Source organism: Panulirus ornatus, chromosome 48 (assembly GCF_036320965.1).
Source record: "Panulirus ornatus isolate Po-2019 chromosome 48, ASM3632096v1, whole genome shotgun sequence".
Lineage (NCBI taxonomy): Eukaryota > Metazoa > Arthropoda > Malacostraca > Decapoda > Palinuridae > Panulirus > Panulirus ornatus.
In genome coordinates this window covers 17,372,029-17,434,528 of record NC_092271.1, presented here as the reverse complement: position 1 = coordinate 17,434,528, position 62,500 = coordinate 17,372,029, and the positions used below count along the sequence as shown (strand labels likewise).

Genomic DNA, 62,500 nt, shown 5'->3' with positions numbered 1-62,500 from the left:
TTAACATAAATATCTCCTCATATTCCTTCCATACGTACGACTGGCGCTCTTAAGGCTAACGCCACGTACCCTCTGCAGGGTTCTGGCGTGCCTTTAGTGTTACGCGTACCATCGTCTGGGGACTACCAAACCTGGAACGCCATTGTGCGTGGGATTAGATCCTATCTGGGAAACTATGTCTGTAAGTTAAGACTTTTACATTTAGTGTAGACTAGAGTTAGGCATTATAGCTGCATTTTCTTTTCTTTTTTCTTTAAGTGGGTAAATAAGTAACTTTGTCTAAAGCTTCGAGCATCTGTAGAATACATCTGTGCATGATTATATGAACAGCATTGACACTTCCGTTTGCGAAATATGGAGAAGCTCTATACGTTTTGATTTTCATGTCAATAACAATCAAGATATAAATCGACAGACATGAACCTGGTGTTCATATCTTAGTTGGCTATTACCTATTTTGGCCACAAATCTTACACACCACCTTTGGATATATGATTGTAAGCACTTCTGATAAATGTCATGAGTAGGGTTTCCGTTAGTTTATCATCATTACTTTGTTCAATTTACCTAGTAAACAGGAAGACTTGCAATAGATACACGACACAGTGTTCTTTTACAGTAAGCCATATCGATGATCGCGTTGCATCACCTCATTATCACCCGTCACATTGCGATTACACGGGGAAATTAGTTCGTTTACTCGTAGTACTGATTGGATTTAGGATGTGAATAACACACGCTGACTAGGCCCTCACCAACACCACTACCATCACCACCATCGCCACACTGTCTCCTGCTCGTCCTACATCACTCCTAAAGGACCATATGTGCCACCTTTAAGACACCTACGGATTTACGAGACACTTGAGGAGGCTCTTGCCAGCACCTTACGACACGGAAGACCTCTCGACACTGGTTCCCTTATTACGGTGACCTCCTGTTTTTCAAGCAGTGAATGACGTCGCCAATGGTCGGCATAGGTATGTGTCCTTACCCTGAAGCTCAAAGGGCTCATCTCTACTCAATTATCTCGAATTTTTACCACCTGAATATCATTAAAACACGTAAGATTTTCGCTCCTGGCGAAAAGGTTTGTGTTATACTCACCATCCAGATATTCTGGCTATATACTCGTGCAGGTAATCTGTCAGAAATAATGGTTCGAATTACAGCACGGGGCAACCCGATGTTATTCAGATTCTCATTCCCTCCCAGAATTACGTGCCCGGGGTAAGGACCTCCTTCTCTCCCCGCCACGCCTTCCACCACCCACCTGCAGCTCCATGACAAGGTAATGAAGTGTATGGTAACTCATCCTCCCCTTGGCAAGGTTCTTCACTCTTTCTCCTCCCATATATACATCCCGGGTCGCACCCCATGTGTCTTCCCATCACCTTCCTCACCGTCTTATTCATTCCATTGGGCTGCAATAAATTTCTTCTTACTGCTTTCTCATCTTGTCTTTTATCTCGTTTTCAGTACATTTCATCTTTCAATCCTAACCATCCCTTTCTCTTATCCTCATCTTCTGTCCTTATCTCACACTGTTTCCATTTTATGTATATATATATATATATATATATATATATATATATATATATATATATATATATATATATATATATATATATATATATATATATATATATATCCTTTTTTTCTCCGAATATCGATACAAATTTATCGAACAGTACTCAAGTGTCCGAAGCAGATTTTTTTATGTTATGCTTCCTAGTGGAACTGGAACCCATTCTAATACACCAGCTTTTGTTCTTGGATTAACACCTGTGGTCTGTGATAACCTGAACCAACGTATGAAGGAAGAGGAGACAAATACTGCAGAGTTCGTTACGTATAGTGAGTGAATGATCGTCTCGGGGGAGGTGCTGAGAGAGAGATCTCCCCCATAACTGTGGCTTAGGGAGATTACTGGACCGGTGACTCTCGTCTCCTGATTATCAGATAGTCCAAGCAAGTGCAGGAACCAGTTAGCGCACATCTGATACGGTAGAATGTATATTCAACCTTCATCTTGTCACGGCATTATCTGGTTATTGATGACTGCCTCTCCATACGTTCTTGCGTTAGCAATTATCCTATTTTGACACTTGCTTCTGCAGATGGGCCATAATGCCTTGTAGATTACAAGGAATTTTCTCGAGAATTGGTCGTAGCATTATGGTGGCAAGGTCCTGTCAGAGACGGTCATCCTAGGAATATTTCGTTGTCAACCGGAGGATTATCTTCCTTCTGGATCTCCGCACCGCTAAAGATAGCGACCTTGGGATGTGGAGCTTGGAAACAGCGTCGTTAGCGGCCTATCTGAAGCCCCCATCTCTGACCCAGGTAGACGAGCTCCGACCTTGAGTAATTCCATGATCCTCCCTGGAAATAAGGAGGTCAGGACAACCACTCTGGAAGAACAGTGCATCTGGGATTCAGAAACAGAGTCAAGTGTGGTATTCTCTGTATATCTATGTGATTTTGTAATCTTCTGTATCCTTAGAATATCTATATTCACACTGTTTTATGAAAACGTTTATCAGAGATTATGTATATAATATGGGAATAATACAAATTGGTTGTATGAGCGTTACCTAGTTTAGTAACGAGTTTACGAGCAGTGAAGAATTTCACTGCATATAGCTGCATATTCATGAATTACAATAATGTCAATGCTTGCTCACCACTTACCTCAGCCATTCCTCAGCAGTACATTCCTCTAGTCCTGCCCCTTCTTCACGCCTCTGTACGCACCCCAGTCCCGCCCCAAAAAGGCTTTCCCAAACCACGCCCCATGCCATCTTTGGCCTCAGATCCAACCCAGTTACCAGTAAACACCACTACAGCTCTGTCGCAGTAGGTCTCCTCAATCCCTGCCAAGATAGACACCATCTCCAAAGCTGCAAAAGCCCGAACCTCGTAGCCAACATCTCCACTAGACACCATGGAGCTCCTCCCTAGCAGAGAACCCAAACTTTACCCCACCAGATAACCTCAGCTCTATCCCAGCATACAGCCCCAGGTCCATCCAAGCAGATAACCCCAGCTCCATCCCAGCAGACAACCTCAGTTCCGCCACAGAAGAGAACCCCAGCTCCATCCCAGCAGACAACCCCAGTTCCGCTCCAGCGAGAACCCCAGCTCTACCCCAGCAGACAACCTCAGTTCCGCCCCAGAAGAGAGCCTCAGCTCCATCCAAGCATATGCAGCCCCAACACCGCCCCAGTAGACGCTAGGGAACCGGTAGCGGAGCGCAGCGGGCTGCCCTGAATACCCGAAACCAGGCAGGATGGTGGGCCTGCTTCTCCTACCCCGTCCTTGCCCTAGTTTTCCTTACTCTCTCCTTAAGCCTTGCCATCGGTCCTTATCTCTTAGTCCCCATAATCTTCTCGTGTTATCTCTCATGTCTCCTCTCTCCTGACTAATTATTATCATTCATTCTCAGTTCCTCTTACTCTCTTATTTCCTTTTCATTTCCTCTATCATTAATTGTCTACGATGTTCTTTTGATATCTTATCTCCTTCCCAACCTATCCTATTCCTCTTATACCATGTTATTCTTGTTCTTTTACCTCTCATTGCTTCTCCTTCAATATATATATTTCTCTGTTCTGCAGCTGGAAATAAAGATATAAGTATTTCCTATATACAGTGGAGGGAATATGTAAATCAAGGAGAAAGTAAAATGACCTCTTTGGCGACAGTCGTCAAGTTGTTTACATTTTCGGTTCGTGTAGCGAAAATCCGGCTCGCGTGTTGCCAGAGAACACAGATGGGGTTAACGAAATGTTATCGATGCTCTTCTGCGAAAGTGGATGTTCAGACGTTGATCATGTACAGATTATGCTTCCAAATTCTTATACTTTGCACAATACTCAGGTGTGAGGCTGAAGATGCAGGATACAAACTCGTACAAATCTTCTCTGTCAGTAATGTGCTGATGGTGTTCACGGTGATCCATAAATGTTATGGACATTGGTTTCATAAAAGGTTTGTGTTCTCTTCTTAAACACATTCCCCCCGTCTGCTCTTTGACACGAATGGAGAAATTTCGGAAGGTCTTTTACCTTCATGCATCGTTACAGCTGCAACATATAAGATTATAGATAGTTTGTATACCAGTGTGTCATTAAAGGAAAGCTACCGGCATTATCTTATAGGTCAAGGTGATACTCATGTGAATGGATTGGACACAATGCAGTCCAAAAGCATTTGTGAGATAACATTACCAAGGATATCCAATTCTACAATTGTGATGGTTAAAGTTGATATAGTGCATGACCATAAAGAGTTCAGTAGGGGCCTATCCTACTTTATATTTTTTCACATGTTACCATAAATGAAGATGATTGGCAGAATGTCTGTTAGGTTTCAAGGCCACATATTACACCGGTCAACAAAAGTTTAACTTTCTTTTGCCCAACAAACTAAAATAGATGGACCTTATAGCACTTTTTACTCTGAATTCAAATCTGTTTTAGAACTTTTCTACCAAGCATGGTTTTTAAGTGACAAATCAAATTTTACAATAAGTGGGCATTACTCGTACATGAATAAGGCTGGTATTGCACTTAAAATACTTACCTCTAAAATGTAGATGTGTCCGGTCTTCGGCTATGTTTCCCCTCACGAATATCCTTCCTTTGTGTCCAGCAGTAGTAGGACAACATAGAAGGGCTGTACTTTCCTTGGTACCGCTTTCCCAAGTCGAGAATATCCTGGTGAAATCTTTCGCCGTGCTCGTCAGTGACTGCCCCAAGCTTTTCCAGGAAAAATGTCTAAATGCGAGTTCTAAAAAAGTGGATTTTTAGACTCATATTGCATCCCAGAGCTGTATATGAAGTCATTAGATCCTGATCTGTGACTCCCCCAAAAAATCTTTGAAAACTCTATTAAATGACAGTCATGCAGTTTCTTCAATTTCATTTAGCTCTTCATTAAACTTTTTATCTCGAAGCAGTTTCCTGATCTGTGGTCCTTCAAAAATACCCTCCTTGATTTTTGCATCACTGATTCTATTTCTCAAATATGTGAATCCATGGCCAGCTTTATCCATACCTTTGACGAAGTTCCTCATCAACCCGAGCTTAATGTGCAAAGGAGGCAGATCCATTTTCTCAGGATCAACAAGAGGAAGATTGAGGACATTCTTCGTCAGTGGAATCAGTGATGTTCGTTTTGGTTACACTCTCTTTACATAATGATTTTTCTTATCCCGACTGTCCCACTCACAGAGGAAACAAAAGAACTTCGTGCAACCAAGTTGCATTTCGAGTAAAAGTGCCACACACTTTAGGTCGCCATATACATTCCACTTGAAGTCCCCATACTTGATTCTTTCCAAAAGACGTTTCCTGTTATCATACGATTCCTTCATGTTAGCTGCGTGAGCCAGAGGAACGGAGGAGAACTTATTTCCGTTGTGGAGTAGAACCGTTTACAAGCCTACTTTTGACGAGTCAGTAAACAAGCGACACTCATCTGTGTTATATTCGTGGCCAAGTGCCTTCATAACAGAACGAACATCATTGCAAAACATCAGACCATCTTCACGAGAGAAAAATTCATTGAAAACGACATTGTGTTCACGATAGAAACAAACTTTAATTCTATTCTGGAAAAGATTTCAGTCCTTTAACCTAGAACCCAAATGTCCGGCTTGTTCCTTAACCAAATCGCGGACGAGAAAATTAAGATCTTGACCCAGCAAATGTGGATCACTTGAACATCTTGCTTCAAATGTTGGATCCATATTGTCCTCTGCTTGGTCTACTTTCTCATCACCAGACTTATCGTCACTCAGTATCATGTTTGTTGGAGGCTCTGGCACAGGTAATTCCTAACTGTGAGGTACTGGCCTTATAGCAGATGGTAAATTAGGATATCTAACATTATGCTTAGATTTTGATGTAATACCATTCATATTTGTCAGGCAGAAGTAGCAATCCGAAGAGTGATCTTTGGGTTCTCTCCAAAGGGCATATGGCGTGAACCTTTTGCCAATGCTGTGAGAAGCTTGACGCATGTAACACAACAAATATGAGGGACCCAACTTTTATCCTGGTCACCCACTTTACATCTAAAGTAATGTTCATAGCATTTTCTACTGAGGGTGTGAAGGAACGTTTTTGCGATATGAATGTCAATTCACCGCAGATGTAGTAGAAAGAATTTGGACTATATATTTCCACAGTGGAAAAAAAAACCACTGTTTACACACTGAGTTCTAGCCTGCAGCTGACAGAGAACTGCTACTCAGGAGTGGCCACTGTTTAAATGTCCCAACATTTCTAGTCGCATTTCTGTAGCTTTGTGCATTCAAAAAGAAGTTATTGCACCTTAAAAACAATGAAAATAGCTGTTTTTTTAAACTTTTTTGTTTTGAATGCTCCGTAGAGCACTGGAACGATATACTCTGAGTGATAGAGAAAGTCTGAAAACATATTTGGATTCGGCATGAAAAAATACACACGAAACAGACATTTCTTGTTTTCCGTGTGACAAAATCTTTATTGACCTGTTATTTAGGGATGTAGACACCATTTTGTTATTCATATATGAGAACGATGGAAGAGTGTTGAAAACTATAATTGCTCGACATCCAAATGTCAAATTTATTCTTGCATCCTACATCCTCCATCTTGATGCTCGTATCAGAAAACACCATTGCTTATACTGAACATTTGAGTACAGCCCTTTGTCTTCAACACTTCTTTCACACTTTCCATCTTTCTTTTCTCATTTTCCTTACATTTCGTTGTTTTCATCTGTATGCAAGCTTAGTAAATTCCTTATAATTACTTACCAATATGTCTTACTCGCTTTAGTTTATTATCTGAATCAGTAATTTCTACCTGTTTCTGTTGTATTCCTTTGTTTTCCTGCTGTTTTACATTCCTTTGCTCTTAATTGCTTGTCCTTTTGATATCTGAGTTCTTTTTCAACTTACCTTAATCTTTACCCTTTCCCTTTCTTTTCCACCTTATTAAGGATAGATTCACATTTCTAAGTTTCTCAATATCATTCTTTTATCTCCATCTTTCATTTCTCTCTTTCAATTTTTTTTTCTGTGCAATTTCTCCATTCTGATACAACCTCGTGTCCTTTCTTTAGTTCTGCATTTGACCCCTGGTGCAATGCTTTCATATTTTCTAATTTCTTTTTTCTACCCACATAACTCAGTCTCCTCGTTTAAATTCAACTCACTCTTGATCCTCCTATCTTAGGGTTTAACTACCCACTCTGCCGTACCGTACTCCCCATCCCTCATAAGTAACCTCACCTGCTACTCTCTCTCTCTCCCATACTCTCTTTCAGCCCAGAAGTTCAACCCACCTAGATATTTGAGTAGCCACAGCTGGCCCGCCCTGGCCCCTGATAATACACACGGCCTACTTTCGCTTAATTGCCTGCCCTCTTGGCACTTACCCTTGCGTGGCTTTCTGTATGTGTGTCTTCTATTGCCTCAATCTTTTATTATATCTTTCTCATCTTTTTATCAAATGATTCCTTTCAAAAAGATGAAGCTTCTACTATGACTATATCCGCATACTCTATTCCTTATTTCCTCTTTTCCATATAGTTCTGCAGTATCTTTCTGTTTCTCTATCTCCTATTCTGGTATATTCCTCTGTACTAGTTTCTCTGCCTTGGGTTTGTACCTCCGTCCTACAATGATTGAATGGGGCTAAGTACATAGATTTCACCCACCTAACTGGTACCTTCTCTACTCTCTCAGGGCCTCTTCTACTATGACCTCCTCCTCCTCCTCCGCAACTCGATGACGCATCTCCAGTATAGTACCACTGTTTCCTCCACTATATACCAAGACTTCCGCCACTACAACTCGACGAACCGTCTCCACTACATCATGACTTCCTCCACTATAGCAACACCTCCAATACATCCACAAAAACTCGAAGAAACCCTCTCCACTACTCCATGATTACTCGGTCCCTTCCTCCTCCTCCTCCATAACAAAAACTCCTTCACAACACCAGTGCCTCAGTCAAACGTCGTCCCTTCATATATTCCTGCGATCTCTTTTGCACTACCTTCCCTACTCCGTCACCACTGCCTCTACCACTGCATCTTCTACTCTAGTATACCTGATTTAATCCAGGACATTACTTTGACACCATAGTGAAAGGCATCCTCTCCTCCAACACAATATCCTCTGCTCTTGCCCAACCTCAAATTTCCCTAACTGCAACCTTCTCTCTGCCATCATACCCTCTCCTCCACCACCAACTTCCTCTGTTTCTTTGTAACTTTTTTCTTTATTAACCCCACTTCTACTCAGAGCTAGTTTCCTCTCTTCCGCCACAACCATCTGTACGCCAGCGCTACACTTCTTACACCACCCCACCGTCTCTACTCCACTACAACTTCCTCTCCTCCACCGGTACATTTCGTAATCCATTAACGATGGTTTTATTCCACCCGGGATAGTTGAGCTCCATCTGCGATTGCTGTGCTCCACCTACAGTAGTTGTACTCCATCAACAATGGTTGCACTCCATCCACAGAGGTTGCATTCCACCCACGAAGGTTGTATTCCACCCACGATAGCTGTACTCCACCCACGTTGGCTCTTCTCACCAAAACGACATTTTCCACCCTACCATTACGTTCTCTATCTCCTCACGAGCTTACAAGTGGCAACACGACGTTTTATTCATTGCAGAATATACGTCTTTCTTCCATCATGACCTTTCCTGCTCAATGACCTCCTCTTCTCTACCACAAACTCTTCCACTGATCTCGTTTAGTACACCATTAACCTTTCAGATATCGCATCCCTCTCCCTTTCCTTTATTGCACCACTTCCCTTTTCGGTAATACCGAACTGCAATCCCTCTCCTGTATCACTTCATCAATATCTCTTCCTGTATTATCTCCTCCTTCAGTACATGGTGACCTACTGTGCTTCAGCATGACCCCGTCTACTACACTACCACTACCTACATTCTTCGTTCTGACCAAATCTAACTTGACCTCTTCAGCTTCTCTACCACATCATCGTTTTCTCTTTCTCATCACGATTACCTTTGTCTTATCCAGGCCTCCTCCACTTTACCACTACTTCCTTCACTTCACCACTACCTCCTCCACTTCACCATTACCTTCTCCACCTCACTAATACCTTCCCCACTCCAACAATACCTCCTTCACTTCATCAGAGTCTCCTCCACTTCACCGCTACCTCCTCCACTTCACCATTACCTTCTCCACCTCACCAATACCTTCCCCACTCCAACAATACCTCCTTCACTTCATCAGAGTCTCCTCCACTTCACCACTACCTCCTCCACTTCACCACTACCGCCTTCCCTTCGCTACTACCTCCTCCCCTTCATCACAGTCTCCTCCACTTCCGATCAACCTCCACTGTGCTGCAATCTCATTACTCTACCCTGACCATCAGCGTTACAACCTTCTTTCTTTTAAAGCCCCTGTTCTACTGCATCATGACCTGCGCTGCTACAACACCACTCCTCTACTGCTGTAGCGGTAGTCGTGGTGCACCAGAACTTTTTCTACTGGGCCACAACTTCTGTTATTTCCACGAGAACACTTCTCGCGTACGACCTAAGAAAACACGACCCCCTTCGCGCACCAGGACATCCAGTGCTCCCACATATTGTTTTTCTCACACCACGACCTTTTCTTTGTGAGTACGACCCCCACTACTCCCATGCGACTGTCTCTACCTCACGACAACCCTCATTTTTTTTCTTTATTCAACTCCCACACGACCTTCACTTCTCCACAACACCCTCTTGTACCCCAACACGACTTTTTTCCATTAACTGTTGCATTACGACTTCTGCTACACCCACACGACTTTTTCTTGTCCACTGCCGATTCTCTTTTCACCCTCTCACACCTCCTGTACCTTGTCAAGGCTTCCTCTACCCCGGGCAGAACGTTGTTTCCGTCTGCTTACGGCCTACGATACACCCACACGACATCCTCTCCTATACCTCAATAGCCTGTTCTACTCCCACAGAACCTCCACACCTTTCTTCCATGACCTTCTATGTCCCACTTCCTTCTAGCAGAAACTCTTCCCTCGCCGACTCACGCCCTAGCACATCCCATACTACTGACAGGCGTATCCCATCCTCCCGTACCTGCTATAAGAAAACATCACGATTCCAGAGTACTTTTTGCTCCATCCAGCTGTACAGTTTATGTTGTCATACTCTCCATCTCTCTCCGCCTCACCAACCTCCCTATTCCCTCCCAGTACCTACCCATCCCCCACCGTGCACTCCTCCTCCTCCTCCTCTTCCGCCTCCTCCTCTTCTACCCAACAACCCCTCCCTCCCCATATAGCCTCCCACACCCCACCCCTTCCATGTTTCTTGCTGGCCCATCCGACCAATCCCCTCCCACCTCTACCTTCTCAGCCCTGCTCGAGGAGGGAGAAACCCATTGAGGGCTGGCGTGTGTCCTGAGACAAACTGGTTATGCAACGAGAGAGAGAGAGAGAAAAAAAAAGACGACAACGAACGTCTGAGGGTATATAAGGGTCAGAGATGGGCCGAGGCGAATAGTTGTGAGCATATCTACTAGTGACGTGGAGGTTGCCTCGCTGTTGTGTTTGCTGGAGTTGTTCTGAGCATAGGTAGGCTATAGGACTGTGCTAGACATTGCCTGGAGATGTGCACTGTGCAGGGAGCTGTGGATCACCGCTTGAGCGAATTCATTATTGTTTTTTTTTGTAAAAAAAAAAAAATGAGTATTTCTTTCACTTTTTCCAAGTGCTTTATCGTGTATATTCTGTTGATAAGATGAAGATGAGTGCTCTCGTTTGGAATGGCACTGAGTGTCGTAGAGCACATCATCCATAACTGAAATCGAAGCCTCCTTTATGCATACTTCTGTCTCTTACAGAACTCGATCTCTTATTGTTTTTATTATTTCACCATCAGCGGAGAAAAGAAGAAGGTGTGCACAAAAGGAGAGTCAAAACCCCTATCTGTGTCTGGCGACTCATTTAATTCATTAACGTTAATGGGATCTGAGTTCTCGCTATCACTCACCACCTTCGAACGTTCCTAAGGCATTACCTATAAGAGAATCGCTGTTTCGCGGAATCTATAACAGAGACCCGTCGAGACAGATGTCTGTACCATCACATGGTAATAGAGAACAACTGCGTAAACTGAACGCATGTCTCATACATTCGATGCTTGAAGTAACCGAAACGACCAAGAAACATACAGAAATATATATATATATATATATATATATATATATATATATATATATATATATATATATATATACCTACAAAATGTATATCCTTGCAATGTTCTTCTCACAACTAGTCACTTCAGAGTATACGCGCTTGCGAGCATACGCATTTACATAATAATAGCGAGAAGATTACCTTCTGACTTTAAGCGCGCCAGCCAAGTTTACCACACTCGAACGGAAGATACATGAGCCAACGGAGAGTCACAGTTTTGAAAATGGGCAAAGGAAAAGATCTGTTTCTCCTTTTAGAAAATAATATAAACTCGTGAGCTGGAAGTCAACTCCGGACGCGGTGGAGAGGTGCAGCCATTGAGACCCAACACGCAGGGCGGGTCTAGTAGGGAGGAAGGAAGACCTCTGGTACTGTGGGGTATGGTCACTGGCCTATAGAGGGCAGCACACGCATCGCAATTACTCTTGCAACTAACGGAACATATATATATATATATATATATATATATATATATATATATATATATATATATATATATATATATATATATATATATATATATATACACACGAATATAGTGCATATGATCGCACACTTTTCACACAACACATAATGACCTCCAAAAACTGCCACGTAAAACATCCGGGTACGAATTTATATATATATATATATATATATATATATATATATATATATATATATATATATATATATATATATATATATATATATATATATATATATATATGCATGTGTGTGTGTGGGCGTTGATGTATATACATGTGTATGTGGGTGGGTTGAGCCATCCTTTCGTCTTTTTACTTGCGCTACCTCGCAAACGCGGGAGACAGCGAAGAAATATGATAAACAAATAAATGAATAAATGTATATATTAATATATATATATATATATATATATATATATATATATATATATATATATATATATATATATATATATATATATATATATATATATATATATATATTTATTATATATATATGAATTATGTCTGAGAATGATTTTGATTTCTGCCTTAAGATCAGGAAATTTATTGTGTACACCTACCTATCCTGTGGGCAAGTAGCGTTAAAAAGGATACAATGAATAGTACACAAACGTTCCAGGTTCGGGGCCTCAATGACTGAATTACATTATAGGTTACATGGTGAGAAAATGGCTTGGCGAGCGTGTATAACGGGCTGGCAGGAGAACATGGTGATACTTCACGCGTCGGGAGTTTCGGGTTACAGTGTCGCCCTTGCTGTGTGGCTCGCTTCATCAAGAGTGACGCTACCCAACCCATATATATATAGACCGACGAATCAACTGTTTGATCTTGTCTTTATTTATTCAAGACTATGAGAAATAATGAGCCTCTTGTCATCCCTTTGAATCATTCGATATTAAGCAGTCGTCTGTGTCTTGACTGCACGAGGCTCAGTGTTGAGCGGAGGTGTCAAGTTGCATGAACTTTATCTACCCAGGATTTAAGCATGATAGTTACGTGGAGAGATAGATAAGTAGACATAGCTTGTCTCTTGTTAATATTTCTACGTTTCTGTGATTTTGCCTTCGATGAAACATCCTGAGACAGCTAGAAATCTGGCGAAGACGATCATATGGGTGACGATAACAAGAAAATTCTCTCAGTTTTTTTTATATTTACATTCTAATAAAGTTATATCATAGGGGGAAGTTGGTTGGCTACTTGGTCGTTAGGCCTTTCGAATGTCGGGATCATTCAAGACGTCATCGTTAAGCTATAAACAACCAGTCGAGAATCCAGAAGACCCTCTTCAACTGCTCATAATAACTCTGAAACCACTCACTGTAGTTGTGCTCCTCCATGAAAGGGAATCGACCCCCACGTGTTTTTACACACCAATTTAAGACACAGTCTTTAAGTCATCTCGAAAACTGTTGAGGGTATAGGTGATTTAACTCGGAGGCTTGAAGACATTTCCATTTTGCAATATTTATTCTTTATTTCTTATTTTTTGCCACAATATTTGTTACGGGGGTTTGAAGCTTTTCTTGAAGCTTCAAACCACCATCTCTGAAGCTTCAAACCACTTCCAAAGTTTCAAATCACCTTCTCCGAAGCTTAAACGAGAACTGGAAGTTTTCCTAACACGAACGTATGATTAGACTAGAAAAAAGATGATTCACATTACTCCCTTACATACTGATTTATATGAGAATCAGTCTTCCCCACCCATGATCTTGCTCGTATATCACACACACACTCCCCCATGTCGTCAGAGCGCTCATCTCATAGACGCTCTAAATGCAATACTCTTCCAACTTATACTTAGTCTAACTATTAGCCTCTCCTTCCCATCGCCTGGCCTTTGATCCTCGTTACCTTCATCAGGTCCTTAGTGTTCGTCTTCCCTTCCCTCCATATGATCCTTGGTCTTTCCTCCCTCCTTTCCCTCCACATTTCCTCGTCTTCATCTTCCTTTCCTCTCTTTCCACTCAATTTCATCAACTTTTTCCCTTATCCATCCTTTCCATTTAACCGTACATTTTCAGTATCTATCATATCTACAACCTCTTCCTTCCCTGTTTCCTGCTTCCCACTCACATCCTCGACTCTCACTCGGGCCATCATTTCACACCAACAACCGAAACATGAAAGCCCATCTCTACATCGTGCACTCCGAGGTGCAGGTAACTAGAAAAAAAACTATGAATATATCCCTTTGGTTGTTGGCTTTCCGGTTGGATGGGTTTTATGAGCTGAAGAATATGCGAGGAATTGATTCGAGAGTTCATGGAGGGTGATGATGAAGAAAAGTTTTAGAAAATAGGCACGTAATAGAATCTTTTACTTCTCATTTCACTTTAACATATACATATTTTCCTTCCAGTTGTTAGACAAGACCATTTCTTTTACGAGGCTCCCTTTCACATGTGAGAACTGACGCCCATCTATCTCATTGATTATTCTCACCCACCAGACTGCCTCTTATGACTTTTTCTCTTATGATCGAACACTTACATCAACAGTAATGATTGTATTGATTATATGCGTATTACAGCTTTCCCATCCACCATCTTTACTGTCTCCTCCGTTAGTTCTTAAGCTATATAACTCCTTCCAAAACGTTTTATTTTTCTGTCTGAAGGTGATCACATCTCTCTTACACCATCTTGTATTTGCCCTCTCTTTCAGTTCTTATATCTATATCTTGATTTCTTTCCACTGTCTCTCTGTCCCAGTCAGATAAGATCATCTCTCACAGAAACCTTTCGTATACTTCCCATGTGTCTTTCACTAGTGATTTGACTTCATCATTCCACTACATACTATCTTTTCTCGTGTCTCTAAATTCCATCTTTCGTATGTTACATACTTCACCCATATAAGTAAGAATTGTCTCCCTAAATACCTCCCACTCTTGATGCTTTTCTACTTTTCTTCATATACTATTCTACACTCAATATCTCATGGCATCCGCACAGAGGCATTTTTCCAAACTCGCTCACTCTCGCCACTTTTTCATGGCCGCCACGTCCCTCCGCAAGTTGACGTCACACAACTTCACTCTTACAATCATATCATATATCCCAACCCAGTGGTGCCCAGGCTATCTCATTCAAGCATACATACATACCCATATATTTCAAACCAGGTAGATTATTCCCAGTCAACATTCCTTTTTCAGCACACAGCGTGACAAGCTCTTCACCTCTTTCATCAACACTCGGGACACCACTGTCATACTGTCAATTGCCACATCAACCACTCTTATATTCAGATCCCCCTAGTACCAAGAATCGATCGTTTGTATCAAAATTCCAGCAACACGAGGAAGAAGGGATGAAGGTTAGGAGTTTCACACGTCAGAGATGTGTGATGTCATCGTAGTTGTTTAATTTGTTTATGGACGGGATGGTAAAGGGGGTAAAAGTGAATCTTACAGTCAAGGAGCGGATCAACGGTAAGCTAAGGGATGAGGGACCAGTTCTGTTTGCTGATGACACTGTTGTAGTGGCGGACTCCAGAGAGGAGCCCCTGAAGCTGTTGACAGAGTGTGTGAAAGTGAGAAAGCTGAGAGCAAATATGAACGTAGTTAAGGTAACAAGGTGCAGCAGGGAATTCAAACAGGATTGTTTGAGTAAAGGTGTTAAAGGAGAGAAGCTAGAGGAGTAGGAGTACTTTAGTTACCTGGGAGTGAACGTGACAGCGTCATACATTTCGGTCTTATATTGTCAAAAACCTCAGTAATCTAGAGCATTAGGTCTTTGGGTATTTGTTTACATATACATATGTATATCTATAAAGACAAACTTCAAAACAGCAGCATTTAAAAAACTGGTTCATTTGTACAATGTACAGCATACTTCAGTGATCGAGATAAACGTAATCTATTGTCATTCATCATAAAAGCACAACATATTGACGTGATTATCTGTTTCTCATACGTTGAAATATTGAATCCACAAGTCATGTTTCAGTGTATTACTTATCTAATAATCAAACACATCATGCAAACTTAAAAGCACGTCGGAGATATATCGCACAATTACCCTCGCAAGCCAAACGTGGGTCGAGGACCATTATGGAATTCTCATCAAGGCTGTAATGGATCCAGTCCTCTCTCATTGCTTTACTTGACGGGTTGGTTAATGGAGCTGGTGTTTAATACATGAGGTAGCACTAGGGAGACCTGTCCATCCACCTCAGGGGTCTACGTCTCCTACATCCTCTTGACACAGTCTGGTGTTGAAGGTTGTCTGTCCTCGTTTCTGATTCATTTAGTAATGTTTCCCCATGACTTGTTTTAAGAATGAGGTCTGGCTTACTTGATATTTACTTCTACTGTGTGTAGGTATTAATTATCAATAGTGCTGATCTTTCTCCTTCACTAAGTTTTCAAAATTTTTGCTTAATATTGCTAAGACCACCGATATGACTTATACTTAACTAGAAAATGTAAAAGTGATCAATCCGGAGCGAAATATGATCATAGTGGGTTGATTTCAAATTCCTTTATTGATTTTGGTCGAGAGCCATAAAAAAAGGAAAATTACGGACAACCTGTATATCAAAAGAAACTACAGGTGATTTATGTGCCATTTTCTAAGTGTAACCAAAGTTTTTAGATTCTTTATCAGAAGTTATAGTAGTTTTAAAAATTCCTCAGTGATTAGTGCTGATAAACATTTCTGAAGGGCAACGTAATTCTAGCCAGTAGCAAATTAGAACATGCTAAAGCCCATTTCCCCTCTGTGTCCGGAATCTACGTTTCATCAAAGTTTTCTCATTGAACTTTTGTCGATGTTTCATCTCAGAGGGTCAGCCTCTGTTACCAAATTTTTCATTGCCTCGTTATGATACCCCGTGTCTTTCTCTCCTGAGCATAATATCTCCCTGCGGTTACTGTGCTCTCGATGACTATCAGTTCGTTACTTGATGCGTTACAGTTCAGTGTAGAACGTCAGGGCCTCTGTCCTCAGTGATGTCACTTCCAGAGTTGCTCTACATGTGTGACGCATCATCTTTCAGCTGCCTGGCAAAATGCGTTAAACTTGTCTGTGACAACACTGCCTCCTGTTCACAGACCACGTCCACCTCCACTTGCTCACAGGCCATGTCCATCTCCTGCTCACAGAACATGTTCATTTCCATGTGCCCATAAACAGCCTCCCCCCCAGTTCAGTAGTTACCGACGCACAGCTACCACCTTGAAGCAACCCACCATCACCATGTAAACACCCCCTGTTGTTAGCCCGCCACCAAATTCTGCCTGTAGACACCACCAGCTATCAACAGATCACCACCACCCATTTTCAACCTCCTCCAACTATCACCTACGTAAATCCCGTCGCTATTACCTAAAAATCAACCATTACTTGATCAATGCCTGCCATCACCATTTACCATCAAACCACCTTGAACTGCCAACAGACTAGTACTACTACTGCCAGTTTCTCCTTCCAACAGCCCACTGCCACTTAACCGTAAACCATTCTCATTACCTTCCAACAACTCAGTAACTACTGCAAACAACCAACACGGCGACCTACTGAGTCACACACGCACACCACCAACATCTATCCACAGCCCACAACCCTCAAACAATGTACCCAAAACCCGCCACCTACGACAATAGCCTCGGGGAGTTCGGGACCTAAGGTATAGGGCTCAGGTAAAGACGGGGCGTCCTTGGTAATCAGGGATCTCCAGGCGGTAACGGTGCCCTCCTCCAACGCATTCATGAAGGGTGGACCTTCTTCCTTTTATCGGCAGCTGATCTCTTGTGCTTCCCAGAAGAGAGGTAGTCTATATTGCATATTGTCTCTCAGTCGGTATGAGAGACAATGCAGTTCAGTGATCATCGGTATAGACTCAAATTTTCGTGTTATCTTCGATTCTTCAATTTCCCGGAAGTCCTCTCACCTCTACTGAAAAGAAATAATTCTAATGACTTAAGAACATCATGTGATGCGCATCATTGGTGTTACAGGCAAGTAATGAAGTTTCATTCCTTTACACACGAGAATTCTAGGTCATCTGGGAGTGCCGATATGAATACCAAATGAGAAAAAGAGGTGTTGTTGACAAACTGTCCTCAGCGCGTCGACATCATCGACAAAATTCATTGGATTCCTTGCATCTGACCCGTGTTTTCTTTCTGTTTTTGCTTTTCTTTTTGTCTTCTTCAACTAATGTCTTTGCTACTGTATCAAGATTCAGAGTGACTCATCTTGGATCATGATGAACCTGAAGCTGACGGCTTCGTTTTTACTGATATATGACACTGGCTGGACAAATTTTCTGTTCCGTTTCTTAGAGCTTTTTTTTCACTTCCATCTTCCCTTCAACAGATGGCCAACCTTTCCAGTTCAGGTTCCTCTTCATTTTTTTCATTCCTAGTCTTTCCTCAAACATTCGAACTTCTTTCAATTAAATTAATCGAAATTTTCTACTCTAGATCTTCAACCTTTCCAGCATATCCACCCCTAGTATAGGTTCATCAACTCCCAGGTCTTCTTCGGCGATTCTATCTCTTTCACTCCCAGCCCTACTTTTGCTTCTCGAATAAGATGAAGAAGCTGGAGATAGACAGGCATTTATCACTTGTTCGCCGTATGCTCCTCAAGTACTCTTCGCCTATGTCGTCTTCCTCAACTTGCAAGTCATTTCAGCAAAACAGGCATTTAAAAGATTAGGTTTAGATCTTTTTCAAGACATCGTAAAGAAATATCCATTTAATATACATGCAATATTGGCAAAATATAAAAAAACAGGTGTTGAATTGAAATAAGCTTTATTAACGATAAAGCTATTCATAGGTGTGTTATCTTACCAACCCATTTACTGAAAATGGTATATGATTTAATGATACTCAGAATGAGAGTTCGCAAGGAACTTTCACCCCAAAACTTTGGGCACAGAGGCCCACACCTAGTCTAGGGCAAGAGAATGACAGCTTTGCCCTGAGGTGGGCTCACTCTCCATAGGAATGTGGGTCAAGCACCCACCCTATGGGCAGGAACGACACAGTCCTGCCCACGATACACAGGTGGGGAAGTGGGCCTAGAGGCGAGGGAGAAGAAATGGGACGAGTAACAGAGGGAGGGCGATAAATCAGAATAGTTGAGGAGAGAGGCAAGACTGGTATCAAAGGGTGGTGGAAAAGTGGAACTTGTAGCGAAAGGAGGTGAAGTATGACTTACAAAGGGCGGTGGAGAAGTAGGAAAGGCAACCTCGTGGGGCTTCTAACGAAGAAAAGTGCTTATTAGGAGAGGTGAAGTGGTTGTGATAACGTTGAGAAATGGACATGACAAGTCAATTACGACAGCAGAGATTCGGTAAAACAGAATGAAAAAGAGGGTACAGATAGACAGATAGATAGACAGACAGACAGATAGATAGATAGATAAATAGATAGATAGATATAGACATATCCTCCTAAAATCTCGATTACTGGTCTCACTTGCCTAGTGAGACCAGTAATCGATACTTTAGGAGGTTAGTCTATATCTATCTTATGTCTATATATATATATATATATATATATATATATATATATATATATATATATATATATATATATATATATATATATGGACGTAACAGGCCTACCCACGAGGAGACCTTTTGTTTGGAACTGGACCCTTGAGAAAATGAAGCATATAAGGGATGTTCGTGCAAAGTGAGAAAACAATAGAACAGGTCAGATATGAATGTCCCTCTTTGTTTCCCTCTTTCTCAGCTTTCACAAAAGCAAAATGATGGACGAGTAAGAACACAGATACAAAAGAAAAACTCTGGACACAAAGGTTATATGGCGTATGGTGAGAGAAGAAGGTGAGCTGTGTTGTGTGGCAGTAACGATTGATTCTCCCCTCAAACCACATTGATATCAGGGAAGAAAGGAAAGGACAGAGAAAAAGAGAAACATGATCAAAGAATTAGAGTTTGAGAACTGAGATGCAAACATAGGAAGATACACGTCTGACACACGAAAGTGGAGACTGAGGTAATTGTGGAGCTAAAAACAGGTGGAGGTAGATATAAAATGGAAATTGATCGTAGATAGAAATACAGTCTCAGAGTATCTTGAGAGGCTGGAGTAGGGACACGCACACTTCAGATAAGGGCACACATACCGTTAGTCAAGGCAAAGACCCTTTAGATTCCACGTGTCTTGCAATGACTATGAGATGCAGTGTAGTTGGGATGTATCATACTCCCTAATACTTAAGTCCCCTAAACTACCACCGTAGCTGACAGCAGGCATTAATTCTTCTTTCAGAGTGCGTCGGGAAGGATGCTGAAAGTGGCAGTGGTGTGCGTGGCGGTGGGAACCCTATGTGCCCTAACCCTAGCTAACCCGTCCCAGCCCGTTGCTTCAGAAGCCGAGATCGACTCCAAGACGCTTCAAAACAGAGACTACAAAGCTCCTGAGCCAGCGGTGAGTGTGTATTTCTTCTTCGTTTTTTTCTGATAAAGTTACCACGGACTTTGAATCTTTTTTTAATGTTATATGACATGCAGTATCCCCAAACTCTCTCTTCACAATAGTTAGGAAGCTGTACTAAGACCAAGAGGTCAAAGTTTACAACACCCAGTTTGAAGTGGTCTCTAACTTGATGTCTCTAGTTGGACATGATTTAGAATCAGTAAACATGAATGGTTCAGTCTTCTCATCTAGTTATGATCGTAGAGTGATAACAGGAGAAGCCCAGTACTTAATACTTCTTTCTATACATTTTGTTTTAAAACTGCATGAAATAATGATGATGCGCAAAAAAGGACATGTGATTTGTTGACTCTAATCTCGGTCACTGTTTAACGTTAATCCCATGCAATAATTCTCAGTATTCCTGTGAGGCCAGTGAAGTTAACTTTTCTCTACTGAACTCAAAGTTAGTGTGATCCCGTGACAATGCCTTTTATGGCTGTATGATGACACTTTATGACCCCTAGTCACTGAATATCTAACATTAGCTTTCAGAAAATGACACCACCCCCTCTGTAACCATCTAACACTAACATTTTGTGACATCTTTTCCAGTGAGACTCCTTGACATAAGCTAGCACACCTCTAACCACATCTTAATGACACTATGACACTCACCATCTCTAAACATTTCACCACAACTTGTAACTACTTAATGTGCCTTAGTGTAATCACATAATACCAGATATGTGTGTGATCACACGGTATCACATGATCACACAAAGCCCAATAAATCAAGTAATGCTGTCTCTCTATGATCACTTTACATTAAGACTTTCACATAATACCAGATATGTGTGTGATCACACAAAGCCCAATAAATCAAGTAACGCTGTCTCTCTATGATCACTTTACATTAAGACTTTGTAACTTGTTAGTCTTGTTTGACTGTACGACTCTAACCCCTCTCAAAAACAATAATGATTTGGTGTCATAGCTTCTTACCTCCTCTGTGTACCCTTGGTGCTAACCCTCTTTGACCATATGACACAATATCTATGACCTTACACTAAGTTGATTTTCCAATTTGACTCCTTGGCATAAGCCCGTGACCAATTGACTATAACCTTTGACCTCTTGAAATAGACCAAACATGACCAACCCAAAATGGTAACTTAGTCATTAACGTTTTGTAAGCTATTCACATTCAATCTCTGTGCCTACGTGTTGATTACAATCTGCTACCCTTAATGCCCTCTTTATAATGATCACTTATCACTGATCCCCTATGACCACGTTACATTAACCTTCCATGAATGCTAATCCAGTCTGACAACTAGATACAAACATTCCAAGTCAAAGCACGTAAATTTTGCCTGACTGTTTGTCATCAACTGTAAGCAAACACATTTAGATCCCTTAATCATTAACCCTGCATTAACCCCTTGATTCTAACTTAGTCTGATATTCCATGACCATTTGTCATATGTTACCAGCACTAATCCTTTCTGACCCCTGTACACCAACCTTGACAAAAACCCTGTGTGATTAATGGAAACTAAACTCTGATGACCATTTGGTAATCTGTAGTCACTTGAGAAGTAGCACCACTGAATGGCAACTCAAGAGTGGTTCATTGTGATACAATTTCTTTCCCAACGATGCAAAGCTTCGACACCTTTACCCTATCATGTCTTTCTTAACAATTTTAACCTGCTCCTTTTTAAAAGAGAGACTTTTCACTTACTCCAAAAATCTTAAAACATTTTACCCTCCTATTTTCATTTCACTTTCTCTGTAAACCTCTTCATACTTCAATTATGGCCTAATATCAATGTAGACTTTTGTCTCCAGCATAGAGATAATGATGATCTGCAAAAGCTTGGCTTACAGAACCAATTAACACTGTCCCCTACATGACCACTTAACATTCCATAATAGCACCGGACACCAAACCCACAAGATCATTCAACTTGCTGACCCAGTGTCCCTCTTCACATTCCATGACCACCTGACACCAACCCTTTATGACCACTTACCATACAGGTGCAACTGATACTAACCTCCAAGAACCCCTCAACATTCTGTAACACCTTGAAATTAACCCTGCGAGATTATCAGTACCAGTAACACCAGTTAACCATTAGTATGACTTGCAGGAACCACCAGCAGAACACTACCACCCAGATGAAGGTGACCAGGGATACTACTACTACTACTACCCTGTGGAGGAGGATAAGAAGAAGCTATTGAAAGATGACAAATGTGCTGTTGAGAAGGTTTGTGGTGGAGTTTGTGTTCAGTACCTCTCTAATCATTACTAGTATTTATGTAGGTGGCAAACCAGAGTTTTGTACCTAAGAATGCTAAACCTTGTTGGTATTCACTTGAGGAGTATTATCAGTTAAATCATAAATTTGTCATTGTTTCTGCATCCTGTGGCTCTTTATGTGTGACTTTGATATTATTGTATTTTGATACAATTATGAGTAATATTACCATTAAATCAAATTCATGATAAACTTCCTGAAATAGATTAATGCCTTCCACATATAACAAATATATGTGTAGAAAAATCTCAATGCATTAGTAATCCTTTAGAAACTCCTCACACACTCACTTCACTGGATCTATTGAATGCAGGATAAAGTTTTCACGGTGATACATTATTGACACAAGATACTTAACCTATTTGCAAGAACATGCTTTTAATCTCTCACCTTTCACTTTTGAGCCTATCTTTTACAGCCTTAGCTGCTGTGCAACTCAGATATAGAAGAGCTACGACTATGTCAAAGTAACTGACATGTTATCTATATAACATAAGACTTGTTTCAGCAGGCAGGAGAGTAAGACATATAATAACTTGGATAGCGTTAGAAAAATCTTTATAGAATATCCAATTTGCTTTAAAGACACTGGTACATGTGTAGAAATGTAAATTCATTTCCTTTTCTTCACAGAAAAGGGATATATTTGTGTAATACCTTCGAACTCAACAAAATGTGTTATACACCCTCTCTTATGGCCTTATTATGCATGTAGCACCCATTTCCTCCATCTGTTACTAACATTGATGTAGTTCATAAGTAACAAGATGCAGTATAGGGGTTTTCTGTCAGTCACTTCCCCAGAGCAATCTGCTTTTTCCAACCACTATCTATAATGTATGTAATACATATGTATGTGATACATACCCTATGTACATCCTTTCCCTGGCATCTCTTTCTTTCATTTAGAACTGTAAAAGATATATGTTCTTTTCTTTTCTGTCCTCTGAACCACATTAAGAGTTACAATAACTTTCATCTATGATAAATAGCCTCAAACAAGATAACACTGAATATGACTTCAGCTTTGAAATGGATGCCAAACTTATTTATGAGATCTTGAACAGTCCACTCTATCTTTGGTCCAACAGCTCCTCATCCCTCTGATCATCATTTGCGTCATTCTCGGCATCTTGACTGCCAATAGCATCGGTCTACTTCCTTCAATAGAATTGCCACCCCTTGTTCTCCCAACTGCACCAATTCTGAGCATCCAAAAAAATAGAGCACTGAACTCAATGGATTCCTACATTCCTTGGGACACCATTGACCAGGTGAGACATTTGACTCTTAGTCAGAGATGTAGCTGGTAATGGTTATCTGAGAAGTCTCAGGTTTTTTCTAGCTAAGAGCTTACACATGCAAGATATCATGAGTGATGGTGAGATGAGAGATAACACTTTAGGTTATTTGATGAGCATTAATGTTATAATAATGATAATAATAATGATAATAATGATAATAATAATAATAATAATAATAATGATAATGATAATGATAATAATAATGATAATGATAATAATAATAATAATAATAATAATAATAATAATAATAATGGAGAGAACGAGAGGGGAAAGATTGACAGGGAGGATATATGCATCAGAGGTGGAGGGAATAAGAAGCAGGAGACCAAATTGCTAGTTAAAGGATGGAATGAAAGATTTTGAGCAACCAAGGCCTGAACAGGCAGCAGGGTGAAAGGAGTACAAGGAATAAAGTGAATTGGAACAATGTGATATACCGGGGTCAACGTGCTGTCAGTGGATTGAACCAGGACATGTGAAGTGTCATGGGGTAAACCATGGAAAGGTCTGTGGGGGGGTCTGGATGTGGAAAGGGAGCAGTGGTTTCGGTGCATTACACATGACAGCTAGAGACTGAATGTGAACAAATGTAACCTTTTTGTCTTTTCCTGGCACTACCTCCTTGGAAGGGGGATGCTGTTTCCTGTGTGGTGTGGTGGTGATGGGAATGGATGAGGGCAGCAAGTATGAATATGTACATGTGTATATATGTATATTTCTGTGTATGCATATGTATGTATACATGGAAATGTATATTTATGTATATATGCATGTGTGAGCATTTATGTATATATATGTGTATATGAGGGGGTTAGGCCATTCTGTTTCCTTGCACTACCTTGCTGACATGGGAAACAGCAATTAAGTATATCATATATAATATAATGATGATGATGATAATGATAATGAGAGGAGCATGACGGAGACAACTGAAGGTGTGCTGAAATGGTGTGGACATATGGAGGAAATGAGTGAGTAAAGGTTGATAAAGAGGATATATTTTAGAAGTGGAGGGGACAAGGAGAGGGATGTGATTAAACTGGAAACTGCAAAACAAAGGTTCTGGTCCTTTGAATCTCTGGACCCTGAGAATGGTCCTGGTACCACCATATTCATGCAATGCAAGATGTTTTCTTTCAGCTACTTAGAATTAATAATGATATGGTTTAAAATAATGCTGAGGCATGTGCTTATAATAACAAACTCATTATCAAAATGTATTACAGATGAGATTAACAATACCAAGATAATGTACCCATAATGTCTTAAACAACGAAAACTTTATAATCTATAAAAAGATGTAGAATTATCATGTATCCTTACTCAGTCTAATATGTGCGAACCTTTCTAGCTGACTTTGGTAGTGACGGAGGCATTAGAGAGTGAACAGTGTTTACCACGTTTAGTGTGTGAGTCTGGCAGGTATGCTGATGGACGCACCACAGCTGTCAGGTGAGTCACTTCAACATGTATATCTTAATGTAATCCTTACATACCATGCCTCATGAAGTTGCTGATCTTTCTGGTAGACTTTGTTTTACATACTATCTAGTGATGAAAAACAAATCTTTGGTTACAGAAACAATGATTCTTTTTGATATCTTATTCTACTGCATTATACACAATACAATATGAATATAAACTCTGTTTTGAAAAGAGCATTTAAGATTTATAGTATTATCCATGTTCTTGAAAATCCTAAAAACAATGAACACTTTGTATTCTCTTGCATCGTTTAGACAAAAAAGCAGTTCTATTAGATTAAGCATTCCAACTTTCTGTAGACATAATTGATGATGTAAGAAATTTATTATCACAGAAAAACATTTCAGAACACCAATTACAACAGACTTCATCAAAGTTGCCCCTTCAAATCTAATACTTTTCCAATACATTTTCATCACAGCTTCTTGGAATTCTTTGCACCACGGAAACTGCAGTCACACATGAAAATCTTCAAGGACTCTGCCCTCAAGAAAACTGACTGCTCCATCTACAAATGTAGTTACATAGAGGAGTATAAAAGGACTTAAATATATAATGGGCTGTATCAGAAGATAAGAAAACTATTGATGATTTTGTTTATCCATCCGTGATTAGTTTTATATTGATCTTTCTTGAACTCATGCATATCTGAAAAGTATTAAGTATGAAATCATAAGTAGTTTTTCTCTTGAAAAACAACTAAAATGATCTTCTGTAGATTATAAAAATCCCAAATATTACAGCTATAACATTGTTTGCACTTACTAGAAAATTCTACAAATGATGAAGTATTTATTCAACCACAGATTCTCATATCTTGGAGAATATGTGTCATATGAGTCTCCACAAATATATACATTATGATATGGACTCTGATATTTATGATATTTATTTTCTCTGGGCCCTTTTTTATAAGTTTTAAACTATGAAAGATATGCCATTACATTTCACTGTACTTCACTCATAATGTACTATGGATTATGATATTGACTAATTTTAGAAAATACATACACAATTTATGTGATATTTTGACTAGGTCATGCAACTATCCAATAGCTTACTGTGTTCTTTATCGTGTGAAATCTAAATGGGTTTCTTATCAGATATAAATGTGAATAACTGATGTTTCCCTTAAATAGGGTTCTGTGCTTTTGATTTTTTTATCAAATAGTATAAGCTATGCCAATAATCATGTCTCAGGCTATAGGAAAACCTCATAGAATAAAAACATGCTCGATGAAGTTAGTATAATAAATGATTTAATAACAGCTAGAGACTGAGCATGAATGAATGTGGTCTTTTTTTGTCTGTTTTCCAGGCACTAGCTTTCTGAAGCAGGGGGCAGCGATGCTGTTTCCTGTGGGGTGGGGTGGTGCTGGGAATGGATTGAAGGAGAGCAATTATGAATATGTACATGTGTATATATGTATATGTCTGTGTATGTGTATGTATACGTGTATATGAGTGGATGGGTGGTTCTTTGTCTGTTTCCTGAGCCACCTCACTGATGTAGGAAATGGTGGTCAAGTATAATAATGATAATAATAATAATAATAATGATAGTGATAATAATGTCTCAAAAGCATTCATCAGCAAAAAAAAATCAGTAGCAACTTGCCACCATCTGTATGTAATAATGTGTGTAGCCAATGTCATTAAAGACAGTGTACACAAACTATACTGCTTTAAATGAAGATACTGAAATGTATTATCTAAAATAGATACCAAGGACAGATAGATGTAACTTTTCACTGAAGGTATTTACATATCTTTGACTTTTCAGTCATGAGTCAGTCAATTGAACTTAAAAATGAGGAAGTTTTCCTTAACGACATTTCAGTGTTCTCCGCAAAGTGATTGGCTAATTCTACATCACCAATCAAATGCAATTTCTGGATTGCCTTTGAACAATAATGTTTCTGCCTCTGTAGGGTGTAGTAATAAGTACAACTATATCCACTTAGTACCTGTTAATGCTCACATGTAACTATGGAAATTCAGTGAGTAACTTCATGAGTTTCAGCGTTCAAACTTTTCAGTACAGTTTTGTAACAATGCTAACTGGTATATGTGAGAATGTTTGGCTCTCTGATGTTGTGCATGTATAAAGAAAGTCATCTGGTTATCTTTACATAGACTAAATGCCTGTAATAAAAAATAGTAAGTGGGATGTATTATGTAATTGGAAAATGTGTGAATTTTGGTGAAAAATTCTTACACTGAAATGTCTATCATGAGTGAATCTATTGTTACCAATAATAAAATTCATTGATGAATAATTTTTTTCACTGCTCATGTGTTCTGTAACTTGAGAATAAACTATAATATGATCAAAGATTGTTTTCAGAACCAAATTTCTAACCCCTGTTCTATAGTTTTATTCCAAAATATTCTGGACAGTATTTTATGATTTAAAAAAATGATGCACTATCCCCATGTCATTTTCATGATTACTAAGTAAAAAAAAGAAAATATGGATGAAAGATGTAGAAACATTGAGTTACCAGTAGTTGTCTAGTCAATTACTTCTTTGCTGTTTGCTGCTTATGGGACTATTGAATACCTCACACTCACAGTCAACTGCTAGTGGTGTCCTGTGCTGTATACCACACATCAACAGCCAGTGGCTTAAAGGACATCAGCAATGAAATTTACGCAATGAATACATCAGTGAAAAAGAAAAAATACCATAACTTTGACCCTTCGATTTGCCACATGCCCATCACTAATTAACTAATTGTGGCTGGTAGTGAATATGTTAGATAAACCTAATTCAGACAATGCAGTAAGGATAGGAAGTGATAAATAATACAAAACACATGATTTGAAAATCATGTTTAAGCAAAGTGAATAGTTTTACAACAAAATTTGAAAACTAGGTTATAGAACAATTATATCAAAGAAAATTGAAACCCCTCAAATCTTGATTTTTGCCAAAAGCTAGTCCATAAATACCTCGCAGTAATATCATTCAGAATGTACATGTGCAACCATAAATTTGGCTTCCAAGGTTTACAGGATCTCGGCATCAACAAGTGACATTGCCAGGTTCACCCCAGATATCCTGAGTCCATTTAGACATCATTTTTGCCTATTTCATAAGGGAAGGACACTTATCAAGCAAACAACAATGTGTAGAACCCCCTCTCAACTCTCCCTGTCTTCTCTGAATGTGTGGTGAGTAGTTGAGACATAATATCTATTCCTTTTCTAAGTATATTTTAGCTTTTAGGACAAAACAGCTAGATTTTTTAATGTTCTTTTTCCATTCTAAATTCTTCATTTAAACAGAACAACCCTTGGCTAAGTCAGTCTTATTTTGAGGGGCTCTAATGTATGAAAATGACATTATACCTCCATGATAAAACAACACAATCTTCATTCAACCTAAATAAGTAAATCATATTTTGAATGCAGAATTTACAAAAAGCAATCATACATGAAACATTTCCCATCTATATTACATGCCATATCAAAGAATATACAAAAATAAGAGATTTCTTGCTGTGAAAGAGATGATTCTTTTTTTTAGGCATATTACTGCAGCAGTCAAGTGCCTGAAGTGCCTTAATGAGTGTGTGCAGTTTTCCTTTCTTTTAAAAATGAAAAAAAATAGAGAAAACAATAGCATTCTTATGAAAGCAGAGTTTTAACAGTGTCTGGGTCACGAGGTAACAGAGAGCTTGGGTCAGTATAGCCATGTTTAGGGTCATGGACAAGAGCATGGAGCTTGGCATACACTGATGTTATTGCTTCTGCAGTTCGCTGCTGCAAGGCTCGACGAAAATTTGAACTAAGTAAGAGACGTGTATGAGGAAGCATAAGGTGGTCAGGTGCTGCAAGGAAACCATCAAGCTTAGTCTGAAAAAAGAAAGAACATAAAACTAATTAATTTTCTTTCTTATACTAAGAAAAAGGGAGGAAAGAGTGCTATCCATATATCTCCTACAAACTGCATGGAACAACTGAGGAGGGGTGTTACAGACCAAAAACCTTCCCTTTCTCTATAACTTTCTAAAAGTAAGAAAACATTTTGAGCTAAGAAAGATTTTTCCTTGAAAGCTCAGTTGTGTTTCTGATGCTACGGTGGTAAAGGCAGGCAGTTAAATATATAGTAAAAACAAAAAATCTTCAAATATTTTACCTAGTCCTCCACTAATAGTTATCTGCATACTGTTTCCTTACTGTAAAGGAATATAGAGAGCTTAGTTAATGTTTTGAAGGAGGATCTACAAGAGTAAATAAACTGTTTAAACAACACTCAGACATTACTATACATCGACAGAATAGAAATATGCAGTTAACATATGAGGAAATTCTAATTCGAGGAAAAATTTTGCATATGTTGACAGTTGCAACAGCTGTCTTACAATTCAGAGACAGATTCTGAATCAACTATCCAGATATAAATCTATATTCTGGCATGAGTTCTTTTTCTTTTTCATAAGGAACAGTCCATTAGTTATAATATGATATTTCCATTAAAGTTTACTAAATCAATCCAAACTATTAGAATCATTGAGGTACTGTATATTATGGGCTTAAGATATGTAGGATAACAACACTCAAGAGCAGTGCTTATCACCTTAGAGCAGCATCCCAAATATGGAGCCCCTGGCTCAATTGCATTGTGAAACAGAGACAAATCTATATATAAAAGCCAAATCTCTCTCAGAGCAGTAACGATATGCAAATAAAACATTAAAAACAATATGGAGAGAAAGAGTATGACAAACATGACAAAAAAATTACACAAAGCAGTATTATGCAAGGATGGAATAATTGGAAGAATTTTTGGAAATAAAGCTTACAATTATTGAAAGGATAGAAAAGGGGAAAAGTGACAGTCAACAGAAATGAAAAAAAGTTCATCATAACAATGAATATCACATGAATAACTCTTGACATACCATAAAAGCTTGTATAGCAAGGGGTTGACACACTGGATTCTGTGAGAGTGGTGTAGTTGGTGGATGAGTAATTGTAGGGTACATGCCAGCCACACCTAAGCTGTGACAAATTGCACTGATCTGTTCTTGGGATAGAGTGTCCAGCTGAGCATCAATCTGTCCCTGGTAAAACCCAAAAATTTTGATTTCTGTGGTATGCTTTCATTTCATCAGAAATAAACAGTATTTTGGAAGACGCTATACTGTGCTCTTACTTTATTTCTGCACAATATTCTGTTTATAAACTTTGATCCTATCTTTATCCACCAAGTAATTTACTGCAAAGAATCATAGTGCAGAATTTTCTTTAAACAATGAAAAATGTATCTAAATTTTCAAATCTGCTTTACAAGTGGTGAAAAACAAAATAATGAGAGAAATATGCTACCAAATTACCTGAATCATCTCTAATTTCTCTCCAGTAGTATGTAGAAGAGATAAAGTGGAATGCAATTGATGAAAGCAATTCAATAAGTAAATGGCAGATTCTACAGTCCCTAGTCCTGATGCACTCTCATTTATGGCATTCACCAGTGGGTCAACTACACAGCTCACAATCTGGAGAAATACGAAATATACAAATTATTCATAATGGAAGCAAAGTCAAACTGGATATTTAAACAAATGATATCATATAAAAGAGAAAGTCTGGATAAATTACAATTCAATAACTAGATATTACTGCTTTTATAGCCTTTGTATCAGTCTTTAAAAATTGATTTCATAAGACAGAACTATTCCCTTATTTGCTATAGCATCAGTGACTGAAAATAGAATGTTTCAAAATGCTCTACAAATCATGTTTTTGTTGCACCATCACAATGTGATCCTAGAAAGAATAAGGCTTTTCAAAATGTGAAAAAAAGATGAAGCTTTGCAGAAATTAGATTTGGAAAGTATATGTACAGTGCTATCTGTGTGATAGGAGCTTTGACTTTAATATGTTATGCAGCCTGACCACAGCACCCTGCCACATATCTCAGGTGCTGGTACAGAAAAACATGAAAAAAGTATAGTTTTGCAGAGGCGAGATAACAAAAGTAATTCTTTCATGGACATGCCAATAAAAACTTGTCTCAACTGAAGGAAATGAAGTCTGTTTGCTAAAAGCTGAATCAAAACAAGTATTTTAGTCATCTTGTTTCACAATTCACAAGCATATAATTATGGAAGTCTTAGCAGAGATCCACAAGTGGATTTCAGATGTGAGATCTAAGTGATAAGAGCTGTCTATAAAAGGGTATGCAGGAACCTGACCTCAGGACCCTAACACAAGTCTGCTGCCTTCCCACCTGCTTAAAGTCATGCTGGGCATCATCTGCTATAGTTGCTGCTGTAATTACTTCAGTAAGTAGTCCAAGAGTGCGTGCAACACCAGATGTAGGAGCTAGCATCTCACCAGGGGGCTCAATACGTTCACTGACATGGGTAACCTACGTGTGTGAAAGATCAAGAACTTAAGCATGAAACACATTTTTCTAGACTTGATAATGTACAAACTGCAGAAGCACACACTTTCAACGAGTTTGAAAGCAAATATTGTATATAACCATCAAATATAATATCAAAACACATAACAGAGAAGCCATCCCTTCAACTGACAAATTGGACTGCTCATGAGCTAATTTGAATAATCTAATCACTACATTCTAGTTCCAATTCTTTACCTGACTCTGCAAGGCAGATATGAACATCTTGTAGCTAAGCTGATGAAGTTCATCAAGCGTTGCCACCAAAAGACCAGCATCTGTCACCTGAAAATATAAAAAACTTAACAACAGAATATTTGAACAAAATATTTATGTAAATAAAGTGTATGCAAAAAGATCTCTTTCAATTTGTAGCCAAAACAACATGAAGAATTTTCAATTGTCTTAAAATCCTACATTATTACCAGTGCTTATTTCTGATGAGTATGAAGCTAAAAAAAAATCTAGGCATACATGAGTCACACATCTCCTTCTAAGCACAAAAGAAAAGGACGGCAATAAGAGAGCACAAATCTGTGAAGGAACTTTTTCAAAAGACAATAGAAAACCATGGTATCAGAGGCCCTAACTAATTCATTTGGAAAGACTGAGATAAAATGGAAGAAAAATGGCTAATCAATAAATTAAAGAGATGTTGTACAGTAATTATCCTATGAGTAAAGATGGATGCTTAAAGAGCATGAATAAATAAAATGAATTGTGCTAAATACATCAAAGTTCAGAGTTTGTATGTGTAAGTGGATAGAATATGAACCCAGTAAAAAGTGAGACAATTAACACACTTTCATTAAAATCTGTTGCAATGAAATCAACTGAGAAAGGAATCTCAGTTGATAAAGCATGCAGTGGTAACAAGATGATGTTAAACTGGAAAATAGCAATGGTAACCAGATGATGTTAAATTGAAAAATAAACTAATTAAGCATAAAAAAGATAAAGCTTTCAGCCAATGATATTTTAATACTAATCCATTAAAAATTGCTTCACAACTAAGTCTGTTCATCCACCACCCCTAGGAGTTGGTCGATAATTTTCCAAAAGAAGGAACGGAGAGGCAGGCCAAACGAGGATTTACCCTCTAAGGCTCACTCTTCTGTTCTTAACGCTACCTTGCTAACGCAGGATGAGACGAATATGTATGGAAGTCGAGAACGTCATCTTGGAAAGCAAAAATGGGTATGTTTGAAGGAATAGTGGTTCCAACAATGTTATATGGTCACAAGGCATGGGCTATAGATAGAGTTGTGCGGAGGAGGGTGGATGTGCTGGAAATGAGATGTTTGAGGACAATATGTGGTGTGAGGTGGTTCGATTGAGTAAGTAATGAAAGGGTAAGATAGATGTGTGGTAATAAAAAGAGTGTGGTTGAGAGAGCAAAAGAGGGTGTTTTGAAATGGTTTGGTCACATGGAGAGAATGAGTAAGGAAAGATTGACAAAGAGGATATATGTGTCAGAGGTGGAAGGAACGAGAAGTGAGAGACCAAATTGGAGGTGGAAAGATGGAATGAAAAAAATTATGAGTGATCGGGGCCTGAACATGGAAGAGGGTGAAAGGCATGCAAGGAATGGAGTGAATTAGAACGATGTGGTATACTGGGGTCGACGTGCTATCAGTGGATTGAGCCAGGGCATGTAAAGCATCTGGGGTAAACCATGGAAAGTTCTGTGGGGCCTGGATGTGGAAAGGGAGCTGTGGCTTTGGTGCATTATACATGACAGCTAGAGACTGAGTGTGAACGAATGTGGCCTTTGTTGTCTTTTCCTAGCACTACCTTGCGCACATGCAGGGGGAGGGGGTTGTTATTTCATGTGTGGTGGGGTGGTGATGGGAATGAATAAGGGCAGACAGTATGAATTATGTACATGTGTATACATGTATGTCTGTGTGCATATATATATGTATACGTTGAGATGTATAGGTATGTATATGTGCGTGTGTGGACGTGTATGTATATACAAGTGTATGTGGTGAGTTGGGCGTTAATGGGATGGCCATGATTACGGCCTCAGCTGCCCATGCTGTCTCAGCTAACATATAAAAAAGTCAGTCTTCTGTTTATTCAACATTAACCTCTGTTGATTCTGAAATGAATTTGACTGTCTCATATCTCAAAACAGTCTGCAATTATCTGGTTATTAATTTACAACACTAATTATGAAATTATGTGAATGTAAAAATTATTTAAAGGTGAAAAAATAAAACTATACTTGAAAGATGTAAATGACAGCCTTACATACGAACAAATAATATACACTTGTACACATAAAAAGAAATGTATAAATATGGAAACAATAAGCTTGATGTCTCTGAAAAGGGTATAACGATCTAACTTATATCTTATTCCCTTTTAGTATATCCTAGGGATGAGTTTGAGACTAGATAAGCACAGGTCTCTAAGACTCAGTGTCTCAGAGACAAATGAATTAAACTATTAAAAGTTTAAAAAAAGATACAGATCTAACAAGTCAAATGACCTGTAGGATGGTGTTATGGTAGAATCGCAAAAGGTTGCTAATCTTATACAGTTGCACAGGCTTTTTCCCTCCCTCACGTCTCTGATCAGTCACAATCATCTGCTCTATTCGAGTCTTCAGAGGTCGACAAACACTCTCAGAGATGCTGGCCACAGTAGATCGTGTCTGCTCTACAGGATCTGGAATCAAGGATTGTATGCACATTAATTTCACAAAGATAAATAAAGAGTCATATTTTTGGTGCTAATGCAGACCAACCCTACTGCTCTGATGTAATTATAGGTAACCCTTGTTTGATAAGTTCATATCAGGTGATTGAAAAATACCCAGATGGTTGGAAAAGCCTGTTGGCCAAACCTACAGAGTTATATCTAAATGGTAAGAAAAACTTGTATAGAAAAATGCATGCCATAAATACAAAACTATACTGAGAAAAGAATCTATCAGTGATTACAATAAAACTATGAAAAATATTCAAAAAACAGCACATAAAATAACCTAGCATTCTGTACCCATCTTTAACATGAAATTCTTGAAGTTTAACATTAGCGAAACATGGTTTGGCTCTGAAAGCACTTCTGGAATAAGTTCAGTCCTGTGACCATGCAAAGTTTGTGTTTTTTATGTGGGCCCAGAGGTAATAAGAGAAATTGAAAAAAAAAAGTAAAGTAATCTCTCTTATCAGGAAGTAAATGACCCCACAAAGAGTAGAAAATGGTACTGAAGACATTAGCCTTCAAGATTTAAGATTTCTGGCAAACAGGTGATCACAAAATAAAAACAGAAAAATCTGACGTGCACTATTAACACAGATTGAACAACATATGAAGCCACTCATCATGGACTACTTCATCTCTACTGTAACAGTTATATCAATCTAATCAACATTCTTGCCTCTAACATATTCATTTGTTCCAATTTTCCTTCTTATGTAGGTATATACTTTCACTGAAAAAGGCTTATCACACGACATCAGTGAAGGATATAATGAGCACCACACGACCTAACTGGCACTTTGTTGCTAACATGAATGCTAAGCACACTGGAGCATTATTTCTTTTGGCTATCTCTAGGCTGCCCCATAACCTTCTAAGTTGTGTCTGACTGATGAGTTGTAGAAGCATAGAACATTTGCATTCACACTGTGAACTGTCATATACAAAAGTAATTTTAACAAAGATTTTAGAATGTTTCTCATGCTCAGTATTCATAATCTGATTCAGATGTGGTCCTTTGCCTACATTTTTTTTTTATATGGTTAGAGCCCAATGAGTATTCAAGAGTATATCCATCTGAAAGAAGTGGATCTAATGAAACATGAGGTATGGAACAGAAATTGAGAGGTGGAGAATATTATGGATGGAACTATGAAATGACAAAAACCTATGGAAAGGATGGATACCAAATATGTATGAAAGCGAAAACAACTATGGTAAAGTATATGCACTGAAGATCTGGCAGAAGCCACTCTTACTGACATCACAAGACAGCACATTGTACACAGATAGATGGATGGACTATCTTCCAAAGCAATTATTTCACTTACCAATGTTTAAACAGTTGGCAAACAATGTCTGTGCAGCTTCTCGCTCAGTTGGTAATGCCTGATGAACCCAAGCCAGCATATCACCAACATATCTCATAGGGTCATGAGCCTGAAGTTCAATGGGACGAGGAGCACCGCCAGGACCCCCAATAGTAAGAGCACCTAAGAAACCCCGTACTAGCCATCCCCGTCGAACAACTATCCACTCTTCAACCACTAGACTGGAAAAGTGTTAATAATAGTTACAAAAAAAAAAAAATAAAAAATAATGAATCAGAGAGACAGTCATTATTACCTTATCAAGCATACTCACAATCACTAGATACCTTAGGAGCAAATCACATATCAAAGCTTCCTAGTTTTGAGATTCAAGACAGAATCTATTCTTTATGAAAATAATGTGCCTCTCCTGAAAAAAAGGCATATCTACCTAATATCCAGAAGGTTCCCTAACCACTAATATATAATGAGAGCCATTGATGGGAATTGCCATTATCCCTTTATGGCATATGTGTAAGAGAAGCAATAAGGAGGCCATTCTTAATGAAGGGAAGAAAAAGATCACCAATACAGGTACAAAACTGAAGCCAGTAATGTAATATATACTTCTTATTATATAGGCAAAAATAAGACAAAATTGGAATGAAGATTTCTAAAAAGGGCCTTTCACACTATACCACTGATATGCAAAATCAACTGGGGACAAAGTGATTTAGTTGTAGTAAACAAGTAGTTGTGGCAGGCAGTCATCAACCATGGAAGTATTACTGCCTGGATGTTGAGAGGGACTGTGATGGCAGCACAAGGAAACAGTTCTTAAGTGGCTGTCATGTTCTATTCTCTGAGCCAGGTTGCTGTCTTTCCTTTCTACTTCATCTATATATGGGCTGCTTGTCTTCCATAAACAAACAAAAAATTATCTTTCACATAATATCTGACAACAAACAACTCAATGATTTATTTGAAAATCTTGGTTTTGATCTTATTGAATATATGGAAATAATGGAAATTAGTTTTTTCTGGCATTCAAATAAAATGGCAACACCAGCTGAGGGCAGTTACATAGTTGCTAGGGCTCCCTTGCCCATCAATAAGCAAATAGAACTCTGTTCCTCAAAGTATCTATTTCTAAATACATTTATAATATCTGCAGTCTAAGATCAACCTTCTTTTGTAGAACAATATCTGCCTACCTCCCCACCTGATTTTCTTCTCTTTGAAACTCAACTATCCAAGACTTTCTCTGCTATTCACTCTCATATCTATGACTGCACTATAATCCCTACCAAAATTTCTGCTCAAAGGTGGTGTCTGTGCCTACTGCAGTAAAAAATAAAATCTAATGCTCACCTTGAAGGTCTTGAGTCTCCCTAATTTGATAAAATCTATCCCTGTAAATCTTTACGCTAATATTTTATACAGCTATCCCCAACTTTCTACTGGTATGTGTAATTCTTCAACTACATGACTGATGTTACCAGATTCCACTGACAAGTAGTTACACTGCAAGCATGAAGTTATTTCTGCAATGCTATCTACTGTCAGTGGACAGAGAGGAGTACAGGATCATTGAAGACCTTCTTCCCAAAGGAGTTCATCATATCTTAGTTCCAGTGTGAAGTGTAGCCTTAAAGCAGCAGGAGCCCATAAAAGAGGTTCTGGGCTGTACATTAATAATTAGAGTATATGACTTTCTTTCATAAGTTGCTACTTTCTATCTGCATGCTGAACTCCTCTATGTAAGGAATCTCAACGTACACTATATAGACTATCTCTGCTCTAAATGGTCCATTTTTTCACTTTGTAACAGTGTGGCATGACAAACATACATCATGAGTTTCTAATCATCACCAACAAACCTCTAACATGCTTAACCTCATTCTTTCCTTTGTTTCCTCCTACTGAATGCAATTTCTGCATCTTTACTGTCTTCTGACCATGGTCTTATTTTCTCACTTCAAATTAGGCAAGACTATCCCTATCCTCCTCTCAAAATGGCTATTTTGACACTTTGGTGGGGTCTTCTCCTCATAGATCTTGTGCTAACTCTACTTGGAACCAATACTACTTCAGATGCTGGGATGCCTGCAACTGTGCTGGTCATGAAGCAGAGGTCATCTTAGCTGGGATGGACTTCTACAACCCTCATTTTATTTTACTCTTCACCCCTCCATCATGATATAATCACTTTTGCTCTGATGCTTGTTCCATCAAGGACAAAAACCATGAAACCCTTTCACAATGTAGACATATTAATTTCTACTGATTTCGCTTACAAAGACTTTTCTATGGAAGGTAACCCAAGGTATAAACAAGGAAAAACCAGTATTCATGTCAAATAGTCCATCACTAAAAATGTAATGGTAGCTTATTAAACCAAACTAAAGAACACATCAGATATCTTCTTACTTGAAAAGAACAGGTCTTTCCTGAGTGCAGCAATTGCTTGGGTAAGTAATGGGGATGGATCTGGGGAGCGACACTGAGACTGACACCACCGATATAAGCGCTCCAACCCAGCCTCACGACAAACATTCATCTGCTCCATCACATCTAAGGCTGTTTTTTGGTGACCTGTCTAATTACGATCAAGAAGCACAGAACCTGTTGATTTATTCAAAACTCATATTCGAAATAAGTTACTAACCACAACACAACAAGGATTAAAAAGTAATTCATGGTGAAAAAATATAAGGCAAACTTTAAATTCTCAGTTTTCCAGGATAAATCAAATTCACTCAGAACCACAGCAACTCTTGTGAGTCCACAGAATGGCTAAGTGTGCCCTCTTGTATTAGTAAAAATGGGAATAATCCAACTGAAAATAAAAATTTTGCCCCTGTGCAGCTGTATCATATTCCTAGATAATACTGCTATTTTACATTAGCCTTTCCACAGTTGCCAGCCAGTAAAAACATACTGATGAAGCATATAATCATGTTTTTCTGGCATCCACAGGGACCCACAGCCAAATGCAAAACTAAAAAATATTGTAGAATGACAACAAAACAAGGGCCCATAACAAACCAAAATCCTTCACAGAAGTTTTGAATTCTAACATTGAATTTGCACATGGCTTAGTAACATCAAGCATTACCAGTTTCAAGCAATTACAGGCATCATTAATTCTGTTCAGGTACTACATCTCTTTGTGATCATTTGCCCAACCCAAACCTCCTTTTCTACCATCAGCTTTCATTTTTCATTTACAGCTTCAAACATTTCTTCATCGTTTCTCTTATCTTTCCAGCTAACTTCCACATCCACACCACCACATAAATTATCTGTTCATACTTGCAGTCTTGGCAAATCTCCTAGCAATGCCATGCAGTGTGTAAGAAATGAGAAATTTATCTCCTAAAATATTGCAGGAACTGTAAATACACCTATAACTACTGTAACGTACAGTAATGTTAATATCATGAATGCGAAAATCATGAGGAGGGGTTCCATTCAGTCTGATCCTAACATTATGGATTCATTCCATTATGAGTAATTGCTAAACATGGAAGGGCAGAGGTTAAATTACAATGCTATTAATAAGTCTGATGCTAGGAGAGAATGAAATCCTCCTCTCCAATGAGATTCTTTTAATACTGCCATAAATGTAAGAGTGCACTTAGCTAGTTTGTGAGTTTACATAGCCTGCAAGTCTATGAGACTTATAGCAATCAAGACACACTAGATGGATTTGAAATAACTAAAAATTTATTTGACAGAACAGCTGAATCTTTAAAGTAACAAAAGTTTATCTATGCAAATCTAAAGTGAGGCAGTGATTTTCATTTATTTGAAACTTGGCCATGATTAGAAAGTACCAAACTTCGAAGCTGAATAAAGAAGATGAACAAGATTAAGAAAAAAGGAGTCTAGGGACAATGAAGTACCAGGGAAGGTATAGGTACTGTGATGAAGGGAAAGCTGGGTTCCTAAATCTACATAGAAATCTACAGGGAATGGATATGGGAAGCTGAGCTTTGTGGAAGTGTTGGGATAAGATGAGAAATGAGTAAGATTGACGAAGCGTTTGAGCAAAACTAGAATGAAATGAAAACGGCTGCAAACAGTATGGTGTGAGACGTGTTGTGACTAAAGTGCTTGAATGAGAGTTCTTGTAAGGCATCCATTTTTTTTTGTTAGCTGTTTTTTAACATTCCTATAAATCCTCAAACTCTTATACTACAACATATACTATTCTTATTATATGATAAATGCTTAATTAATTCTGTCTATATACATATTGGACCATCAAGGAATAATGAAGGTTAAGGTCTAGTTTTGAAGCTTACAGTTCAAGTTTACTTCACAATATAAAGAAAAACAAAACTGACCTTTTCGTGCAATTTATAACCCCAGAGATTTTTCTACAAACACTGAATTGTAGGAAAATGTACAATAATATGATAAAATGTGGTTTAACTATTATGGCAGTCTTCATACATTAGCAACAATCTGAAGTACACTAAGCAGTGTCAAGCAGCAAATAAAAAAAGGCAACCAAATGTTTGGTTTCATCTCCAGGATCATAGATTACAAGAACCAGGAACAATTCTCACACTTTATAATTCTCTAGTAAGACCACACCTGGAACATGCAGTCCAGTTTTGGTCTCCAAACTACAAAACAGACAAGGATAAAATTAGAGCAAGTATAAAAATGTGCAACAACACTAATCCCGTCCCTTAGAAATCTGTCATACGAAGAGAGGCTAAAACAACTGGATCTCTTCTCTCTTACAAAACGGAGACTTTGCAACGACATAATCCAAGAGCTAACAATTCAGAATAAGTCTGATAACGTAAATCACAAACATCTTTTAGAAAACCAGGAAAATGCGATTACTAGGACAAATGGAATAAAACTCAAAGTTAAAAGATGTAGTATGCATGTGGGAAAAAACTTCTTTCATACATGTGTGCTGAGCACTGAAATAAGTTACCTTTAGACGTAGCAAATGCTAAGACTATAAATACCTTCAAAAGTTGTTTAGTCAAATATTATATAAATTCAGGTATACTTTGAGAAAAATGCCAGAAATAAACTGTATAAATGACACTGGTAACAGGGACAGTGGAAGGCTAATATGGAACACTGGGAACTTTGTGATAACTTAAAAAACTGCTGAGAGGAATTACATTCTCTTGTGAAGTCAAACATTCTTTTTTACCAAACAATCCAGTTGTGGGCCAATCAGACCTCCTGCTGTCTGTTTTTCTCATGTAAACTCATGTAAACCTTACACTAACCTGCAACAAATATTTGGTACTGTTTCGAATCTTCTGTGTCTTCTCTAAAACAGCAAAAAACTCCTGAGTAATAGGAGATTCCCTACTTGATCCCTTGATGACAGACACTTCCTCGGAAGTAAGTTGAAAGGTTCTCACAAAAGCATCAGCTACATTTTCCTGCATGTGCAATTTCTGACTGCAACAGAAAGAACAAATCATATGTAGAAACCTAATCCTTTTCATTGATATACCTAAATATATATAGTACTGTATAATCATCTTCTTAATATGGATTGTAATGCTGTAATGTAATATGAACCTTAATGAATACAGTACATGGTACCCGGTCCCAAATCCCAGGGTTTAGAATATTTTGGTGTTGGGGTTATTCAGTCTAGTATACTCCGATAATATAATTAAAGTATTAAGTATGAACGTAAAGGCTTTATTTCCTTACCAAATTATCATTGTTGTTTCCACTTACATAGTAGGGGCCGTGGGATAAATCTTCTTCATACCATATCATCTGAGCACAAAGTAGTACCCGAAAGAATTTTTTGGGCAGGATAGAGTTGAAGAATTAGGCTCTGCAGGCTTTTTAAGTTGTTCAGTAACACTTTTGGATATGTTCTGTAGTTTAACTTGTTTAATATATTCTAGCTTTTCAACATGAGGAATTTCTTGTACTTCAATTAACAGAGTTCCTTTGTTCAAGACCTTATGTACATGTACTTGTGTATATACGTATATGTCTACGTATATATATGTATATGTTGAAATGTATAGGTATGTATATGTGCATGTGTGGACATGTACGTATATACATGTGTATGTGGGTGGTTTGGGGCATTCTTTCGTCTATTTCCATGCACTACCTCGCTAATGTGGGAGACAATGACAAAGTATAATAAATAAAATAAATGATAAATATTCATATTTCTATTCTTACCTTTGATTCTGCAAAGAGGTTGTTTGATGAATGAGATGGCGTGTTTCAGATTTGGTTGCCTGTAGTCTGCGCTTCATGTCAACACATACCTCATTCATAGCACTAACCTCTGTGTAGATATCATCAACAGCTTCCTTTACGTCTCGCAGAGCACGAACAAACTCCTGGAAGAATAAATTATCTATCTATTGTTATACACACTATAGCTTGAAGATAATTAGGGGAAAACCTCTTCAGATGAGATCCTTATCAATATGCCTATAACTACTCATACCTTCCACAAATGAAAAACAATGCAGGTTACCTTTATGGTGGAATGAAAATCAATATAAATAAAGAAAATTAGGGAACAAGCAAACGGTCTCTGACAATGCAACATAAATCTGTAAGTTTTATCAAACTAAAAAATTCATGATTCCAAGAATATGAAACAGATGTGAAAAATATTGTATTGTCTGGAAAATGATAACATTCTGATGATTTTGCACTCAACTTACCTCACTGATTCCAACACTACGCTTTTCAATCTCGCCTCTCAAATTCCTGCGGCTCCTCAGTGTATTTTCTGTGAAGAACGTTGACAACTCCTTCAAGGCATCAAGAGTATCCTGATAAAAGCAATATATGATGTAATCTAATATTGTAAATACACACCTCAAGAATTTAAGACTTGTAGAGCTTCATTTCCCAATAACTCAGAATATAAGCTCCTATTACCATCACCATCCCTATCACCTTAATCTCCAATTTTTTTCAAGCAGATTCCATTCATGACTATGAAATAATCAAAAATTCTTACAGAGATATTATATCTCCCAGTTCCCTATTTCATATATGCATGCATTCCTTTAATCCCTCCTTTAAAGGTTCTCTCTGCACATCCTTTCTGCCTGCAAACTAACACTGCTATGCAAATCAATATTCCAAGACATTTTCATTGTCTCTTTAATCATGTTGTAATGATCAAATTTAGTAGCATTTCTAAAATGACTTATATTGACAAAAATCACATCAATGGATTCATTAAAGTTAGTAGAATTCTATTACAACCATAGTTATCACTTCAATATATGTTAGATTAAGTTTCTCGAGTTGGGATTGCCTTTTCTTTTGTAAAACCATTGACCAAATGGAAGAGAAAAAGCGGAACCAGATAATGTTTCACCATTTGATGTTACCTTAGGACACAGCAGCAAATATCAACTGATATTCTAACCTTTCCCACCTCTGTTTAAATACCTATTTGAGTTGTATGCAGCCTATAGAGGTCTCTTCCATCACTAAGAAGGAGAATGGAAAAATTCTGCTATCCTCAATATCATTACAACCACATTTATAAGTGGATAGTTGTGCATAATAATTACAGAAAATACACAGGATGTTGGAAGACTTAAGCTATTAGGAAAAACACTTACAATATAAGTTGGTGATGAACACGGGCAAGAATGACATGAGAAATGTAAAGAAATACATGACTTATAGAGTTGTTTTAGAAGCAGATTATGTAAGAAGAAGGGAGACATCCCCAGTAAACAATGGCACCTAATTTTTTCAATGTAATCCTAGTATAGTCGAAGACTTTGGCAGATATGATAGCAAAAAACCTAGAATATTTCCAAACGAACAACACCACCAATATCCTTCCCATCCATGCCAGCCATCTAATTTTCTCACACATATGCAGCGTAAAAGTTGTAACATCTTTATACATATCCAAATTATTCACATTTTCAATTTATATGAATTATTTTACGAACCAAAGAACATTATATCCAAACTACCAGATAGATATTTTGTTGTCATCTATCTGGAAAACCAGCAATATGTGAGAGGCCTCGCACAAAACACAAGGCCTTTTTCAAATTACCTATCGGATGCCAAAGGCATCTCCCTCACTTTTATTCTTGTTGATTTACATTAAGATGAGAAGTATCAGTGAACTCTTTACACATTATCTATGAGCGTTGACCCTGAAATCTCCCTGCATAATCTGTGGGGATTTCATTTTAAAAAAGTAAGTTACTGATAATAAAATCACACTCTACATTGTTTCTACATATCATAAGGAAGCAGTGATACCACTTTCGTAAAATCTACACACTACAAAAGACGCGTCCCTTTTCTGGTAAAAAATACCCAGCAACGTTTGTACAACATACGAAACACTGATTGGAAACACTCAATCTACCATGTTTGCTTGCCACAAAGCAAAGTACGCACATTGCTTTACAGTCTACCAAAAAGTTGGGGTAATGCTGAGGTAAAGAGACATAACAGGTGCTAGTAGAATACACAACATGCCAGAAGCAAGTAGCAAAGTATGCCGGAACACTCATTGCTGAACCTAGTTGGTTTTTTAATCTCTCAATTTTTCAGTTAACAAAAATTATAAACTTTTCATTAAAGAGCCTTACCTTATCATTTTCTAATCTGGTCTCAAGAATTTTGTTGATTTTCCTCGAAAGAGGATTATTTTGGGTCTTTTCTCCACTAGCATTTTCGGCTGCTGCTTTCGTGTCAGCTCCCATTTTGTTTACATTAGAATATCCGTGCCACGTCTCGTTATTAAACTAGTGTATCTTTTATCATTGATAAGAAATCGAAAATAAAATGTTAATAGAACTACAAAAAATATTCATGTATTTTTATAAAATATACATTTATATACTTTAATCACCAAGAGTAAATATAAAAAAACACTATTACAGGAACTGTATTTAAAGATAAATCATTACTGTTGTCAAGACAGCGATCATTTGTCCTAACGAATATGTAAACAGACTTGAGCGTATAAAACATTTAGCGAACATTATTGAGTGGCAGTACTCTCCTCACAATGGTTAATCATATTTTCATAGTGGTTACAGAGTCTTTATTTAGATGGTAAATTCATAGATGAAAAGATACCTTATCATACAAATTCATTATATTGCATATATTACTCTTAGTCCAAAGCTGCTTACATTAATTGGGCCACTAAAATATTTGATCAACTGAAAGAGTGCTTTTGACTATTGTGTAGAATTGTAAATTTCCCATATAAACAAGAAAGAGAAGGAACTGATGGTTGAAGGTTTGTGCTAGTCTGATGTAGTAACATACACCATTGAAGCCTATTCTGATTTCTCAATAAACTCATAACTGATGTTTATGTCCATTATTTCTTTGAGATGATGAGACAAATGTCTTAGAACTGCTGGAAACTGATACCAATACATGAATGACAGAATTAGAGTTTTGAAATCTAAAAGTGTGTTGTCTAAAGTGTCAAATGTTGATGTAACTCATTGTATAAACGTGACGTCACAGTGGCCACGCAATGAGAAGGAAAAAGTACGAACGAATCTCTGGTGTTCGTCGCCTCAGAGAACATCATTTAGGAACGTTGGTTTCGACGTGACCAGAGCGTGAAACAAAATGAAATTTCATGAGGTGACGTAAAGCAATGTTATGCTTAATGACCCTCACGCTGTTGTGAGTGAAGTAGCCCACAAATCGTAAACATATGTCATGAAAATGATGCAAGATATGGGCCATCCCAGAATCCATACTCGATCAATTGCCTTGAGGACTCATGAAAAGAGCGAGGGAAGAGAGCTGCTTACTTTATTTCTCTCCTTTTTTCATCCCAATGGTGGTGGTGGTGGTGGTCGTGGTGGGGGACTATCCTGACACATCTGTATATTAATAGGCTGTCAGGCAGGACCGGTAGGTGTCTTGGCCATGATATCTGTATGATATGGCCCTTCCAAAATGCCTCAATTTTCTATGACCCTAGAATTTTTAATCTATTTTGATCACTGAAGGTGAGAGATTGACAAAGAGGATATATGTGTCAGAGGTGGAGGGAACGAGAGAAGTGGGAGACCAAATTGGAAGTGGAAGGATGGAGTGAAAAAGATTTTGAGTGATCGGGGCCTGAACATGCAGGAGGGTGAAAGGCGTGCAAGGAATAGAGTGAATTGGAACGAGTGGCATTGGTAGAGGGTAAGTAAGAACAGAGGTGTGCAGCAGAAGCGTATAGCACGTCGAAGGTGGGAGATGGAAGCACCATAAAGGGAAGTGAGTGATGACATGAGAGCGTTAAATGGCTAATGGAAGAGATAGGGGAGTTGTATTGACGGTATCTGCGAGGAATGTGTGCAAGTAACCAGCGGAAGTACAAGAGAAAGCGACAGAGGGATTAGAGAAAGGTGAGAGAGCTGAAAAAAAGAGAAATCGATAGATGGAGTGAAGGAGGCTCGGTGAATTTCAAATAGACTACAAAAAGGTTTAGAAAGAAGATAGAAAATATGAGGAGAACAAAGGGACAAAAAGGAGCGATCGCCAGTGAGGAGAGAGGATGGGGAAGTTGTATCAGGGAAGGAGGTGAAGAAGAAGTGCAACGAATATTCTGAAGGACTGTTGAATGTGTTAGATTGATAAGGAGGCATTTACTCATTCAGAATTTCATGAACCACGTATTGGAATAACTTTGGAGTTTGTCCAATCCTCTTTTGACCTGATGGAGTTCTCACCATTCTTTATATTTCATGATGTCCTTGTCTTCTTGCGCAAACATATTCAGGTACGAGTTCAGTCACAGTGGCAAGTCATTTGAAAAGACAAAGACAACGAACGGCCGTACGACCGACCCCTGCTGGTTCCGCTGGTATGTTTCCCTTGTTTCCTTCCACTTTGGTGAATTTCTATCCATCGAAGTAGCCTCTTCCTTATTCTTGCCTGAAGTTCCAGCTTCTTTATCAACCTTTCACGTGGTATAGTGTCAAACGCTTTCTGGATAGTGTCAAACTCTTTCTGGAGGTCCAGGAATACTTAATGCAACCATCCTTCTCTCTTTCGCTTTAATAGTTTCTCCTTTGCAAGTGATCATCCAGTGGCTGTTTCAGTTATCTTAGTCCAGTGCTTTACAGACCAAACTCATCAGAAAGACCGACCTGTATCCAAGCGCAATTTATCGGTCTCTCATGAAGATAGACACAAGAATGGCGTTCTTCCACTCAATAGCACTTCGCCCATCTTCAGTGACGTACTGAGGTATGAGGCTCATGAGGAGCTTGAGGGCAATGAAGAAAGGTAAGGGTGGATTACAAATCAGTACCTTTTGCCTCACGTAATTGCTCATATTCCTCATCTCTTCGTTTACGGAGTCAAGGTTAGGGCAATGGTGTGGGGTCAAGCGGGAACTAGGAAAGGGGGAAAATAAAGGAAATAAAATACCATGAGCCAAAGCAGCCACTTGCCTTCCTGGGGAGAGAGAGAGAGAGAGAGAGAGAGAGAGAGAGAGAGAGAGAGAGAGAGAGAGAGAGAGAGAGAGAGAGAGAGAGAGAGAGAGAGAGAGAGAGAGAGAGAGAGAGAGAGAGAGAGAGAGAGAGAGAGAGAGAGAGAGAGAGAGAGAGAGAGAGAGAGAGAGAGAGAGAGAGAGAGTGCCTATTACCTACGAATACCTACCAGTAATCCACATATCTTTTTTTTCAATGGCATCATGCCGTAGCCCACCTTGACCATATGCAGTTCGCTCAACCCACCTTCACTCTGTGAGTCATTTATAGTTCACTCCACCAACCTGAATCTCATCCTTACCAAGCCGGACGGAGGTAATTCCATTGTCACCAAACCGAATATCTTCCTAAATGATCAGTTTTCCTTACCCGCCCACATCACACGCTCATCATCTGAATCACGCAAACCACAACGTTTTGCTCTCACTCAACTAAACCCGTTTCTCTAAATATTTCTTAAACTCATCTAACCAACTCTGAATTTCTCTGATACTGTCTTTACTGAGAAAAGAATTATATCACCCTCCACCTCCTTAAGTGCGAAGAGACGACCCTTAAGCACGACAATATGATCTTTCAGGTGTGGTTATGTGATGCTTACCCTGACCTTGAAGGGCCTTCAAGGTCAAATGCTAGACCGTCATAGCTTTAGTACTGTCGTACAGAAGGGTCTCTCTGTCGTGCTCAAAGTGTCGTAACCTCTCTTCAGTAAGGGTCGTACGGTCGTTCTAGAAGACTGAGCCATTCATTTCTACGATCTTGCTAAAGGAGGTTTTCTATCCTACCCACGAAAAGGATTTAACCCCAGCTATGCTGGACTTAATTCACTCTCCCACTGTCTATCTTGTCGACTCCTCTCTACCAGTTACATCCTCCGTTAGTACAATTTATTTTTTCTGACTTGTTTTTTCCATATTATCACGCCAGGGCATTCGTCATCATCAGCAATACTGCCCCTTCCTCTGTAATTACTCTTAATTGCCTTGCCATTATAGTATTAATTATCGACTACTGACCTACTTTATATCCTGTGATTATTTACCCATCTTACAGTGTTTGTCCGTATAACTGTATTACCACTGTAAATGGAATGATTTACCAATACGTGCAGTGGAAAACAACACCACAAATGAATATGAAAATAGACTTGGAGACTACGTATACATAAACTTATACTCATCTTCAGTCATCTCTTCATCTTTGTATCTATCTCTCGACATGGAACTCGTGGCTTCTAATACCTTTCAAAACCACAAGGAGCTCCGAAAGGACTCAGCGATCTATTGCAGTTTGCATCCTTTTGTACATCTATCAAAAAATATCTCTACATCTTTTGATGTTCACCGTCACTTATTTAGTTTATGAATCATTATCTATCGTTCACCTGGTGTATTAGTCGTTTTGAGTTCCTTATCGAAAATAGATGTTATTTATTGGTATCTGTCCTCTTCATTAGCTTTAAAAGCAGATAGTAACACCATCTCACATAATGTGATTCATTGTCAAATCCCAGTATCTTTGCCATCTCTAGAGGTTTGATCGGCCCCCATCGAGTTGGCAACACCTCCATCATTTCTCTATCATCGTATGTGTTAGATCAATAAACACGAGCAACATAAAATCGCACGCAAATTTTCCAGTTTTATCATAGTCTATCTGAGAGAGGAACCTTAAGTTTGGCTAAAGAAACAAAGGAAAGAAAAAAAACGAGTTGGGAAATTTCGCCAAGGACAAGGAAACATCATTTCTTAGCTGATATATCGGTGGGAGTTGGGCAAGAGGAGGGGCGGAATATGATGCCCACTTGGCCAAGTGGGGTGAGGGCAGGATGCCCACTTGGGCAAGTGGGGTGAGGGCAGGATGCCACAGGACATTGGAAGACTCGGGTAGAAGGAAGAAGAGCTCCTTTTTTTTTTTCAAAGGACAAAGGAGGAGTAAGAGAAGTAGAAAGGAGAGAGCAAAGGAGACTGTATGGGTCGGAAAATGGGATTAACTAGCCATGGGAAAAGTAGCCACGTGAAGTTTGAGAGTTACGAGGAGTGAAAACAAGAGGCCAAGGGATGTTAGTCATAGGGAAGGGGAGCAAAGGCCAAAGGACGTTAAATGGACACAGGACATGGGTCCAAAGACGCCAAGGGGTGCCAAGGTGAAAAGGATGCAGGATGGGAGCGGGAAATGGAAGAAAAAGATTAAAGGACACTGGAATGTTGAGGTCTGGAATCTCAAACACGAAGAAGATCACAGTAATTTCCTGTAGTAATGAAATAAAGGCCGAAAGGGAACGTAAAAACAGTTGGAACAAATGGGGACAGAGTGGAGAGGACTCGAATAAGGGGAGGGAGGAGGTCTTGAGTAATTCAAGGAGAAGGGGATGAGATGGAACGATAAAGAGTCAGACGAGAGATTTAGAGACCACAAAAGCTTAGTGGGTAAGATACGGAATCCAGTTGGGATAAACCAAAGCTTCTCAGCGGCACACAATAAGCACTTCAGATTCAGAAAATCACCCCAGGAACAGAACAGTCGAAGAGTCTCATATGACGAACCCAGGTGCACCACCCCCCTCCTCCTCCCCCTGCACCGAGATGCTTACGAAAACGAAGATACGTAACGCTGCATACCAGGCGACAGCCAGTCTCTGGTGGTTGCTGGCAACACAGTAATTTATTAGCAGTAGAACGTAATGAGAACGGTGGAGACAGGTGTTTGAGGGAGGCGTCCATGTGTAAGCCTTTAACTTTACTTCCATTTCTTTTATAACCTTGGATTATTTCACTCTTCGAAAAGATTTGTTTCTCTTCCCTTTCACTTATCAATATCAATATGTGCTTACACACACACACACACACACACACACACACACACACACACACACACACACATATATATATATATATATATATATATATATATATATATATATATATATATATATATATATATATATATATATATATATACATATATATATATATATATATATATATATATATATATATATATATACCAGGGCTGGTCTGTCGCCAGTTAGATGTCAAGGAAGGTTGGTCCTCATGCCGTGACCTGACCTTCAGTGAGATCACATGCTCCTATCGTGTGATCAACGAAGGAGAGAAAGAATAGGAACATGGGTGAGAAAGGAGACGAAAAGGGGAGAACTGAGAAGAGAAAAGGAAAGAGGGAAGATGAGCTGCTGTAGCAAACCTACCAACTGTTGAAAGTGATGGGGCTTTATTATGCATCCCACTTGAGCACCCTGAGTTATTGTGCTGCGCAAAATTGGTCCATAACATAATGCTGTGATTTGTTTACGCAACGAGGCACTCCCAAACATCAAACTCGCAACTGCTGTTAAAAAGGAAAAAAATAATGAAGGAAAATCGGAAATATGGTGGTTGGGAATGCGTGAAAATTCACGGAAAACATAGTCTACTTGAGTGATGCATTCATCTTAATATTCGTGAGAAGCCAGAGGTCAACTTAATCATAGTACCTGAGTGGCAAACGCATCGGTCTTTTAAATCTTATCACTTCAATACATCATGATTATGGACGGGCAACCGAGTGTTCGTTTGGTATTTCTTACATATGCCTGACACTCGCTTGATAGATATATATATATATATATACCAAGGGACAGATGTGTTTACTGGTGAAAGGTGTACTGTCCAAAAAAAAAAGTTATATCAAGATTGATGTTAAAACTGCGATGTCCTTACACATATTGATCTAATTTCTACACGAGTATTGCTGATCAATTTCTCTTCACTTTTATCGTGTATGTTTGATCACATAACAGCGGCGCAGCGCTCAGACTGGAAGGGATTGGGTATGTAACTCAGAAGGATGGGATGTTCCATCATCGTGTTGGTAATTCAGAGGGCAAAGATCTGATCGCATATATATATATATATATATATATATATATATATATATATATATATATATATATATATATATATATATATATATATATATATATATATTCAAGGACTGTGACGTGCGACTGTGGAAGGTAATCTGTGATTAATGATAGGTTGGCTATTAAAGGGCTTTAGGTCTGTCGACAGCCGCGGTCATTAGGGTCGTCAACACCAAGAGAAAAGATCTTGAACTCCTTTTCTTCGGGTATTCAAGACAATTCTGAGACCATACACGCTGTTGCTGTTGACCGACAGGCTGTGGTTGAAGGTGACCTACACTTTACTGGACACACGTCGTCATGAGAAGTTTAGAAAGGTACACACAAATCTGAGGTCGCAAAATGATCCCTGAATATCGATTTCACATAGTCTATGATTAATACAGTTGTACAGTAATTACCTGATTTGCATACAATTATAATTACAGTTTTGCGCTCATCAAATCACCTACAGTGATATGTGTTAATTTGGTTATGTCGTAAAATATCAAAATGACATAAAAGCTGTCAACTGTTGTATAGAAAAGATTAAGTTGCTAACAGCATTGAAATTATTCCGGTCCTTTTCTTAGTAAATTTATTACACAAATACAAAGCTATGGTTTCTAACTTGAAAGATTTAAAACAGAAAGACGACTTTAAAGGTTTTTCAAATGATTATGTAGTGATTTTTTAATTTTCTAAATGGTTATTCGAAAGGGAGGCTTTAAATCTTTGTTTTTTGTGTGTTTATAATAAGAACGAGACACTAAAATGAGAGGAAGGTATACGAGTGAGGTGGGGGAACACTGTGAGGTTATCTTCATGAGGAGGAGTGGTCGTGGAGGTTAACCTGGAGACCATAATGCTAGAGGCTCTGTTCATTACGTAAGATTCTCTCACTGGGGCAGATGTGGGTCACGTGTGGTGTTCTGAAATTCATGTGATGTTGTATGATGATGAAGTTCCCTCCAGCTGATGACCGCTTCTGGGATACCCTGACACACACTCACACTCACACACACATATACGTTATATATATATATATATATATATATATATATATATATATATATATATATATATATATATATATATATATATATATATATATATATATATATATATATATATATATGTATATATATATATATATATATATATATATATATATATATATATATATATATATATATATATATATATATATATATATATATATATAGATATATATATATATATATATATATATATGGTGTCGTTTATCATCAGTGTCTACTAGTTCTTGTCTATGTAAGCGTTTTACGAGATAGGCTGAATTGATTTTGTGTGGCGTCGTTATCGCAGGTCGTTAGCGTCACGTTGTTAATACCAACATATGATGGCTGGCGCGTTAATTAGCAGTGTGGATGAATTGAGGTGTGTGTGTGTGTGTGTGTATGTGTGTGAATGTTCTATAATGCAGCTGAGTGTTAGCAGGTGATTAGATACAGGTGTCAAAATTCAGTCCAGCTGCCAGACGCCTTCAGAAAATGGACAACAAGAAGAGGGCAATATTCCTTGAAGCCCTTGATGAGATCATGGTTCGCTCCATTGTCTTTTCAGGAAGTAGGAGCACTTGCAGGCATGTTTGAAGAGCTCCCTGGCGACCTGGAAAGCCCAGAGGGACAAAAGTACACCTGATGGAGAAGGTAGCCATGCCGTCGGTGCAGGTGCGGGAGTGTAGCTGGGGGTGGGGGAGGCCTTCGACGTGGCCAAAGGGGTGGGACGCATATGCTGTGCTCCAGTGGCTGGACTTGTCTGTGCAGCAGCAGCCACAGCCCGCTCCTTACCCGCTGCTGCAGCGGATACTGTCGATCGTAGCAGTTGCAGCGGAGGTAACAGCCAAGCATCGGACCTCGACCAAGCTCAGTGTAGCAGAGGCGACGACGCCTCGCTTCTGTACGCTGTCATGGTCAGGCTAGAGTCCAGCCCGCCCTCAGGGGTGCGCAGGTCCCTCTTCTCAACAGTCTTCAGCTACCGAAATATATTACTATTTTTGGTTCTACTCGCCTCCGGCGTCAGCGCCAACAAGGTAAGTTAAAAGAAGACGTCCGTATACAATGTGTGGCCAAACGGGAGGATGTCCGGCCACTCCCGGATGGCGTGGTTTCTGCCCAAAAAGGGGATGTGTGGCAGTCTGGGCGACTTGGAACTTGCCCATCATTAACAGCAGATTTCTCTCATGAGGTTCTGTAGCCGACCTGAGGCGTCGCCCTTCACATCGAGTGGTGAGGGGCTAAAGTTGATGCAAAATATACACGATGGAATAGCGTTGTCTTAGGGAGTTGTGGGAGGACTGACCCACAGCCCTCTCTGGAGGGTGTGAGACTTATGGTCTGCTAAAGCTAATGGTGGTGTGAGTTTTCTCCCAGACTGGCGAGGGAACTCAGCCTCTTGCCAGGATGGTATAGGGAGACACTTACCAGAATGGACGAAGACGTATCTTATACCATGAGTAGCCAGCAAGCCTCGCTCACGTGGATATGGTAAAAGACATCCTCCCTTGCCGAGAGATGAGATTATCATCCCTTCCAATGTAAAGGATTGAATCATTCTCCTTCCTGGCAAAAAGTGAAAGCACAGTGCCCTCCCCAGATGAGTATGCTAAAAAAAAAGAAAAAAAAATCGACCGTCAGAGGCTGCGGGAGAACCATAAGACACCTAGGCTTGAAGGTGGCTACCTGCTGACATCTTAGACCGAGGTTGTTTGCCATAGTCTTCAAGCACGGGACATAATAGCTAGACATATTGGCTACCAGTTCAAGGTAGAAACTGAATATGTCAAGTGGGAAATGAGAGAATGAGTTGAAATGTTTCACTTATTATGTGGAAATGTACCGAATTTTGTGACCTTTTTTCCTTATAGTGATCGAAATGGGACAGGCAAAACATGACCCACCCTAATGAAATGAGAAAAGTTCAAGAAAATGGATGATTTTCGATATCTTCAATCTCTCTCTCTCTCTCTCTCTCTCTCTCTCTCTCTCTCTCTCTCTCTCTCTCTCTCTCTCTCTCTCTCTCTCTCTCTCTCTCTCTCTCTCTCTCTCGCTCTACGTATCCTTCTATGCAGCTACATATCTATCTCATCATGAGCGTCTAACTATAGAATCAACTTTATGTTTTCCAATTCCCGCCTAGTAGTATGGAAAGCTAAACCGTGAAGATAAGAATAAACGTAAGAAAATTGTTACGAAAGATAAGACATTGGGTGCAAACACTGAAAACAGTAGATGCGCTGTATCAGGAATGTGGAATGAAGCAGGTGGAGAAGATCATGCTACGTGTAGCCCATCATCCACTATAACACCAATACTAAGTATTTTTAAGGGTCAGCGCACCGATAGATTCAGGAACTCATTTGTACCAAAAGACATTCTACTGTTTGGCTATCTAAAGACGCTGTAACTCCTCTGTGATATAGCTTTTGAGTCCAATAGATGATTCTTTGATTCTTTATGTCATATCTCATGTGGTACTTGTGTGTAATATCTTATAATTCTTATTTCATAATTCTTTTACTTTTCAAAAAAGGGAAGAAGCGGGGAGCTGGAAACCTCCCTCCCCCCTCCTTGTATTTAGATTGCTAAAAAGGAAAACAGAAGAAGGAGTCAAGCGGTGAGTGCTTATTCTTCTCGAAGGCTCAGATTGGGGTGTATAAATGTGTGTAGACGTAACCAAGATGAGAAGACAGGAGAGATAGGTAGTATGTTTGATGAAAGAAGCCTGGATGTTCTAGCTTTGAGTGAAATGAAGCTCAAGGGTAAAGGGGAAGAATGGTTTGGAAATGTCTTGGAATAAAGTCAGGGATTGATGAGAGGACAAGAGTCAAGGAAGGAGTAGCACTACTCCTAAAGCAGGAGTTGCGGGAGTATTAGATAGAGTGTAAGAAACTAAATTCAAGATTGTTGTGGGTAAAACTGAAAGCAGATGGAGAGAGATGGGTGATTATTGGTGCCTATGCACCTGGTCATGAGAAGAAGGATCATAATAGAAAAGTGTTTTGGGAGCAGCTGAATGAGTGTTTTAGCAACTTTGATGCAAGAGACCGGGTTATAGTGATGGGTGATTTGATTCGTGTGAGAAACTGCAGAGGCTAGTGACTGAATTTAGAAAAGTGAGTAAAAGGAGAAAGTTGAGAGTAAATGTGAATAAGAGTAAGGTTATTAGGTTTAGTAGTGTTGAGGGACGAGTTAACTGAGATGCAAGTTTGAATGGAGAAAATTAGAGGAAGTAAAGTCTTTTAGATATTTGGTAGTTGACTTAGCAGCGGATGGAACCATGGAACAGTAGGTTGCATATACACAAATATCTGCTGAAGAGAGAGAGGAAAAAAATATGCAAAGAGTGATATATGAAAGGCGACATCTTGGCTACAAAGCTTGGAGAAAGCTGTGAAGCTTCGAAAATGTTGAAATGATCATCTTTAAATGTGACGATACCATATATGTCATCTGAACTGATGGCAGACTTCACTGCAGCCACGGGGTGCTTTGCTGAATGCTCTTGGCTCGCCTCCTCAGTCTGACGGTGCGGGTTCATCTTAGACTTTTGTAAGTGGTAATGATACTTATGTTGGCTTGTGAGGTAGTCTGAAACTCCAATTCTTAAAGTAGAAGATGATACAAGAAACGTCTCTGTTATTTTTGGAGGAAGAGATGGGTACAAGTGGCGTTCTTGAAGCTCGGGGGAAGAGAGGGGGTGGTCATAAAGGGGACTCCCGAGTTCGTGACTTAAAGACGAGAGAGAGAGAGAGAGAGAGAGAGAGAGAGAGAGAGAGAGAGAGAGAGAGAGAGAGAGAGAGAGAGAGAGAGAGAGAGAGAGAGAGAGAGAGAGAGAGAGAGAGAGAGAGAGAGAGAGAGAGAGAGAGAGAGAGAGAGTGTGCATAATTTCTCTAACTGAATCTCGACCGAAACCCTTACTGAGTTATAAATCAGTTGTCATTACCCCTCACACACACCCCAACTCCCCCACCCACTAAACCATATATCATATAAAAAAATCGTCCAGTATATTACCCATCTCAGGTGTTCCTTTGAACTTCACACATTTCATGTGTGATAGAGACATTTAGCTCTTTAGCCACGTGCGTCTCATAGATATGGTTCCACATTATAACCCAGAGTTGTGACTCACTTTGCCCTCTATCAGTTCTATGTTAGAGGAAAATATATCATAAAGCTATCGATGCACAGAGTTATGAGGAGGGAAGAGGAGGACTAGGAAGGTAGCGAGGGAGAAGGTGGGGATGAGGGTTTGAGTAGGTAGGTGTGGGGAAAGAGAATGACGGGTTACCATAAGTGAGGTGGCTAGTGGAATAACCAAGTTGGGCTTCTGAAGAAGAGGTGCTGCTAAGGTAGTAGACTCCTGTCGTGGGCACTGACAGGTGCGCTCTCTCTCTCTCTCTCTCTCTCTCTCTCTCTCTCTCTCTCTCTCTCTCTCTCTCTCTCTCTCTCTCTCCTTGGCCCAGGCTGCTGTCGTTTCTCTCTGCCTCACATACACGTAAGTTATTCTCATTCAGTCCACACACATACACGCACACACACACACACACACACACACACACACACACACACACACACACACACACACACACACACAGTAGCTCTCCATATCGCACGTATAAAACTCGACAACATTGAATTCACACGACTCTTTATCAACTCTAAATTTTCGTGCGTGACCGATCTTTTCCGCTTGAGATTTTTAATGTAGAAATTTTGACTGCCGACCCGTACTGAGTAATGTTAATCATACAACAAGCAATGAGGAATATGCGTTAAAGATTGGAGATTTATATCATAGCCAAATAGGAACCCGTGTTATCAGTTTGGGAGTTGGGAGTTACCATAACCCGATGAGCCCTGTGTCAGCCATTTGGACAGTGAAAACATGTTAGAAATGAAAGTGATCAATTGGGGGAGTTATGCTTGCCAGTAGGAGACTGGGCCCAACAACCTGGGAGTTATAATAGCCACTGTGGGACTGTTCACAATTAAAGAACTGCAATAACCAATAGGAGTTCCACAATCAAGGGGTTATGATATCAAACCAGTCGAGGCATTTCCTCAACTGACGAAACACGACGAGTTTATCTACGGGAGGATGTAAGTGCTTCTTGAACGGGCGAGTAGATCGACCTGTCCTTGTGGACGAACATGACGAGGTACCTTCCTGGACGAGTGGAAGAATGAAAAAAAAAAAAAAGTCTCCAAGGTTAGCTCACACCTGTGCTAGCCACCCGCACGCAATCCTCAGTGTGTCGCAACTTGCTGCAACCAGGACGCGAAAAAATAAAGAAAAGAGATCCCTTGGAAGAAGTACATAAGTTATGTAATGGTCTCGCGAAGACGTGAGGCGAAAGAGAGTTACACAAGTACCCTTAAGTCTCACTGAACAGTGTAGCAAAGATGCTAGACCACAGGCCACCAGAAGAGGTCTGGCATCTCGCGATTCATCACCCAGAACCACGTGAGTAATGTGGACAGGTGGGGGCGCGAAATCATTAACACATCACAGTGAATTCTGGTCTGGTTCAGGACGGACCCAATCTTATAATGTTGAAGGGCAGGTAGGCTACTGCTGGTGCTAATGTGCTATTGCCAAAGACGGTAGGTCTACATGTTTACTTCACAGACAAGATGTTTTAAGTCATCTAAACCCAATGACTTAACAGACAAGGTGTTTCAAGCCTTCTCAACCTGATGACTTAAGAGACAAGATGTTATAAGCCATATCAATCTGATGACTTCACAGACAAGATGTTTTAAGTCATCTAAACCCAATGACTTAACAGACAAGGTGTTTCAAGCCTTCTCAACCTGATGACTTAAGAGACAAGATGTTATAAGCCATATCAATCTGATGACTTCACAGACAAGATGTTTTAAGTCATCTAAACCCAATGACTTAACAGACAAGATGTTTTAAGTCATCTAAACCCAATGACTTAACAGACAAGATGTTTTAAGTCATCTAAACCCAATGACTTAACAGACAAGGTGTTTCAAGCCTTCTCAACCTGATGACTTAAGAGACAAGATGTTATAAGCCATATCAATCTGATGACTTCACAGACAAGATGTTTTAAGTCATCTAAACCCAATGACTTAACAGACAAGGTGTTTCAAGCCTTCTCAACCTGATGACTTAAGAGACAAGATGTTATAAGCCATATCAATCTGATGACTTCACAGACAAGATGTTTTAAGTCATCTAAACCCAATGACTTAACAGACAAGATGTTTTAAGTCATCTAAACCCAATGACTTAACAGACAAGGTGTTTCAAGCCTTCTCAACCTGATGACTTAAGAGACAAGATGTTATAAGCCATATCAATCTGATGACTTCACAGACAAGATGTTTTAAGTCATCTAAACCCAATGACTTAACAGACAAGGTGTTTCAAGCCTTCTCAACCTGATGACTTAAGAGACAAGATGTTATAAGCCATATCAATCTGATGACTTCACAGACAAGATGTTTTAAGTCATCTAAACCCAATGACTTAACAGACAAGGTGTTTCAAGCCTTCTCAACCTGATGACTTAAGAGACAAGATGTTTTAAGTCATCTAAACCCAATGACTTAACAGACAAGGTGTTTCAAGCCTTCTCAACCTGATGACTTAAGAGACAAGATGTTATAAGCCATATCAATCTGATGACTTCACAGACAAGATGTTTTAAGTCATCTAAACCCAATGACTTAACAGACAAGGTGTTTCAAGCCTTCTCAACCTGATGACTTAAGAGACAAGATGTTATAAGCCATATCAATCTGATGACTTCACAGACAAGATGTTTTAAGTCATCTAAACCCAATGACTTAACAGACAAGGTGTTTCAAGCCTTCTCAACCTGATGACTTAAGAGACAAGATGTTATAAGCCATATCAATCTGATGACTTCACAGACAAGATGTTTTAAGTCATCTAAACCCAATGACGTAACAGACGAGCTGTTTCAAGCGTTCTCAATCCGATGACTTAACAGACAAGATGTTATATATCTCCTCAATCTGATTACTTAACAGACAAGGTGTTTCAAGCCTTCTCAACCTGATGACTTAAGAGACAAGATGTTATAAGCCATATCAATCTGATGACTTCACAGACAAGATGTTTTAAGTCATCTAAACCCAATGACTTAACAGACAAGGTGTTTCAAGCCTTCTCAACCTGATGACTTAAGAGACAAGATGTTATAAGCCATATCAATCTGATGACTTCACAGACAAGATGTTTTAAGTCATCTAAACCCAATGACTTAACAGACAAGGTGTTTCAAGCCTTCTCAACCTGATGACTTAAGAGACAAGATGTTATAAGCCATATCAATCTGATGACTTCACAGACAAGATGTTTTAAGTCATCTAAACCCAATGACTTAACAGACAAGATGTTTTAAGTCATCTAAACCCAATGACTTAACAGACAAGGTGTTTCAAGCCTTCTCAACCTGATGACTTAAGAGACAAGATGTTATAAGCCATATCAATCTGATGACTTCACAGACAAGATGTTTTAAGTCATCTAAACCCAATGACTTAACAGACAAGGTGTTTCAAGCCTTCTCAACCTGATGACTTAAGAGACAAGATGTTTTAAGTCATCTAAACCCAATGACTTAACAGACAAGGTGTTTCAAGCCTTCTCAACCTGATGACTTAAGAGACAAGATGTTATAAGCCATATCAATCTGATGACTTCACAGACAAGATGTTTTAAGTCATCTAAACCCAATGACTTAACAGACAAGGTGTTTCAAGCCTTCTCAACCTGATGACTTAAGAGACAAGATGTTATAAGCCATATCAATCTGATGACTTCACAGACAAGATGTTTTAAGTCATCTAAACCCAATGACTTAACAGACAAGGTGTTTCAAGCCTTCTCAACCTGATGACTTAAGAGACAAGATGTTATAAGCCATATCAATCTGATGACTTCACAGACAAGATGTTTTAAGTCATCTAAACCCAATGACTTAACAGACAAGATGTTTTAAGTCATCTAAACCCAATGACTTAACAGACAAGATGTTTTAAGTCATCTAAACCCAATGACTTAACAGACAAGGTGTTTCAAGCCTTCTCAACCTGATGACTTAAGAGACAAGATGTTATATATCTCCTCAATCTGATTACTTAACAGACAAGGTGTTTCAAGCCTTCTCAACCTGATGACTTAAGAGACAAGATGTTTTAAGTCATCTAAACCCAATGACTTAACAGACAAGGTGTTTCAAGCCTTCTCAACCTGATGACTTAAGAGACAAGATGTTATAAGCCATATCAATCTGATGACTTCACAGACAAGATGTTTTAAGTCATCTAAACCCAATGACTTAACAGACAAGGTGTTTCAAGCCTTCTCAACCTGATGACTTAAGAGACAAGATGTTATAAGCCATATCAATCTGATGACTTCACAGACAAGATGTTTTAAGTCATCTAAACCCAATGACTTAACAGACAAGGTGTTTCAAGCCTTCTCAACCTGATGACTTAAGAGACAAGATGTTTTAAGTCATCTAAACCCAATGACGTAACAGACGAGCTGTTTCAAGCGTTCTCAATCCGATGACTTAACAGACAAGATGTTATATATCTCCTCAATCTGATTACTTAACAGACAAGGTGTTTCAAGCCTTCTCAACCTGATGACTTCACAGACAAGATGTTTTAAGTCATCTAAACCCAATGACTTAACAGACAAGGTTTTAAAGTTATTTCAGCCTGATGACTTAACACACAAGATGACAAGCCTGCTCAATATGATGACTGAACAGACAAGATGTTTTCAGCCTCCTCAGTCTCATGACTTTACAGACAAATGTCTCTAGGTGGACATCAAGTATTCTCGTAACTACGTACTGACTAATATGGATATCTGACTCTATCGAATAGAGGACTGAGGTGTGTTACGACTGCGATTCAAATAAAGGAGGATCAGTAAGGATATGATATGGGATACGATTCTTATAAAGCAGGATCAGTAAAGACACGATATGGGATACGATTCTTTAAAATCAAAACCAGAGGACTCTCACGGTAATCACAGATTAATCATATGGATTCTGACTGACTTGGACGTTGTATCATTAAGTGTTAGGAAGATCAAGCATTCCATGAAAATACTTTGCAGGTTCAGGATCTTCCCCAAGCAGTTCCTCAGGCTTGAGTTAAGTGAGAGGCCTTAGTACCTCACCAGAAGCAGACAGTGTAATACTCACAAGCAGCTAGTCGAACGTAAGTATTTCATTACGTGAAATAGTTCATTAAGTTCTATCAGCTCACTGATCACAAGCAGCTCATCTAATCAAAGCAGCTCGGCAAATGAAGGTGCCTCATGAAATGCAAGCAGATCATCATGTGGCATCAACTCATCACAAGAGTCATCACTGCGTAAGATTATATTTCCATTTTCAAGAAGTTTTCTGACGTTACGATAAGTTGAAGACAAAAGAAGAATAATCATATATGAAGAAAAGTCCAAGGGTAATTGGTATCAGCCTTGTGAAAGATAATCTTCGGTAGGTTTACGTTCTGAAGAAAAAAAAGAAGTAGAGTCACTAAGGGATGGGATGTAAATCACACAAACTCTTTCATTTTCATCTTGGAAGAATCACTGATGAAACCAGTTGATAGAAACATGGATGACTATGATGTCAGTTACATAATAGTTGTTTTGGAGTAAGAAAATCCTAAGCTGCTCCAGACATTGTTTTCTTTTTTTTTAAAAAAAAAAAGATAAAGTACTCTATGTCTAAATTTGAAAACGTCTAACTAACATCTTTTTTTGATGACTGATATTTTGTTCAGCTTCATCGACGTCCCGGGGTTCAGGGCAGTTCAGCGCCAGGCGGCAGCGGAAACAGCTCGCCGGATTGTCTCTGTTTCAGCTTCACCAGCTCAAGTAAGTCAGCCAAGCCAAAGGTCTCAAGACGCGAGAGTAAAATGATGTAACGACAGACAGCACACCCACAACACCTTAGCATAAATCACAAAGATGAAAAGTAAGAGTATCTCGAGCACCACAAGACGTCTTCTTGCAAACAAACATAACTAAAGAGTAAAGAATAAACGGAAAGGACAACAGATTGGTTTAAGAAAGTTAGGTAAGAAAACAGTGAAAAAAAAGAGAGATCCGAGGAGCGACTGGCAGTCAAGCGAACTAGTATGTGTTTCGTCAACAGCGGTTGTGGGATGATATGAGGTGCCAAAGTCAGTAAGTTGGCGGATGCTGCTTGCATGTGTGTTTACAATTGCTGTTTAGATCAGACTTCGGTAGCCTCAGTAAGTTATATCGCCATCCTTAAAGCGGTGACCAAAGAGTTAGGATCGTCAAATTTAGAAGAAGGATGATCAGCC

General features: G+C 39.0%; 2 protein-coding genes across 2 annotated transcripts; one reads left to right on the top strand and one right to left on the bottom strand.

Moving 5' to 3' along the window:
* Positions 1–10,563: 10,563 nt before the first annotated feature.
* LOC139764149 (uncharacterized) lies at positions 10,564–25,824 on the top strand. The gene is made up of 6 exons (XM_071690692.1): positions 10,564–10,636; positions 20,000–20,158; positions 22,306–22,425; positions 23,568–23,750; positions 25,132–25,232; positions 25,687–25,824. Exons 2-6 carry the CDS (start codon positions 20,015–20,017, stop codon positions 25,811–25,813), a joined length of 675 nt encoding a protein of 224 aa, XP_071546793.1. The 5' UTR covers positions 10,564–10,636; positions 20,000–20,014; the 3' UTR covers positions 25,814–25,824.
* Positions 25,369–44,447, bottom strand: Cog6 (conserved oligomeric Golgi complex subunit 6). The gene is given in 13 exon segments (XM_071690691.1): positions 25,369–29,126; positions 30,176–30,337; positions 30,611–30,772; positions 31,507–31,647; positions 31,882–31,968; positions 34,181–34,359; positions 35,727–35,947; positions 38,136–38,160; positions 38,163–38,304; positions 40,973–41,150; positions 41,904–42,067; positions 42,401–42,511; positions 44,318–44,447. Coding segments are annotated over 13 exon segments (1,914 nt in total). The 5' UTR covers positions 44,432–44,447; the 3' UTR covers positions 25,369–28,898.
* Positions 44,448–62,500: the final 18,053 nt, after the last annotated feature.

Coding starts and splice junctions, on each gene's coding strand:
- LOC139764149 (XM_071690692.1), top strand. CDS start 20,015: ATGCTGAAAGTGGCAGTGGTGTGCGTGGCGGTGGGAACCCTATGTGCC. Junction 20,159..22,305: donor ACAAAGCTCCTGAGCCAGCG/GTGAGTGTGTAT, acceptor TATGACTTGCAG/GAACCACCAGCAGAACACTA. Junction 22,426..23,567: donor ACAAATGTGCTGTTGAGAAG/GTTTGTGGTGGA, acceptor TTGGTCCAACAG/CTCCTCATCCCTCTGATCAT.